This window comes from Ixodes scapularis, unplaced genomic scaffold (genome assembly GCF_016920785.2).
Source record: "Ixodes scapularis isolate PalLabHiFi unplaced genomic scaffold, ASM1692078v2 PGA_scaffold3__209_contigs__length_174095766, whole genome shotgun sequence".
NCBI lineage: Eukaryota > Metazoa > Arthropoda > Arachnida > Ixodida > Ixodidae > Ixodes > Ixodes scapularis.
This window is the reverse complement of record NW_024609868.1, coordinates 168,821,534-168,893,622: the sequence shown is the minus strand read 5'-3', so window position 1 is coordinate 168,893,622 and position 72,089 is coordinate 168,821,534. Positions and strand designations below refer to the sequence as shown.

The 72,089-nt window shown below is 45.5% G+C and overlaps 1 protein-coding gene across 1 annotated transcript; it reads right to left on the bottom strand.

The window, feature by feature from the left end:
• Positions 1-41,618: 41,618 nt before the first annotated feature.
• LOC120843446 lies at positions 41,619-63,584 on the bottom strand. The gene is made up of 4 exons (XM_040214831.3): positions 63,474-63,584; positions 62,461-62,522; positions 46,630-47,034; positions 41,619-41,880 (listed from the first exon to the last, which is right to left on the bottom strand). Exons 2-4 carry the CDS (start codon positions 62,501-62,503, stop codon positions 41,669-41,671), a joined length of 660 nt encoding a protein of 219 aa, XP_040070765.2. The 5' UTR covers positions 62,504-62,522; positions 63,474-63,584; the 3' UTR covers positions 41,619-41,668.
• Positions 63,585-72,089: the final 8,505 nt, after the last annotated feature.

Below are 72,089 nucleotides of genomic sequence, written 5' to 3'. Positions count from 1 at the left end.
ACGGGCTACCCGTATTTTGTGACTTATTGTCTTTCACCAAATACAGTAAGAAGACCGTGGCTCCACAGTTTCTTCAGCAAGAGTTTCTATCTTTGCAAGAAAGGATATCTAGCGGTTGCGCCGAATACTATACCGACGGATCGAAATCTTTATGTTCCGTTGGTTGCGCAGTTTATTCTAGTGGCTTTGGAAGAGCTGTGCAGCTTGACTCAATGGCAAGCATCTTCACTGCAGAGCTCTATGGTATTTTATTAGCCATTGAGCATATTCTGGATAACAGTGTATTAAACGCAGTCATTTTGTCGATTCACAAAGCGTCTTAGCTGCTATCTCTTCCAGAGTTTCCACAAAGAATGTACTTACACAACATGTTCGTTTTAAGTAAACAGAGCTCTGCTCCTTGGAAGTAATATCAAATTTTGCTGGGTACCAAGTCACGTGGGAATTGCGGGGAATGAGAGTGCGGATCGCTTGGCTGCATCTGCCACAGATTCAATAGCATCTTTTGGCCTGCCCTATCAGGATTTTAAACCACTTTTAAATAAATCTTTTTTAAAGACTTGGCAGCTAGAATGGGACACTGAAACCAACAACAAACTCCACGTGATTAAACCAATGATAGGCAACTTGGAAAGTTCATTTCACAGAAACCGTCGTCTCGAGGTTATGCTTTGTCGCTTAAGAATCGGCCACTCACGTCTGACACATATGTACCTCCCCTGTGGCGAAGAAGTTGCACTTTGTGCCCATTGTGGGGAATTACTTACAATTTTACACATTCTATGGGAGTGTAGGTTTTATCATCAACTGCACGTATCATGTTTTCCTGAACTTTTTAGAGACTATCTACCCTTTCATCCTATGTTTTTACTTGGTGACAGTGCTTTAGCACCACTTAGACGAGTTTTTAATTTTCTTAACAAAACTGTTTATCTACACAAGTTATAAAAATCTTCTCTAGTCTAGCATCTGTTTTGCTGAGTTTTAATAAACATTTTGTTTGGCGCATTATGGCCTCCGTTGCTGCTGCGCCATTAAAACCTTAATCTTACTTACTTAGTGTTTTAATTTTCAAAAACATTTTTGAATATTTTGTGCCCAACCCTGCAACACAATGTAGCTGTCAAGTTCTAATTTTTACGTTTAGGAAGTAGAGGAATGGAATGGAACGATTCAGCCATTCCAGGAGTGGGAATGGGCCCAGTGTCCCATTCCTAGGAGTTGAAAAGAATGGAATTATCGAAAACTCTAATTCTCCGGAATGGAATTGGAATGGAATGGGGGTGCCCATTCCGCAACACTGGTTCATACTCATTCGAAGTTAACTGATCTAGCAACGACAGCAAGAGAGTGCACAAAGCTAAGTTTTTGTATTTTGTTTTTACTTTTAGGCAAGCCGTTTTATGAAACCGCTTGCCTAAAAGTACGAATAAAAGCGGAAAAGGCTTCGCTTCTTCCGCCCCCTCGCCTTTTTCATATTCTCTAATTTCTTAACTGAAGACGGCATCCAATACCGCTCCATCAATAAAGTATGTGAAGTTGATGAAAGTGTAGACCTAATCACACCTGAGTGGAGCAGGCTTTCGATTTTAATGCGGAAAAGCAAAAGGTATATTAATACTGGTGAATATTTACGTGAATGAACGGGATGCTATAAATCTATGATGCCTGAAGATGACAGACATTTAGAAGTTCTGATCTTTTAGCATAACGTCATTATCTGCCTCAGGGTCGAAGTTTTGATTTAATTTGTACAAAACACGGCAAAAATATTTTGTATTGCTATGTTTACGCTTTTAATGCACCTAATAAAATTAATAGGATTTTACGGCCCCGCCTATTTAAATAGCTCAGATTGTGCCTATGGGCTGGATTTTATGCGAAAAGTGTCACGTTCGAGTGCGGCACAAAACCGACACGCCGAAGAATATAATATGCACACAGTCCACAGCATAAGCATGCGAAAATGATGTGCTTTAAGAGGGAGCGCTCCTCCAAGCCCCATAGAGAATACACGCGAGTTTCTGCCATTTGCGAAAATTCTCATTTAATAACCGTTACTCCGATTTTTGCAAACGTTTTTGCTATAAAAAGATTCATTCTTCGTCCAACTATCCCTCAGAGCATATTTTTAATAAAAACGTTCATTATATTTTATTTTAAAACGTGAAATCGGTCGGAATCGGCTGTTTTGACATGTTTACGTTAGAACGCGTTTTTAAAAACCTGTGAATTTTGAACTACAATTGTGTCTTGTGGGGTACTGCGAAATTTAACACGGAATTCAATTATATTAAAATTATAGCTGTAAGTACGTGCGTTCTATAACTACATCGAAAAAACTGAACCAAGGTGTTGTGGCTTGTTTTCCTCGTTTGGACGGTCAAGACTAGTTCGACGAGCGCCGCGTGAGGGCGCCACCGTTCCGCCACGCACGCTGCTCTGACTTTGTATTACTCCGCGCGCATGCGCTCTTCAGTAACGCGCTTGTGGAGGTCCAGAGACGGCAAGACCCGTCCAGACAGAGTGGTTTTGTTTTCGGGGTGGGGTATCAGGCGGATAGCTGTGCGTGTTTTCATAACTAGAAAGGCCGTTCTCGCAACTATGGGTCCAAAGAGGTATAAATATGGCAAGCGAAAGGTCTCGAAGTCGCAAATAGAGTTTGCTCGTAAGCGACCCTCTGCTGAAACTACGGATGGTGAGGTTTCAGGTGAGGTTGACTCATCGTGTCGTAGCGCTGCGAGAACGAATTGGCTCGGGGTGTTGAAGATGCCGCTTGGGAAGCCTTGCAACAGGCCGGAGTGGAAGAAGCGAGCCGCGCGAAGGAATCTGGCGAGATCGATGCCGAAGGCTATACGCTTGTGACCGTCTTTGCAGAATGAGCATGGTCAAAGCGATCGTACAGGCACAAGAATGACGCTCCTTCCGGAATGGTAAGTACTACATTTCTCCCTCTAAAAGGGGTGCGAATTCTGATCGTAGATATAATATACATTTCTTTAGAGTGCGTTCGAAAGAAATCCGAAGCATGTTTTTCTCGCCGCGAAAATACATTATATATTGTCGAACGCTTAGTCTCTGTCGCTAGGCTACATTTGGGCGGAGGCTGAGCATTTGGCAATGCGTAGTTTATTTTTATGGGGAGATGACCGTGGTTAGAATCCCTCTCTGTTGTATGTGTATTTCTGTGAATGCAGGATTTGTTTCGGCAACTGGGGTCCGACGATTTCTCACAAAGCACTGGAAACAGTTATGCTTTTTGTGTGCCTGTTTTAGTGACCGCTGTTTTATGTACTATACATTTCGAATATACGCGGTGCCATGCAGTCAGTTCGTCAGACGACGTTTTAGACAGCTCGTTTCTTCGAAGCTGCACTTTTTCAAGGATAAATCGTTCCATCAGAAATAGCCGGCGTTCGTTTCATCGATAGGCCTTGTGACGTTTCGTCTAGTTTTTCTATTATGTGCGTGCTCGCGCTTGCGTACCTAATCGCGCGTCCGTGTCTGCGTTTGCGCGTGCATGAGCGAGAATGCTTATGTGCGTGCCCCCCCTCCCCATGCACATGCGTGTTTTCCTGCCTACGCGTGAGTATATACACCTGCGTATCTGTGTGCGTGTTATACGTGCATGTGCGTGAGTGTTTGCACGCGTGGGCGTTTGCCTGCTCATAAATGCGCGTGCCTGTGCGAGTGCGCGCGTGCGTGCGCGTGTGTAATTCGTGCGTACGTGTGCGCGGGTGTGCTTGGTCGTGTGTACGTGAATCCGCATCCGTGCCTGCGCGTGCATCCGCGTATCTGTGTTCGCGCATGCGTATGAGTGCCTAATTCGTGCGTGTTTGAGTGGGCGCATGCATACTTGGGCGTACGTGTGCCCAAGTACGCACGTTGTCGGACTTTGCGAGAAAGGTTCGAGAAGCTCGAACCTGGTCGAACTCGAACGTCGGCTGGTTCGCGACACTTTTAGTACTCACGTTGCGGACGGTTGGTGATTGGCCGCTGATAACTTCACCGTAACTTTTTGCTTTATGTTTAGCGCCATTTTTTATATCTTTATTCGTGCGATTGTAATCTTTTGCGATTAAACTCTCTGTACCCTTTCCTTGTGACCTATGAAACGATCTCGAACGCCTCGAACAACAGCGACGCTTGCGTTCGTTCTCGGGGCTAGTAGGCAAGGAGGTTACAAGTATTTATATGACGTCAGACTGCCTTTTGATGCCGAGTCACAACACAGAAGTATGGCCGCCGAAGGCAAACGCAGTTATCCCATTGGCGAGTTTGCTTTGTCTTTCATTTTTCACAACTCTCGCGAATCAAAGTTTTGCTTTATCGTTTCGTGGTCATGTTTGTGTGCGATGACTCAGCACGTGAATAGTCCCTATAACCGTTCATGGTGTTTTTCTCTGCTTTTATTTTTTAGATTGAACGATTCTGCTGCAATGTGGAATGAACTACACGAAAGTGCTCAACCTTCTACGAAGTCTTCCGAGGAGCAGAACGTGTGGGGATCAGGACTATTGGAAGATATGTTCTCAAGTGATGAAAAACTGCCCGGTCGCCAATCATTACAAATTGTCTATGAAATACTATAAGAAACAATCAGTGTCGTGAAAAATTGTATAAAAATATCTAGACGGTGGTTTTAAAAGCGCAAAGGACTAAGAAGAGAAGCCCGCAATTAATTCTGATGTATAAAAATACTTTGTTGTGCAGAGCTTGCGACTAGTTGTGATGAAGTAACAAAGGTATATGCCGGTAGTTTGTCACATATGTATTCGATTATGTATTTATTTTTAAAGTACCTAATATACAGTGTTGTTTTTACTTAACTGGAACGTGTTTTTCTTTTAAAAGAGGGGGAGGCATTTACCTTAGTGCCGTATTCACGGTGCCTTTAGGGGGCTCGGCGAACATTACATGGGAGATCACTGTAGCGATAAGCTGGGTGGGTAAATAACTAAAATCTGCTAATCAAGTTTCCCACGAGCGGGTTTATAGCTCGTGTTGCATTTATGTATTTAAAGTCATTAGACGGTAAATAAATTTGGACGTATTGCTAAAACCCAAAGGGATTTTAGGTATCTAGGTTTTCAGTTTTTTATGGCCAAAACATAATTGGCTCGTTTGACCACGGGAATTGCAGTACCGCCATTTCTCCATAGTTTAATAAAGCAATCACTCGCTAACACATCGTACAAAATAAATAGCGTGTTAATTGAAAACACAATGTTTATAGTGAAAAATAATATTTCGGAGCGCCTTTCGACGGCACAGATCATTTGATAGTGTTTCATCAATGTCATTTATGTAATACAGTATCGCGAGAAATATATTGTGTAATTAAAAAATTATTTATTATATATTGACAGTGCTACTGCCGAACTCTCCACGCCGGTCCGCTTGTAAAGACGGATTTTAAAGTAATGTCTTGTGATTGTCTTTGCCGCCTCGTGTCCCATGTGTTTGTACTTGACAAGTGTTTATTTGAATCTACGGTCAGTGCATTCAACCGTACGTTCAGTGCAGTTTCGCTTATTTTGCTCGAATTATTAAATTTGCATTTGTTTTAATTTTCTTCCCTTTAGTTGTGTCTGTGCGCCGCTTTTTTTACTCACATGAACACATATACAGGGTGATCCTCGAATCAGCCGGGACCCCTTCAACCGTCGCCGCGGACCACAGTTTCAGAACCGCTGAACTAAGATGTGCTAAATATCTCGAGTTAATTCCGTGATTCGCCATGTTGCAAATGCTGTTTTAGAGACAAATAACATGGGCGGCTTTATCTTGGCAGTGTACTTTGAAACGAGTTTAAATTTATCCTACTCGGAATTCGTTTTATCGTTTGGAAGAGCAAGGCTGATGAATTTTTACGACTCGTTATAGCATGAATGAACTGGCTTAGAAATAATTACTTAACAGTGAGAGCGTCTCGTGAATTGGACTATTGGGGAGGGGATTGAAATATAGGGGCCGCTTTGTCTAGATTGTTGCCCACACAGTTGGGTGTTTATTTTGAGAGCATACACGTTGGTTATGCTCTGCAAGAGCCAGACGAAGATTAAACATTGCGACGGCGAGGACGCAAGCCCCGCGTCGCCGCACGTGACGACGGACGACTTTCTTTCCCACGAACAACGGCAGTGCCTCTTCAAACCGAGAGTACTGTGCGTGGTTGCCGACCGATCTTCGCTTCAAACAACGTGCCATTCGCGGAGCGAGTTTCATGGCGGTTGCACACAGCTTACGATGGACCGGAACTGGGGCTACAAGTTGTAGCAGCCAATCCAGCGCATATGAACGCACCACGTGACCACGCGCCTCGTGCCTCGTTGTCTCTGTCCTAAAGCTGACGTGCCGCTTACGCGGCATTGGATTGGCTCCGATAGCTCGTAGGGTCCTCTGCGGTTCATCGTAAGGAGAAACGGAACATACCAGGAACCCGGGGCAGAGGAGGGTCGAGGAAGAGAGGTAACGAAGGGGGAAATAAATAAAAACAAAGACACGCTGGGAAAGAATGAAAGAGAGAGTGAGGAGACCCGTCTGCGCGCGTGGAAGACCTGCAGGTGTCTGCGCCCGCGTTTACCCGGCAGGCTTTTGCGGGTTGATTTTGCGGGGAGCAGGCGTGTTTTCTTTTTCTTTTTTTTTGTCTCGCCACCGTGAATAGGGTGCCTTCGTACACATTCGCTTGTGCGGAGTGGCGACATCTCGGCGAGTTCACTGCCCGACCTTTTTTTTTTTTATTTATTTATTTTATTTTTTTTTGTTTATGCAGAGTGTACGTGCTTTGGCATCTCTCGGTGCGAGCCCGCAATTTTGGCTATAGACGAGCGCGCGAAGACCGCCCTGTTTACGAACACGGTTTTTGCTTTGCCCACACCGGGTGTGGGCACTGCGGAATCGCAGCGTCTCGTTTTTGAAGAGAAGCCGCCTCTGCGTGGTGCGCCGTACTCAAGGCAGCGCCACCGCAGAGGGACGGCGTCGGAGCCGCGTGTCGGTGTATATACTTCGTTTCACGTCATGTGCGAGCGAAGTCAAAGCTGGAAGCGCGAGCCCAAGGCTCTGAGCGTTCCGACGTCGCACGTGCGTACGTGCACCACAGGCGCTGTTACAAGCAGCATGCTCGCGCTTGTAGCGTTGGCTTCGCTCGCCCATACAGTGAAACGAACTAGCCTTTTGATACCATATTCCCTCCCAAAGTTGATTTATAAACCGTGTTCTTTTTTTTAGTTGCATCAAACGTATTACATGAAAAATAAAAAAAAGAATGACATTAGGACGCTTTTAGTTTTGTCATTAGCTTACCCGACTTGGGGGTCACTAAGCGCAAGGTTGTTTGTAGAATTAGGTGACTAATTAACGGAGATATTTAACTAACATTTTAATTAACACTCTAAGACTTGCAAACAATAAAGTAAACCGATTCAGAAGTCCAAGTGAGCTGGTGGATGTTCATCGTGATCCCAGGTAGTCTAAATGCCTACATGCGCGCATATAAAGTCGCATAAAGGTAAGCCATCCGCCCACATTTTCCTCTTCCTTCCGTTTTTTTTTCTTTCATTAAACTTTTAAGTTGTATGATAAAGCCTCAAAGGCAATACAATGTCTCTGTCAGTTACTTCAAAATATCTGTATTCCTTGGCAGAGTCCTGCCTTTTCCGTGCGGATACTTCGAAAGTCTGACTGGTTATTGAATTCCTGTTGCCAACGAGGATGACAAAGGAATGTGTGCAGAGAAAGACGCTTCTTTTGACGCTTACGAAAAAAAAAAAGAAAAAAGAAAAACGGTTGCAAAACCTGTCCTCGGATCCCTGGAAAAGGTCAAGACCGCTCAAGATTTTACAACTGACAGCCGTCGAATTCGGAGTTGTTCGGATAAATCCGAATTCGCGATAGTTTTACCGGCGAGTGTTTCACGGAGTTTATAGCATTTATCCGAAAATTAGAGTCCCTATCTAAAACCTAGGTTAGGGCCCACCAGGTCCAATCACAGACCAGTTATAGGCACGTGTGCATTAGCGTGCTTTTCTTATACGCGCGTCGAAGTAATGCATTACGTGACTGGCTCCCGATTGAACCTAACGGGCCGTGGCGTTGGCTGACGACCATCGCAGGACGAGACGAAATCATAGTGCTGAATTCTTCTCGGTGATAAGACTGAAGGATGTGAATGAGATGTACTGTACATTTTGCTTGGTGGATGTTTTAATGATTTCGCGTACATACAGCTGACTATCATGTCATGATTCGTGTGGCACCGAAATCCGGCTGGTGAATTGCTGAAATCATCACCTCATCAACCCTCCCGGAACCCGCTAGGAACCCACTTGCCAGTATTCGTTAGACCCACTGAGTCCGACCAAATCCGATCATCTGCCTCGCGCTTCGACACCAAGGCGGTTTTCGTTTGCAGCTTTTAGGCGATCTGTACCGATTATCTTATCTATACTTCAGGTGGTGCAGGTGTCAGCGATTTGCAGTGTTGTTCAAGATACTCGACGAAAGTATTTAACACAAGATACTAAATACCCAAGTGAGAAAGTATTTAGAGTAGTATTCAAGTTACTTTTGCGCCAAACTATTTTGATTAAAGTGCAAATACTTTGAAATATAATTGAATTTCTTTCGAAGATACTTTATAAGCGCGCGACGAGCTGAAGTTATAACTAAATAAAAAAAATGGGGGCATCTTGATTATATTAACTTAGCTGAAACGCATATCGCTCGATGACCTCCTAGTGTACACCTCATTTGTCCCCCTAGACACGTGCAAAGGAGAAAGAAAGAACATTTAGTCTTAGTACTTCCCCTTTGGGGACAAACTTCGTACGCCGGAAAAGGTATTTAAGATACTGAGTAGAAGATACTAAGCAATGTAATTAGGATAGAGTGCTAATTACTCTCAATCGAATGTATCTTCAAGATACCAAAATACCGACAAAAGTATCTTAATTACAGTATCTTGAGTATAGTATTTGAGATACGTAGAAGCCTTGCTATTTGCTTGTTTCAAGCGAACCTCCTGCCGTCATATTGCTGGCGACACAGGAGAAAAGTGGTTTACCCGCCCTCTTGTTCAACATACCATAAAATACGCAGTATAATTACGAAATATTTACATATATCTTTACTGACACGCGTATGTACTGAAAGCTAGTACACAACTGTTCAGGAAACGCACTGGTCGACACTTTTCAATATTTAAAAAAAAAGTAAAACAAATAAACAGTGGGCGACACCGGTCGAAAATGCATACCTCGGTAAAAAAAGTTCCCGTGTGTCTATGTTTCCCCAAAGCAATTCGAGAGCCAGTTCTGTAAGCTACGGAGGATGCTCGGCAAATGACGAAGCCATCAATGTGTCTAGACTGAAAAATAGTGGCCGGGGGGACACTCAGAGGCATGACACGGCTGTTGTCTGTCCGTCATAAAGACTCGTTTTTAGAGCCAAACAATAATTCGGATTCGCCATTCGCCGAGCTTCCCCCGCAGATTACAGATTGATCCTCTACTCTAGGAAAAGTAGACGCGCAGGAAGTTGTGCGAGGAAAGAAAAAATGTAGCGAGTGGCGAATATTTGTGATTGCGTGTGCCGGAAAAATATAAAAAGAGCCTGAACAATACTTAAAAAATTAAAAATCTCGACCAGCCAGCAGACTTCCCTGAGGCCTGCATTTTCATTTTCGGAAATTTCGGCAAACTCCAGTCGTGTGGCCTTTAGCCCCGTAACTTTTGGAACTGTGAGTCCGTAGGCGTCAAACAACGCCAGGCCGCTTCGTCACTCATAGCCCAAAAGCGACGTTCACGGCGCCCACCAGGATACCAGCCAAGATCGCTGTACCGGGGCCACCCGAGGCGTGATACTTGTCCGCCGCCCGCAGGCCTTTTTTCGTCTTTTTTCTCTCGGTCGAGGCAGGGCCGGCATTTGGAGTGGGCGACCTAGGCAGTCGCACAGGGCGCCATTCATAGAGGGGCGCCGAAAGGGCCGTCAGGTCATGCAGGGCTCAAACCTCGAGGGGATAAAATCAAAGACAAAGAACGACCGCATCGCCGTTTGGCATTTCGGCCGCAAAAACCAACGACTAAGTTATTGTTATAATTGGCGTCCATCAACCCGCAGCCACCTGCGGATGTTGTTTTACTATAGAGAACCTCTCCTCCGTGAGATTCAAAGCGCCATTGAATGAATCATGAACGACTAGGCAAGCGATCACCTCCACACAGCTCTCAAATTACGAGCGGAGCAAAACCTGACTGGCAAAAAGCGATGGAGCCAGCATGCCTCACTCTTAGCGCAACTTACTAAACGGTGGCGCCAAACCCATCGGCGAGGAAATCAGTGTGTCGGAGCGAGTCACGGGGCAAAATACTATTGGAACGGATTTTTGCTCTTAGTTATCACGTGCTTCGCTCAGAGTCTCTGATTGGCTCGCAGAAAACGTAGGCTTCACCCTTTGCCAGGCTATTCTGAGCCGAAGAATGACTTGAGGTCTGACCGGGGGTAAAATGAAACCGATTCCTCCCGACATTCGAGCTGCGCTTTGGGCAACGCTCGCTGTGGAGTCTCTAGCAGTAAGCTAAATGAACCAATGCCCCCTCAGCATCCGGTGAGTCTCTGTGCCCAGAAGCTTCAACCTGACTGAAAATAATATGTGTAAAGAACTTTGGTTATGCAGCTATCTCTTTTTTTGTGTGTAAGCGACCAGCGACGACTGCGGACTTGCAATGCCGATCAGTGTTGCCAACTCAAAATTCAGAAACCCGCCGCAAAAATCCCGAAAACCGCGAAAAACATCTAAAATTATAATGTTGCGCAAGAATGGCCGAATCACAGCAGGCAAACCTGGTGTCCGACATGAAGCTCTAACTCTTGCAGTTCAGTTTCTCGTTTACATTGTTGTGTGGCACGACATTCTTTTTACAAGTTAATGTTGTAAGCGAGAACATGCAATGCAAAACGAAGGACATCGTAGCAACCACCCAGCTGATGAAAGCATGCAGCGATTGCATCGACAATTATCGCGATGTCGGGTACGAAACTGCAACTGGCAACTGCGAACGGTCTTCCCGAGAGCATGGGTATTGACAGTGTGATGAAACCGGCCCCTCGACTGCGGCGGAAAAAGCGCCAGTTCTGTTATGAGTGCCAAGACGAGGTTGATGATGTCGAGACAAAATTCAAGCGAGAGTTCTTCTACGAGATGATTGACACAGTGAGATGTCGATCGAAGAACGCTTCACGCGGATGGAGCAGCACGTGAGCTTCTGGGGGTTCCTTTACGGCCTCACCCGACTTCCCGACAAAGCGGAGCTTCTTAAACTTTGCCAGTGCCTTGACCATGCACTGAGAGTCTGAGACACCTAGAAAGTGCAGACACTGACGGTACAGATCTCTGCGAGGAGCTGATCTAACTATGCAGCCTGCTGCCCACTGGATACAGTGCTCGCCAGGACGTCCTCCAGTTCATTCTGGACAACCATCTATGTGACAAGTTCCCTCATACGTGAGTGTCATTAAGGATCCTCCTCCCTTTGCCAATGTCAATGGCCACTGCTGAAAGGGGTTTCTAAAATTAAAGGTTATTAAGACATACCTAAGATCAACCATGGCATATGACAGGATATCGTCATTGGCAATTTCGTCCATTGAAAACAAGATAGCGTCTAGCCTGGATATGTCGCAAGACGTAGCCCAATTTGCGTTGTTGAAGGCTTGGAAGGTTGCTTTCTACAGCATTTGACATGGTTAACTTGTGCTTCTGTTTTCTCTGTTCATTAGACGTTAGCTTGCTATGGGAGACCCACAGCTGAAGTTTGGTTAATCTAAGAAATAAATGATTCGTGAACTTTGAACACGGTGCCGACAAAGCTCTCAATGCTCGCGAACGTCGTTCGTTTTTAGGACGTGGTTTTCGACTGACAACGACAAAATCGCGACCATTCGCGCTGGGTCACTGTGGCATGTTTGCTTAGAACATGATGTTTGGTGCGAGAATAGTATACGTGTGTGTAAGGGGGGGGGGGGGGGAGGGGGCACCACGGCTGCAGTTTGTCCAGTGAGCTTGCTGCTCTAAGGCCTGCCCTGGGTCGAGAAATTTGCGCTGAAAACGAAGAGACATTTAGTGGATGTATTTGGACAGAGCAGGCCTATTCAACTCAGAGTACCGCAAGATTGAACGGCTTATTATGATCATAGTTAAGGCTGTTTCATTATAGGGGCCATGCAACGATTTTGCTACTTTCACCGAATACTGTTCTGAATGAATACTTGAGGTTCATTATGGGCGGAAAGCGTGTAGCAACCCTCCACAGACCTTGCGTATTCGTGCTCGTCGTACTCTAATAAGTGATCGGTGAGCCATTGTCCATGGGGTCCTGTGCACCACGTGACCACGCTGGAAATAGCGCACCTTTGTTGGTCATATGACCACGTGACCATGTCCCGTGGGGGTCACGTGAACATGGTCAGTTGGATCCCGCCCATCACGTGATCATGTGACCGTGGTGGTCACATGATCACGTGACCTTGTTGCGTGGGGTCACGTAATTACGCAGCGACGATTAAACTTGTAGCTCATGGCGTTGCGAATGAGAATACTTGCGTGACACTTGTGTCAGTATGGTTGTGCAAAGTGCCCGAAATTCGAACTTAAAATCGCTGAAACGCAACTTTAAACCGCGTGGAAGCAAATTAGTCACTGCTTCCGGTTTTAGCGCACGCGCCAGCCTTTGTCCCTACAATAGGCGAAATAAGAGGCAGTACATTGGGGGATAAGCGAGTGAGGAGAGGACAGTACACGTTCATGGTAGCCGGCAGGTAGACCGGCATAACATACTTGTTTGTTGCTGTTGTTAAAAACATCTGTATTAAGTCTAATAAAGGAAAAATAGAAGGGGAGAACGATGCAAAAATGTTCCAAAAGCCGGGTGAATTCATGATTGAAAAGGTTTACTCCGACTTAACATAACAAATTAATAACAAAAGGTACAGACGTTTCGCCACCTATGCAGGTGGCATCTTCAGTATACACTGACACAAATGAGGCGAGGTCGACCAGTCTACTTATCACACACGTCCCCGTAAACGTCTGGCAGGGGGCCACGGTTGGTGTTGCACGCCGATGAGTCACGGCGAATGAACCAGGACTCGACGAATTTTCTTTGCCCCCACCTTTGTTCTCGGGCTAGCGTCGTCGCATTGTCCAGGTCGAAACTGTGTCCTGTCGTCGAGCAGTGTTCGACAAGTTCCGTCTTGGACCGCGTGGCATGGGTGGCCTTGGCAACGTCCCTTTTGTGTTCTTTCAATCTCGTTGCCCTCTTTCTGCCCGTTTCGCCGATGTAGGTCGCGTCACAATCCCCGCACTGCACTTTGTATACGACCCCACTCTGACCGTCTGCAGAGGTGCGGTCCTTCGGTTTCGGGAACACATTCGCTAAGGTATAATGTGGTTTAAAAACAGTTTCTACGCCCAGCGGGCGCAAAGCTCTCCGAACAGCATCTGACACGCCCTAGACATAGGAAATAGATACAATAGACGTTGCCCGCACTCGTGACTCACTCCCCCTTCCCCTCTGCATTCGCCTCTGCGTATCGTTAATAAACGTTCTCGGATAATGGCGCCGCTCTAACGCACCAACCACATTTTCTACCTCTTGCAACCGTACCTGCTTGTTAGAGCACACTGCATCACAACGTGATAAAATGGTTCTTACAACGGACCGTTTGTGTTCGGTCGGGTGATGCGAGTCAAAGGACAAAAAATTTCCGGTGTCACACTGCTTACGGTACACCGTCGTTTCCACACTGCCATTACTGGCCCGGCGTACCAACACACCCAAAAAAGGCAACACATTATCTCTCTCTGTTTCGTACGTGAACTGAATGGCGTGGTGTACGCTGTTCAGCGCCACGTGGAAAGCATCTAGGTTAATTCTTTTCAAAATTACAAAAGTGTCATCTACGTACCTACAGTACATTTTCACCGGAAAGGGTACTGAGTTTAGCACCCGTGTTTCGACGTGCTCCATCATTAAGTTTGCTACGGTAACAGAAATAGGACTTCCCATAGGGCACCCTTCGATTTGATGGTAAATCGTGTTGGCGAAACTGAAGTACGTTTGATTCAAGCAAAACCGCAACAAAATTATAATATCCTCCACAAGTAAGGACGTACGACTCTCCAAATTAGAATCTTCTTTCAAACGCGCCTCTACATAATCGATAGCAAGGCCAATGGGGACATTTGTAAACAATGAGATAACATCAAAAGACACCATCACATCGTCATCATCAAGCTGCTGCGTACGGACTTTGGTTACAAAATCGCGAGAGTTTCTAACCGACCTAGAGTTGTCCTCAGTTAACGGCTTCAGCACTTCAACCAAGAACTTCGACAGGATGTAAGTTGGTGAACCTACACAAGACACGATAGGACGGAGATGGCAGCCCTCTTTATGCACCTTAGGTAGCCCGTAGATGGTTGGAGTGGCCCCGTCCGAAGAAAACAGTCGGCGGTACAACGTTTGATCCAAACGTCTTTTGTTACGTAGTACCCGTAAATGTTCAACGAGCTGGCGCTCTGACTTTGCTGTCGAGTCACGGTTTAGCTTCATAAAGTGCGAGGGATCGCTCAAGATGCTGTACATTTTCTCCTCATAATCCTTTCGATCTAGCAACACAGTAGCCTTTCCCTTATCTGCCGAAAGGATAACGATAGATTTATCTGATTTGAGATCAACTAGCGCCGTGCGTTCCCCAGCGGTAAGGTTCGTCCGAGTGCTTTTTGCGTTCGCCAGGACACTTACAATTCGGCTACGAGCCAAGTTTACCCCAGTTGTATCCTGGATATGCCGCAACTTCTCCTCAACCTCCACGATGATATCACGTTTGGGCACTTTCCGTGGGGCAATTGCGAAATTCAGGCCCTTCGACAGTAAGCTCATATGGTTGTCCGATAGACGTTTCGAGGAAAAGTTATGCACTGCTTCTAAACTATCCTGTTCTGGCCGATGGCGAGGTAACAACCGGGACAACTTCTGGCGATGAACTTCGATGCACTTGCCTCTTTCCAAATCTTCAGCTTGTTTGCGCACCCTGAGGATGTCGTGAAAATCATTGGCACGAAGCCTAGAGCGGAGACAGGTTTCCGCCGCGTACACACGACGTCTTACTTGCTGTATTTCTTGCTTGTTATCCTGTATTCTGGCTTTCAGGCAGTTGCGGCTGAAGTTCCGTGCGAGCGTGCGGCCGTAGGGGGTGTCGACGAGGGTCTTGCAGTGGAGACTTCTGGAGAACGATGGGTGGCTACCCCTATTCCGGGTCCCATTAAATTTCTATCGAGGTGCGCGCTGTCCGAGGCAGAACGAAAGTTCTTGTGTTCATGGCTTTTATTTTCAGCGCTGTAATAATACGAATGTTGAGGACCCAAAAAAGTCATTAAGATTATCAAAATATTTTTCCTGTTTCTCCTGGCTCATGCAAATGTACATTACCATTTGCGAAAATCAGTGCCGCTATGCTCTAGAATGTAATGTGTTAAAAAGTAGGAGTAATTTCGTTAGACTGAACAAAATTACGCTAAACTCCTCTCAATAGTGTTATGGTAGGTCATATGATAGAGTTAGTATGCCATATGATAGTTGTCCTCTTCTAATTAGCTGCTTAGAACATCTAAGGACCTTGCATTTGCAAGAGACGAGCGATTTTATGGGAAAAAGAAACTCAGAAAGATACAAACTTACGTCCACAGTCAAGACGACCGAGTTCCGCTCCTTTGTGCACTCTATTGCACGTGGCAGTGCCTTGTTGAATAACCGTACTTCGGGCTCAACTGCCTTCTTTCGGAGTTGCGGTATGAGCTTGTAACAGAACACAAAATGTACTCTTTGCCTGAGCCATAGCAGCAAGTCCCGAAAAGCAAAGTCCAGATGCTGGCTGTGCTTTGCAAAAACGCGCACACTTATTGAATCATCGAAAAATATGTGATAGCATTTCTCAGTAGAAAGAACACGAAAATATAAAATTTAGCCAAAAGCTGTAGATACGTCATGTTTTTCTTAGGGATCTAGTATAAAACTAAAATGACAAGACCTTGAGATAGTTGCATGATTTTCGTGTTGCACAACGAACTTTGATGTTTGCTTCAAACGAGTATTGAAGGTGTCAAAAAGAAAAAAAGACGGGTTTATTCCGGTTATCGAACGCGGTTTTATCCAGGTTCGTTTCAACGAAAGGCATGCGGTATATCGAAGCAAGGTCTAGCGAATATGGATACATTTTATCGAGGCCTCCGTTTGAGAAATGCTGCTTGCAGGCGGCGGCAAGCTAGGCTTCCAAACAGACCGCGCTTCGTGCGGGCACCCCTCCCTATCGCTCGGGAAAAGTTTAATATAAGCTCGAGCGTGGATCGCCAAGGGTTGGTTAGCATGCGGGCGGTCGCCATTTTCTCTAGACGGCGATCCGATCTGCTGTTGTCGCGAAAACGGTGTTCGCTAAAACGAGCTTCCCTAAACCACACTTCTCCGAAAATCAGCACATTCTTCTCCATAGCTTACAACCATGCTGGGGTGTTCTGAGCTCTTCTTCTTTGACCAAGGCTGACCCCCTGTCGCCATTTTGCAGGTTGTTTCCGCCTACGTAGACTACCGCAAAATCGAACTTTTTGAGAGGCGACCCGTCAATATTTTCCTTGAGAGCCTGCACCGTCGCTCCCGAGAAGCTAAAGCTGCACACTTGTATGCACTCATCTAAAAGGCGCGGCAAAGCCATTTCACTTGGCTGCTCCCGAAGATTGCGCCTTTCATCTTCGTCCGGACCTCACTGAAATCTTCTAAATCTCACTTCTCTGTATACCAAGGTCGAACGCTAGAGCACGTCTTTTGAAAGCAATGCACTCAAGCGCACACAAGGAACTGAATAAAGACCCTGGATGGGCTGAGTGAGAAACGGCTAGCTAGACTTATTTTTGCCTCAAACATGCAGTCCGTGTTTGAAGTGCAGGCCACTATGGACTACCGAAAAGTAGCTCCTAAAGTCATTTTTACGGGACGTACAGATGGTCTTCACCGGAGAAAAAAAATTGTGGCGGAGCGCTTATTTGTACGTGTTTTACTTGTTTTGATATCTTGCATTCAACAATGCTGCGGAATGCCACCGTGAAAACTAACACCAAACGAAAACTAACACAAAACAAACGAAAGAGCCAGAACCCGTGCAAACCCCGCGCGAGGTCTTTCCTTTTGTTTTTACTTTGTGCACGCGGCCCAACGCTGCCCGGTGCCACCAGCTCCGTCCAGACGGACTTTGCGGGCACTGAAAATGAAGGGAAACAAAAGGAGACAGACGCGCGCGTCTCCAACCGAGAAAAAGGAGGCAGGAGGCTTTGAAGTTGAACTGGTTGAACTTGAGCGCAGACGTCTCTGTCGAAGAGCGGGCCCCGGACGGACGAGTTCACCCCAAGTTGGAGGGGAGGAAGGCGAAACCAAATTCGCGTAACCTACCGATCGCGGCATTTGCATCCGCAAATGAATGGGCTTGGCAGCTTACAGACTCGCAAGACTTCACACTCAATGAACCGATCAAGTTAACCAGTTGACAGAAAAAAAAAGTGAAATAAAATATTTTGATACGCGAAAGCGGTCGGTTTTGTATTAACAGCGGCAAAGCGTGTCTACTACGGCTGATGGAACGCCGTTATATCGAGGCTCATCTTAGCGAAAGGGGTACGGTTTATCGAAGCACGGTTTAGCGAGAGGTGCACGTTTTATCGAGGCCTCCGTTTGAGAACTGCTGTTTGTAGGCGGCGGCAAGCTAGGCTTCCAATCAGACCGCGCTTGGCGCGGTCGCCCCTCACTGTCGCTGGGGGAACATTTATTATAACCTCAAGCTTGAGCGTGCACTACCAATAGTTCACCGCCAACGGTTCGGCAATCGAGGCTAATGAACCAGGGGGATATCGGAAACGGCACGCCGGCTGCCGTCATTTTCTCTAAACTGCGATTGGATAAACTGATATCGATAAAACGGCGTTCACTAAAAGGAGCTCTTCTAAACCGCATGCCTCCGCGACAAAACGGGAATCCGCGGAGGTAAGAGCGGCATCGAAATGCCCATATCTGTGTCCATTTGGACTGTTGGCGTTTTATGTCATCGCCAACGGGCGACACAGTGCAGGTAACCCGTACCGCGTTTTTCTTTTTCTTTTTTTTTCTTTACATTTGCCCCCGCTCTTTTGAGGTGTGCGTGTGCTGCGTGTGTTGCTAGAAAAGTATGCCAATTATTGAGATTCTAAAAACAAACGTCTCGCAAGATGAGGTAATCGGATAACACTATTACTGACATTACGTCAAAGTGATAACCTTTATCTCCCTAGGTTTACCCCCAAACTTCACAAAACGTCCTAGTACTTACACAAGATAATGACTTCGGAAGGCATTTTAGGTGTGTTTTGCTACTTTTTTTTTTTTACTTTACGAGCTACCTTGTGGATGTCAGTTTGGAACAATACAGAGGCGTGAACTTGAAAACACCAAGTAATCAAATGACTAATGCCGAACGTATAAATGCCGGAAAATTCAATAAAAATATGTCGTGCTAAATAAAAAAAAAAAAAGAAACTCGTTCGTTTACAGCTAACTTAAATCGATACATGGGGATTTAATTCCCCATGTGTAATTTGTTCTGGACATTCATAATCTCGCCAAGGGAGTTTCTTGTGCAATAGGAAGAATTGTTTTTTTTTTTCATTTCCGCAGTTCAATATCGTAGCTTATCATCATGTATGTCAGCACAAATGACATTCACCAACCAAAACAAAATCACACTTTCTTCGAACGCATTCCTACATATTAAAAAAGATAATAAAAACCAAAAGAGCAAATAATAATAGGCCTCGTGAAAAATTATAGCAAACAACGAAGACATTATTTATTTTGTTTTATCTACGCGCTTCGATATACTTTGCACAATTCGGAAGGGGCATCTGGTGTTCTCAGATAAGAACGGTGGACCATATCCGGTGATCATTTTTAATTTTGACTAGAAAAATGCATCTTGCTGCCACAATACCCAGGAAAACGGAACCTGTCGTTGTCGTTGTTGTTTTCTTCTCTTTTTTTTCTTGGGGGGGGGGGGGGGTGCCTCCAAGAAAAAAAAAAAGTCAGAAACACCTGGCCAATCTGAAGCGTTGTTTGCGGATTTCGCAACATTGGCATTTCAAGCAACTTTCCCCCAAAATGTGTTGTGACTACTGGCCCAGAAATATTTACCGACAAAGTAAGCATGGGAATGATTGACCCAAATTATTTATCACGAAGTATCGACGTCGTCATTTCGAAATAAAAAATCGCAGAGACGACTGCACGATGAGCCATACAGCTTAAGTTTTAGCTTTTTTTCTCCGCATTTATTCAAGCCAGGATTTTCCAACTTTGTCAGCGTGTTGTCCTCTATTTGGCTAATCTCCGTGACAAATATTGTTGTCCTTGTTAGCGGGAAAAGTTCACGAAAAACGCTCAAATAAAGGCATTTTCGTAAATGTGCATAATTTCGAAAATCAATTTAAAAAGAAAGGCCATCTTCGATTTTTTCAAACTCTTCCAAGTTAGCGCCTGTGATATGTACTAACAGGATGTGCAAAAACATGTTGCATTATTTGTGTGTCTTTAAAGTTACAAAGCAAGAAAATCTGGCCGAATGGAGGCTACCGCGGTTGCCATGAATGAGGCCTGTGCGTACGCCTAGTTGACAATTTCATTATTTTTACACAGCGTAAAACTTCTCCCGGGTGGTCAGATTGACAGCACAGAGGTGGAGGGTACTTTTGCAGTGATGATTCTTGATACGTCTTCTTTTGTCATTATTAGTACAAGAGTCACAAAAATGCGCAGAAGCTGGAGCAATCGCGAGACGCTAGCCTGTCGCACGCTTCGCAGGGCCCGTTTTCTATAGCGGGCGTGTAGCGTCTCTGCCCACGCCACGTAGGGGAAACGATCGCTGCGGCTCCGATAACAGGCGTTTAGGTAACACGATATACACCAACTCATGTTTACAAACAAACCGGAGCGCCCGGAGCGCCCCTAGCGGACGCCACCGGCGCCGCGCATGCGCGGTGGGGGTGTGGGCAAAAAGCTCGCAGTCGCCCATAAACAAACCATTGAAATGCGATGTTGTCAGCGTCGGTGTGAGTCCCCCTGCCCTTTTTCGCGTTCGAATTGTTGGTTCTACGTCTTCCTGGCAATGTCTAACTACCTTGAGCGGCGTCAGCGAAATTACCGAGGCTCGTTACATCGCAAAACTTCGCGTGAATAATGTGACATGTGGCGATTCATTCCGCGTGGACGCCGCAGATTGTACGCTAAAGCCTGATTCGCATGATGAGATTTCGCTCGGAATTTTCAGTCACGACGCCGCTCGGGCTGCGAAAGCGTGAACCGTAGCTGAGATGGTCGACGACGATACTGAAAATAGCAAGCAGAATCGGACCAACTGAATTAGGCATAACAAGTAGGTGTTGGTCACTGGTAACAATGACCAACATCTCCTTGTATCTTCTGTTTACATCGAGCCTGCTTACCAACCTTCAAATTCAAGTCTTTTGAGGCCTGCACTCACTTCTTATCGCAAGTACCGGGCCAACGTTTGGTTTAAGGACGGGCGTAAGAGAGCAGACGACAAGCAGAAACGTTTGAAAGAGCAGACGACAATTCGAACAATCAGGCGGCCGTTTGAACTTGAAGACGCACTGAACGTAGACAGGTGGTCCCACTGATCTCTATGTCTATTTGCTGGATTGCGTTTGACCAGCTCCTCCTATGGACCGGAATGCGGTCACTGGCGGCCATCTTTAGGTAGAGTTATATCATCTCTAGCCATCATAGTAATATGGCGGACAGCGCAATGGCGGCAGGCTGCCATAAAAATAGCCGTAGATCTAGTACACTGTACCGTGGGTGACATTTTGTGCTTGATTGAAGTTGTTCGACGAAGCAGATTCTTGAAACCCGGCGTGAACAGTAGCCTCATCTTTGAGGACCCGGAAAAAGTTCTACGAAAGCTCAGCACCGGCGGAAAGCAGCGCAGCTCGCATCAAAAGCAGACTCCCTACCGTCGTCTGCTTTCGATGCTTCTTTCGATGCGACTTTCGATACGTGCTGTGCTGCTTTTCTGCCGGTGCTTCGATTTCGTGAAACTTTTACCAGGTCCTCAGAAACCGGACTACTGTTCACGCCGGATTTCAAAAACATGTTTCGTCAAATAATTTTAATCAAGCACGCAATATCACCCACGCTATTTTGACCGCAGCCTGCCAACCCACCTGCCAAAACGCTATCTGCCATGGATGGATGATAGTGGCTGCAGCAGCTTACATTGGCTAGAGGTGATATAACTCTACCTAAAGATGGCCGCCAGTGACCGCAATCGCGATCCAGCAAACGCGATCCAGCAATTATCATAGAGATCAGTGGGTGGTCCGCACAACTTGAGTTTTCTGGCGTTCATGTTGGAACAAAACAAATAAATCTGATGACCACACGTATCCGTGAATTCAGCCCAAAGTGCTTCCCGCCCAAGCAATCGTTGTCCGGCGGCGTCTGCTTTTTTCTTTTAACGGCAAATATCCAGATTCTCGGACGAACCGAACTCGTGAAAACTGACCTTCAAACCTTTCTCGACACTTTTGGTACGGCCCCAGTCGCGGCGTTTTGACGAGAAGGCAGGTTTTTGTCTGGTTCCTTTCAAAACAACGTCTGGCATGGGGACTTCTGCCCACAGCCCCAGACCGGAAGTACGACCGACGCGCCACCACCGCGCCGTGACGTCACGGAGATGAGTTGGTCATAGGGCTCTAACACGATGTTGAGGATAGGGCGCCGTACAACGGGGGCACCTTCGCGCGGCAATAGAGCCTCGGCCGTGGTGGGCCGCACACCGCACACCGCAAAAAAAAAAAAAAAAAAGAGGAAGAAAGATTTCCGCTTGTTTGAGACTTTTTGTGCTCCCTTTTCATCCCATTTTTGTCTTAGACTCGTTGTAGCCGCTTCGCACTCGCCTGCCAGCAGGCCTGGGTGGAATGGAGCCTTTATTGTCCGAGTGGCTTGTTTGTAGACGCTATCGTTCGTGCTACGAGCAATTCGTGTCGCAGTGAGTTGACGTATGTATACACTGCCAGCAGTGCCAGGATTGAATTCCAGGCACGGGATGGAGGGAATCCATGGCTGTTGTTCTCATTTCAACTGAACTGCTAAAAGTCAGCCCTTGCTAATCAATGCCACATTGGGTAATTTGGTGCTGAGGACGTCCACCATATCTGACGCACATTTCATATCTGATGTAGCCGGCCCTCGAAGGTTGTAAACAGTTGCATCATGGTGCTTGACGAGGCCTCCAATCCCATCGCAGGCGTTCTTGCCTCCCAGTAGCGGAAACTAGCCACTTGGCCGACAGGTACTCGGTCTTAGCGAGCTCATGAAGTTGGTGCCTATTCTTGAAGTAGCTTGCTCCGCCGTCACTGACCTACATAAAATGTGCGTAGAAAGGAGCAACGTCCTCAAGCCACTCGTGAATATTCCCAAGGCCGTGGTATGCGCGGGCGGAATCGTGGCTGGTGTCATCACTCATCGGAGCGCAGCTACAAGTTCCTTTTTTTGGTTGTCACTATGCATGACGTCGCATGTGAATATCTTCTCTAATAATATATGGCAACCGAAGAGGTTGTGCCCTCTAATGGTTTCGCCTACCCTCCTTTTCCTTCAATCAACGCACCCATTTTTGTGACGTGACCCTCCGGGTGACCAATTAATCAAAAACACGAAAGATGCAGCTACACTGCCTAAAACGTGGACGGGAAAGAAAATACGACGTTTCGGGCGAACGTCCTTCTTCAAGTGATAGATACGAAACGCGTCGAGGAACAAAGAAAGGGTCGTATACGTCACAAGAAAAGGGGGCTATACATTTGTTACTCACCGATTTTTTGTTTCTTACACGAAGATGGCCGAAACTTCCCGTTATTGTAGCACAATAATATCTCTTTTGTGATTACGTGCCGAAAATATTGTTCTCGGCAGCCCCATCCTCTTAGACGCTGAGATAAACATCTGCTATCGGAACCACTTCTGTTGATTCCTTTGGTTGGCGTACACAGAGACGCTACATGCCGACTACTGAAAACGTACCCTGGGAAGCGTGCGACAGCCTAGCGTCTCTCGATTGCTCCGGCTCATGCGTACTTTAAATCTTGCACAAAATAAAAATAGCTTACTAAACATTATCACTTAGAAACTATCGCCCACCCCTGCGCTGCCAATCTGACCACCCCGGAGCACTCTTACAGGCTGTAAAAATTATGAACTTGTCAACTACGGGTATGTGTAAGACACAGAAACAATGCAATAATATTTTTGCACATCATGTTCGTAGATATCATTGGCGTTAATTTGCGAAAGTTAAAAATGTCGAAGGCAGAATTTTTTTTAACTGATTTGCAAAAGTATGCATATTTAGTAAAATGCCTCCATTTGAGCGTTTCTCGTAAACTTTTCCTGCTAATCCGGACAACAATACTTATACCCAAATAGAGGACAACACGCTGGCAAAGTTGGAAAATCCGGGCTTGAATACATGCGGACAAAAAAAAAAAAAAAAAGAAAGTTAAAACTTTGGCACTATGGCTCACTGTGCCGTCGTCTGTGCGATTTTTTTATTTCAAAATAACGACGTCGATACGTCGTGATAAATACTTTGGGTCAACCCTCCCCCTACGGGCCAGTAGCCACAACACATTTTGGGGGAGAGCTGCCTGAATTGCCAATTTTGCTAAATCCACAGATAACGCTTCAGATTGAGCAGGTGTTTCTTTCTTTTTTTCTTGAAGGCAACTTCCTTTTTTCCTAAAAGAAAGACCGGTTCCGTGTTTCAGGGCATTGACACAGCAAGATGCAATTTTCTGGTCAAAATTAAAAACTGTCACCGGACACGGTCGGCCGATCTTATCTGAAGACCAGAGTCGTCCTAGAGAAAACTGCCACGGCATAACATAACAGAACTACGTGTATATTTGACGGACAAATATCAGTGAGCTAGGTGCTCTCTTTACGTTGTTTTCTTTATGTAAAATACGCTTGGAACTTTATATTTTAATGCGTTCTTTTAGTGGGTAGAGGAAAATCGGACCCTTCACGTAACATATTTTTGATGTTTTACTTTTTCGAGTACAAAAGGGGGATTTTAGTAGTCGAGGAGAAGTAATCAAACTTAGGAACGACTATAGAGACACAACGAGAAATGTAGAAACGAAAACTGGTGTCAGTCCAGTGCAAAAAAAGCACCCATTTGATTTTATTCACATTGCGCGGTCGCATTTTAATATTGCAATTATGAAATTCATCTAAATTTTAGAAAATAGACGGAAGTGGAAACGTTCTCGGTTGAAAGAACGCATGTTGTTCCTGTCCTCACTCAGAATACTGTAGCGGGACTTTGTCCTTTCTCCACAACCCCAACACAGTGACGACGATAACGAGTTAATGTTTCGAAGGCCTGCACATAGAATGGTAACATCATGTCCCTTGATTGCAGATTAGCGCAGTCTTCAGGCACGGGACCGCCCAAGTTGAAGCACTGGAGGCGGTCACAAACTGGAGTCGATAAGACTGTTTGCCGATCCGACCAAGACTTGCGCTAGAATGTATAAATAGCTGAATGGTTAAAAGCAGAGTCAATAATTATGTTAAATACAGGACACCAAGTAGCAGTTGCGAGCTTTCATGAAAATTTCAAACTAGGCAATGATAGCGAGGTACTTCGTCCCTCGAACACATCCGAATCTGGAAGCAATCTGTTAATAATAGAAGCTATACGTTTATTCAGTGTGTGGTTCGCATCAACCTGAAGTACACAAAGTGACTCTCAGTTGATCGTGGCAATTGCACGATTCTGATAAAGTGAAAATGTACATCACTTGCGACAGAAATCATAACTGAATGGGGACATCATAAAAAAAGTTCTTACCTCTTGATTTTGGTTCTTTTCGGGAAGGCCAGCCGACTGACATATCGCGACTGAAAAGTCTAGGCCTTCTCAACCAGTAACGACCAAAACAGAGCGGTCGTGCGCGAACAGCCGTCACCGCCGGACGAAGAACATATCGGCGTTCAGAGTTTACGAATCCACCGGAGAAGTCACTCCCCGCGAACATTCACCTACCGCACTCCGCACCCCTCTAGCCCCTCGGGGCGACTGCCGGCCGCGGCCCGCCGCCGCCGCCACCGCCGTAAGCGACTCGGCACCAGCCTGACAAACCCGCGAATCCGCTGCGAGCATCGAATGCGACGTCATCACGTGTCAATTACGTCATCCTACCGATGAAGACGTGAAGCGCCTTCCGCGAATTTCTCGGGGCATGGAAGCACTGTGACGGCTGTCACTAGCGGCGTTTTGGTTGCGTTTCGACTACACTGAAGGAAATGCAACTGTAATAAACCAAAGTGTGGTTTACGTTCTTTCCCGAGGAGTTTTAAGGGACACGACCTCTCATTTTACTGCTAGACCCAGATACGTTACGCACTCATTCGCCTCGGAGGGAGAGCACCTTTTCACGCCTTCGACGCGCGCGCCATCTGGATTCCTGAAGAGTTCCTATCGGAGATAAAATTCGAGGAGCGCTCCCTCTTAAGCTCTAATTTATGTTGAGTGCTCACAATTAAAGAATATTAATTGTAAAAATCGAAATTTAATAAGCGCCGGAGATGGAATCGAACGCCGAACTAAGCGATTCGCCGCCTGATGTCTTTGCTCGGAGCCACGCCGAGCAGGTAAAGGAAAGGGGAAGCACAATTGTAGGTTACAACTGAAGAACGGAGTGGCAAACGCTTTTCAAAAATAATGGTAACCTTCCGCGAGGAAAGCCAAACCAATCGCGTCCGATGGTTTCCGTCGGAGGTATGTGACTGTGTCGCCTGTACTGTTTTGCTCAATCTCGGACTGATTGAATTTCTGAGCTGCACTCGTTGTGGTAGTGATCTTCGGGCTGTGCGTAAGTAGCGCGTCAACTAGTAATAACTAGTAGTAATTGGTTTTTACTAGCTAGTTGCCTCGTCACAGGCGCGATTTGTGCTGTTATAAGCGCCAGCTCAACCCCGAACTCACGACGTTTTCGTCGTGAGTGTTCTACAGCTTTGATGTTCTGCTCTATGATTCATTATACCTAGATCTAAAAGTGAATCACATCTGCACCGTCACTCGTCAGGGCATCCGGTAGCCCTGCCGCTCTACCTGTCCTTCCTTGATGGCTCCTGCTGCCAAGTAGCAGCGTGATCGTCAACCGCCGACATAGTCGCCTCCACACCAGAGAATCACTACATTTTGGTTTATCAGCTACCACTACATTTTGGTGCGTCGGCCGCAACCATGTTTTGATGAACATGGTTAAAATCGCGCACAAAGAGACGAGGACAAACGAGGAAGGAACACAGAACACAGACAGGCGCCCAACTTACTACTCTTCTACACGTTTTGATGCGTAGGCCGGTTCACACATGCAGCGGAGCGCTAAGTTAGCGCTACGTGAGCGCTCCAAGGAGCGCTCATGTGGCGCTTCCTAGCGCGTGATGTAGCGCTCGGTTGGCGCTTCAGTAGCGCTCTGTTAGCGCTCCAGAAGCGCTTTGTTAGCGCTCTGTTAGCGCTACAGAAGCGCTTTGTTAGCGCTCTGTTAGCGCTACAGAGGCGCTCTGTTAGCGCTCTGCACGCTCTTTGTGCCGTGCTTGTTGCTGCGGAACAGCGCGTGCACGGCGATTCCTTTGTTGTTGTTTTTCCTTTGGCATTGAAAGAAGAGGAAGTAAAACAGCCGCTCTCCAAGCTAAGGGTCAGGCAGGCGATCCAGAGTCATAGACTTTGAGCGATTAATTGATTGGGTACGACATCATCGCTTTCTATTCGATACGCGTAACCCTGGTTTCAAAGACATGCAGGTAAAAATAATCGCCTTCGAAAGAGCTCTATGTCTCGGTCCCTCAGCCTAGGAACAAGGTTCACTATAGGTATACCTGTCGGTATCTCGGTGGCAAAAGATGTCGCGCGCCCAGAAGGCTCTTCTGGCGTTAAGCCGTCCACACACATATGCACTAATCGCGTATGTAAGAGCATTGGTCGCATTTCTATTTCAGCATCCCACATGTCCGCCATGGTGCTGCTGATTCACACCCAAGCACAGGAACCGGAACCGCAATGCACGCGCTAGTCCGCAGCACCGCGGTACAAGAAGCGCTACTAAAGCGCTAACACGGCGCTACTGAAGCGCTAACAGGGCGCTACTGGAGCGCAAACAAGGCGCTACTGGAGCGCTAACAAGGCGCTACTGGAGCGCTAACAAGGCGCTACTGGAGCGCTAACAAGGCGCTACTGGAGCGCTAACAAAGCGCTAAAGAAGCGCTAATCGCGCGCTGTGTTAGAACTAAGTCACGCGCCAGGAAGCGCCACATGAGCGCTCCTTGGAGCGCTCACGTAGCGCTAACTTAGCGCTCCGCTGTATGTGTGAACAGGCCTTAATGTTGACACTGGCTTGTGCGCCACTTGGATCCCTTCTTTTCGGAGCACGCGCGCCAGTGTCTCGCTCGTCCCTTTTACATAGGGGACGCTGATGCGCGCGATGGGGCGGGGCTGTGTGTCACCCGACAATCCACGGTTATTGCGCGTGCAGCACTGTCGACGGGCGACGCGTTGGACAAAACTCCTTGAATAGCCGTTTTTTTGGAGGTCAGCAAGTATGGTCTGATTCTCCTTTCTTCTGTCTTTTTCTGACGAGAGAAACGTTGGGAACTGTTGTTCCTAAACTTTTGGTTTGAGTTTTCTTTTTTTAGAATTGTTCCCCAAACCAGACAGATTTCTGTCGAAGATGTTTACTTTCAAGTCATTATCTTGAATAGCAATCCTGATGACTCAGAAGCGACTTGCCAACTACAGATTTGCGCCATGGACTCGACTACCGCTATAATCATCCGGCGACCTCCAGTCTGATGACGGACTTCTACCTTTCTTCGGGATCACATTCATTCTCGATATGCTAGGAACGACCTAGGTATCGCATCACTGAAACTGACCTTCTGTTACCCGCGCCTTCAAGGAACTGCGTGGCTCTTACCGGCAACAGGCATCACAAACGAAGACGTCTGTCTCACTCAACTGAGCAAGTATTCGCAGTTTTTGTTTGCCAGTTTACCATGCTCGTGAAAGAGTGCTTAGCATGCTCAAAACTGCTGCCTGATGATGGACGCTTTCTAACTTGCATAGAATGCTCTTTTCCGTACCACATGGGGAGTCCTTGCTCAGGTTTGGCGGAATCTACGTTCCAGGTAATGGGAACTAAGAAAGAAGAAAAATGACGCTGTTGGTCATGTCGCACGAAAGACGGACGGGAGTCCTCGGTCCCTGATAAGGTCTCCACGCAGTTGAATATTGCGAACCTGTCAGCTCAGTTTTCTGAAGTGTACAAAAAGCTGGATCAACTTCTTTCACTTAAGGACAAAATAGATAGTCTCCTTGGACTACCAGCTCAGGTCAACGGCCTGCTGGCCTTAAAAACGACATTCGAGGAAATGAAGGTCACTGTGAACAAGCTGAGGACCTCTGTGGAGTTCAACTCGGGCCAATATGACCAGCTACTTGTCTAAATGACAACAAGTAAAAAAGGAAATAAAATACCTAAAAGCAGAGTTGACTCAATTGAAAAATGCTGTGTCTAAGAACGCTGCATGCATCTCCCGTCTACAGGTCGAGTTAAAAGACGCTGAACCATACAGCCGTCTGCCTAATCTAGAAATCCATGGCATGCCGGTGTCAACCAGTGGAAACCTCGAAAAATATGTTTATGACCTTGCAGAAAAACTGGCAATCACATCTTTTCAACCTTTCGACATGGTAGCTGTCCATACGCTCCCCAGAAAAAAGGATAAGATCCCCCCAATCTTGGTTCGATTTTCGTCATCAGCTGTGCGAGAGATTTGGATGAAGGCACGTGGCGGTCTGGGCGCGAACTCGCACAAGCGAGAACTCTACATCAGCTTTATTTTAACGAGAACCTCACCCAAATCAAATGAAACCTGTTCTGGAAAGCTCGCACACGGGGAAAGGCGAAAAGCTTTGAGCATGTTTTGGTCCGAAATGACAAGATCTTTGCCAAGCGGCAAGATGAAGCAACCCAAGTGCTCATCAGTCGTGAACGCGATCTTGAACTGATAAACTAAAAAGATATTGGATCCGGAGAGGACCGTTTGATTATGAACGGTGATGACTTTCGTACTTTCGTTTCCTTTTGAGAAGTACAAATATCTTTTACAAGCTTCAGAGGTAATGCTTTTCGTATTAGCAACGTTGTTATCCGAAGCATTCGGAAATACTGGGACCATTTTCTCGCATTAATCTCCTCTTTTTTCTCTTGTTTTGATGCTTTTGTACTGACCGAGATTGACATTTCTTCGGACAGTTTCACTAAGTATAAAATACCAGGCTATCAGGTGTTCTCTTATACTCGTCCAATGGGAAAAGGAGGGGTGTCGCTGTGTTTATAAAAAAAAAAAAAGAATATTTGGTCGGTGACCGAGATAAAATTTTCATTCCAACAGGCAGAAGTAGTTACGCTGCACTTAAACACTCCTTTGTTATCCCTGGTCCTTTTCTCAATCTATCGTCCCCCGTGCTGTGATGCACGGCTATTTCTGGACGAATTTGATTTAGCTTTGTCCTCTCTTTCATCTGGAGAGCTTGTATGTGTAAATGGCGATATTAATCTTGACATACTTTGTGCCGCAGTTACCATAGTCGCAGACTATCTTAAGGTTTTGTCTAAATGGGGCTTAAAAACAACAATTTAGAATGCAACACGGGAGGAATTTATATCTTGCCAATTGGTTGTATCTAACATTGATCATATAAACGTACGAGCTCAGACCGTAGTAACCCAATCTGTTATTATTGAAACTAATCTTGCTGATCTTTATTTTGTCTGTTGTTCATTAACAGAGATATCTAAGCCGGTGACTTATGCTGGCGCTGTGAGGTAGTTGCCAATAATTAATCCCAGTCTCTTCGATAAACTTGAGGAGCAACATGATTGGAATACTTTTCTTCTAACTTCATCTCCAGCTGACGGCTATGAACAGTTTTTAGCTTACTTCAGCCATCTTAAAAAGGCAGTTACACGCACTGTAAAAATTGAAACACGTAACAAAGACCAGAAATGAATGTTTTCTTGTCTTTGTTTTAAAGAAAAAGATCTCGTATGGGCACAGTCAAAACGCTCCCCCGGTAACACTATGCTACGGTTGAAATTTATGCGAAACAGAAATAAGGTTAACGCCATTACTCGTCAGGCCAAACGCATGCACTTTAGAACTAAATTTAAGGGCGCTCGTTCTGATATAAAAAAAACAACTTAGTCGCTCATCAACAATCTCCATGGTACGAAAAAGTGCACTAAAAATGATGCAGTCTAGAGGTTTTTTGCGCGACACAAGGGACAATCACAAGCGAGTAGACACGGACAAGCGCTTGTCCGTGTCTACTCGCTTGTGATTATCCCTTGTGTCGCGCAAAAAAACCTCTAGAATTCATCATGAACCAACTAGGCCAACAACAAGTTTTAATTAAAACAATGATAGCTACCTTCTTTCGCAATTCTCTACTGATGGACAGAGTATTGCCAACGAGTTTAACAATTTTTTCTCTCGAATATCAGGTATCGCAGGACAACACCCAGCTTCATGTACCTTAAACAATAGTGTCTTAGACTTGGCTTATTTTTCTCTTCTCTCTGAAGAAGAGCTTAGATCAATCGTTTTTAGCCTTAAGCCCAATAAATCTCCAGGTATCCACGGTATTTCAGTTAATGACTTCCGCAAAAACTTTGAAGGGATTAAGGCTCGTCTACTTTCGATTTTTAATCACATTATATCCAATGGTATCATTCCATTAGCAATAAAAACGGCTTTGGTGATACTATTAGGAGGCGCGCAATATAACGTGTAGTAGTCGCAGTTGTTTTCCTTGTTCATGTTGTAGTTGGCGTAGCAGGTCATCCGTCGTCTAATATGCAAAATTACTGCTGTAAACGAATCGAATTGTTTCGCATCCACGACGAAAATCGCCAGGCTAGGAAGCTTTCCTGAATCTTGGATATCAGCGAGGCAGAAAGCGTTTTATGCCATCAAAAGAAGAAAACAAGGAATGTCTTATCAGAAGAGTGCGCCGATCCTTCGCGCTTTTTTCTTGATGCCAATATTGAAATTTACAAAGTGTAGGGTGAGTTTCAAGAAAAAGGCAGTTGTTTGGTTTTTCATTTTGTGTATCTACACACAAGCTCGTACTTTATAATTACATCGTGTTATAATCAAGCGTAAAAACATAACCATGAGAACATATAAAACCTAGAAAAACCATGCAACATGTCCAGAAAAGAAAAAATAAACTTTACTTCCACTGTTCAGAATATATAATACAGACAAGGACGATGTCAAGACATTGTATATTGTATAAAAGTGAAGCTGGCGCAGCAGATGACTCGCGTACATGAGGACTTTTATTACTGTAGGATGATGGTGGCGGTGCAACTGAGAGAAATGCCTAGGCTGCAGGCCTTAAGGGCAGTGTCCGTCGTGCAACAACGGCTCTTGGACTAAGAAAAGGAAGACCTAATGCAGCAGTAAATTTAGCTCGCTTTTGTGACAGTCTTGTTTTGCCATTCGACAGAACCTTGACCAGAAAAATAGAATGCAAAATCATTCCGAACTTAAGCCGCTGGCTGGTCATGTTTGGCTGAGCTGGGCAAGCAAGGGAGGTCTTTAAGCGCTGTGCGCAATTCCGTGTTTCCCGCTCCACTTGGTCCTTCAGCAACTGCTTGTCATTTTACGTGTCAAGTAGTGCAGGATGGCAGTATATGCTTCGGCTGTGGACCTCAGAAAGCAGAGAAATGTGAAGGGCAACGCAGGCGCCTATGTAGGCAACAGTGTTATTTTAAGACGCGTTGAAAGTTCTTCTAAAACTTCTTCACCATTCTGAAAGGATTTCAAAAGCGTTTTCTGAGACCCTCCGTGTCCGGGGCAGTTTTTTGTTAAATACACGGTTCTTGGACGCTTCACCCCTGCCTTTGTCGTGTTGGCCTTTTTGTTATGTGTACTCTGCAGTGTGTTTTCATTAAATACTTTCTCAGAGGAAAGGGCTCATCTCCGACGATGGCGATGAACGAAAGCCCAAAGGGCCCTTTTTCATACTCAGTCGGGTCCGTTCCTAGCTTAAATGCCGCCATCTCTTTCCCTGCACCATGGATGCCTTCAAAGAAGTATTTCAGCACCATGGTCTTCCACAACAGTTGGTAACGGACAATGGACCTCAGTTCATTAGTTCTGAATTCGAGTCGTTTCTGGTTCAAAGCGGCATTGACCACCATCTCATGCCATCGTATCATCCGAAATCAAATGGTCAAGCCGAGAACTTCGTGAAGACGTTCAAGACCGCTTTTCGTCGCGCGAAGGGAAAGGACAGCCGGAAGAGCCTGCAAGACTTCTTGATGCGATAACGCATTACCCCTCATATATCCACTCGGAAGGCCCCATGCGAAGTTTTGAACCAGAGACACTATAGGACGGTCCATAATTTGGTAAAACCCTCGGCCAAACCGTCCAGGTCTCCAGAGATCTGCCACTTGAACTCGCGCTCGTTCGCAATCCACCAAAAAGTCTGGATCAAGCACCCTCTGAGAAAACAGCGCTGGATTAAGGGTGTGATTCAAGGAATGGTAGGCAGCGTTATTTTCGAGGTCCTGGATGAGAACTTCAAAGTTCGCCGTGTGCACGCTGACCACCTCAAGAACAGAGTCACATCCGACGCTTCCGAAGGCCTCCTGTCTCCGGTCAGCAGAAGTCCACCGGTGGAACGCACTGCGTCTCCAACTGAATTTCCAACTCTAGCAAGCCCAGGAGGTTCACATCGTAATTTGGAGCATATTCCAAGGTGCCCTCAACGAAGACGCATGGCACCGGAGTGCTTTCAGTCTTCGTAATCGGGGAGATGCAACAGACAGCCTGCTATCATCATCGAAGGGACTATCAAGCCAGGTGCGCGGGCTCGCGTGGCTGGCAGCTCGGGCGTTCGGCACCGTATGTCCTGGCGGCCGGACATGCTTAGTTTCGGCTCCTCGAAATAAATGTATTTGCCACCTGACGCAGGTTACAACATCTGCCAGGACGGCCAATGTCCACCATAGAAAAATGGTACCGGGCGTCAACGACAGCCATTATGACCTAAAAGATTTGATACAATTACGTATTAGTGAGTGTGTAGGTCAACCAAGTAATTAATATCAGACTTTTATAATGTAGCTGTGTAGATGGGCAACAAGCAAAACAATGTGAATCTGCTGCAAATATTTACATTTATTACACTTCCAAACTTATTCAGACAGAAGCATGATGAGTTGGTCATGTATTTATATAAAAGACGTGCAGCATTAAAACCAAGAGGCTGCTGCGTGACTTCCCTGTCTCTATTCTCATTCTTCGATGCACGTCTTACAATTTTAACATTTTTCTGACTGCAATATTTAGAAAATATTCAAGTAATCGCGTGAAAACAGTATGGGCCAATTTACTTTGGTGAATGTGTGCTTGTAGTTGAGATGTGTAGATTAGTTCAGCCGCGGGCACTCGATGGTAATGTGCTTTCGTCCATGGCGCCAACTCAGTTTGGAAAATTCCACAACCTATAGCATTCGTCAGCAACAAAAGCCCACTCTGACGGCGAGCCCGCTGGCCTCGCGTATTTCGGGACCAGAGACTTCCATAAAGCCTGGCACGTGCTTCAAATTATCAAGCTCGTCATTGAGTGCCTGGTCAGAAATCGAAATTATATTTTTTGGGGGGGTGTCTCCACTTTCAAGGAACCAATAGGCACACGATTCATAATTCTTATTGTATTGAAAACTAGATATCTGGTAAAGAAAGATACTGCATTCCAAAAAAACGCACGTCAAATGCTTAGATTAATATATGGCAATTACATGACGTTACTGAAGGCATTATTTACGCGCTTCGCTAACAGCGCAAGCTCAGAATGAATAATTTTTATCGTCTGCGAAGAATGACAGTCTAGATCACTGGATTTTATAACCACCAGCTGGATCGCGCTTACCGCCCTGGAAATGCGACCACCGGTCAGTCATGTTTATGGGCATATCAACATGGCATACGAGGCATTGCGGCGATTGTTATAAAAGTTAGTATTAGTGACGCGCAGTCATACACAGAGTTCTTACAATGAACGCTAGAGACTCAGCAGGCGGCAGTGTCAACGAGACTTCCGGATGAAAATTGAAGCAGACAACAAACAGTGTACTTTTCCACTTTCAGCGCATTCCTCTAAGAAAACGTATATGATATTTTCTCTTCGCCAGGGAATAACAGAAATCAGCGTAGTTTCTTTTCGCGTGGCGGGTACTATGTACAATGTAGCTTTATTCACATTGTAAAAGTAATTTATTTAGTGAATGTTTGTTTTTTTAATTACTGAGAGATGTTTAGTTTAGCAGAAATTTTGGCCCAGGTCTTTGTTGTACAGCGTAATATATTAATACAAGCTATGAATTCAAGCAAAACATATGAACGACTTTACAGCTCTCTCTTGGCGAATTCGCGTGGTTCTTTCTGCGCGCTCTGGAGCGCTCTTTCCATAGTGCGCGAAATCGGGTGGTTGAAAGAGAGTGCTGCGGCCTGATCGGGTGGTTCATTCCGAGGGCGCCTCTCCCTCTCAGAGCGCTCTCTGGCACTCCGGCTGTAGCCGTCGGAGTGCGGAGCGGCGCAAGCGTCACGTGGTAGCTGAACGGTGATCACGTGGTTCTGTTGACGATGGCCGGCAGTGGTCTGTGGTGGTGTGCGGGGTACGGCATGACGGTGATTGATGTGTGGTTCTAGAAAGTGCTTGTGCGTTCGACGGTGCGAGGATTACAACGCACGGGACGACATTCGTTTGAGACCGTAACAGGAAAAGCCGACGTGTGAAGTGTTTCCAGTGCTTTCACAAGATCGTTCATCTCACGGCGGTGAATCCGCTGAGCCTAACCGACGACGAAACAGCTCGGAGAGCTCGCCGCTGTTTTACCGGAGTTTGTAGTCGCTTCAAGAAATTTTTGAGGTTTGGTAAAAGTGCGTTCAAAGGTTTGTTGTAAAATAAAGGGAGAGCCGAATAGAATGCACTGTGATTTGTGTCACATTTCGATGTTTGCACGATATTTCGCCGTGAGAAAAATGCGGTTTATTAACCATTTTGATATTGGCCCGCTCAGTCGTACGCATGACCGCTATCGCAGCGCGTTCGCTGTCGAAAACGCGATGAGTGTACAACTGTTTCCAAGCGTTGGCTTTCGCTCCGTTCTGCAAAAATCAATTCACATACTGTTGTTTTCGTGTTTTTTTTACATGCCGATGAGTAAAACAATTTACGTCACAAAACCGTTATTTCATCACGTTGCGAGCGTAAATTTTGCTCAATCATCCACCGTACGCCCTAAAATCTTTTTTTTTTTTCTAATGCATTAAAATTAAGAAGTTTTACTTCCATGACTGGTCTGAGAATCTCGGAGCGCTCTGAAGCCAGTAGTTGTGATCGGCTGAAAAGGATCCCGAGTAGCTCTGGCGGCGAGGAGGGGGCGCTCTGCTGAATCGAGGTCAGAGGAGAGAGCCGACCACCCGAATTCACCATCTAACGACGAATTGGAGCACAGCTCTCAAGGAAGAGGAGGGGAGGGTAAGGAGGGAAGGGTAGGCTGCTTCTCCTTCGCCGCTAAATTTAGCGAGAATATTGGAAATGTTAGATGCGTGTGACGTCAGGTGACGTTACATGTGACGTCATACATCACGTGACGTAACACGTGACGTCACACGTCACGTGTATCCCAAAAGGACGTCACACGTGGCGTCGAGACGGTAACGTTCTGACGTTACTCTCGTGACCCTCACGAGAGTAACCCTAAGGGGCAACCCCCATAAGGGCTACCCTCGTGAGGGTTTTCCTCGTAAGGGTAACTCCCAGGAGGGTAACCTCTGTGAGGCTTACCTCCATGAGACTAACGCCCATGAGGGTTACCCTCGTGAGAGCTACCCTCATGAGGGTTGCCTTCGCAAATGTAACCCTTGTGAGGGTAACCCCCCGTGAGGGTGATCCTCGTGAGGGTTACCCGATCGTAACGGTCACCTCCGTGAGGGTTACAGGGGGTTGCCCTCATTGGGGTTACCCTCACGAGGGTAAGCCTCGTGACGTCACGTGGGACGTTACACGTCGCATAATGCAACGCACGGTTACGCCGACGCTGGCACGGCTCAACTCACAAACGGGCGCCTAAAAGCAGCGCTCTAAAAGAACAATTAAAAATGCGTAGGGTTTATTTAAACTGTAGTAGCATTTAGATGACGGAAACGCAGTTCGTTATTAATGCACAGTTTGTTACTACTCCATTACGTGTTCTTTGTTCCATAACTCCATGCTTCGTTCTTGTTGTCTGTTTTTATTGTTTGATTTCATATATATTAGCATCCTTTTGGTGTTTTGACATGATGACTTACTCTGTGTACTTCGTAGAATTCACTATATACGTACAGACGTGCTCTATAATAGTATTCTGCAACTCGTATTATACATGAGTATTGGGCTTTTTTAGCGCAATTTTCAACTCTATGAATTCTACTGAAAAACGCTCTAACATATTTCTTTGAACATACGATTATAAAACGTTCAAAACACTTTATTTTGTCACAACACGAAGCAAAATTTGCTTTTACAATCCAGCGCGAGTAGAAAACGCGGTGGCGTTTTCCCCTTAGGAATGCATTACCAGAAGTCAGATTTAGACTGTTTGCTGTCTTCTTTAAAATGCAACAGCACACTAGCGCCACCTGAGCCTCTACCGTTTATTGTAATGACTTTATACGCGTAGCACTGGAGGAGAGCAGTAAAAGCAGCCTCCACAGCGTTTGCGATGACCATGTTGGTATAGCCCAAATATAGCCGACCGGTGGCCAGAATCGCGTGCATGCGGGCTCCAGCAAATTGCCATAGAGACCAGTGGTATCGATGGTGTGGGTGTACGTTCCTAAAAAAAAACAATTGAGGTTCACCATTACCGCGCGCTCAGCAGCAACAACGTAAAGTCCTTTGATGAATTAAAAAAAAACAAAAAAAAACATGGAGGATATTTAGAACAACTGATGGCATCTCGGTCATTTCCATTCCCATCGTTTTACATGTTTTTGTAAAGTGCACGCGCCCCGGTAACTCCAGGCTCGAGTGCTGAGTTTTGTACAGTGCTTTGACATCCTTTTTTTGCCCAATGTTTGTCTGTATTGCCGAGCGCGCAGCCGGCCAAGTAGGCAGCGCGCCCCTCACCGAACGGTTATCGTGTTTGGCTCCCACGCAAAGAGCCGAGCTTCGATGCCTTGTAGCCAAGGCACCTTTTTGTTTTGTTTTTTAACTGTCGCGTCCTGGTACATTCTAGAAATATGTTGCTTGTTCGAGGTCAGAATATCGTACGCGCCGAATCTTCTATGCCGATTGCTCCAGAAGCCCGCTCGTGTAGAAAAGGGGCTCCGCGTGGCGGAGCCGGGGTCAGTCTCGCCCCAGCGTTCGATCCTCCTGTTTTGCTGCCATCGACGCCTGCGACGCTAGCTTTTTCTGTTTTGTTTGGGCACAAGTTCGCTCCATTAACGTTTAGTTTGCTTCAGTTTTTGTCGCCTCACGAATTGAAATATGTCTCGAATGACAATTGGTGAGGCGACGAAAACTGAAGCGAACTAAACGTTGTATAGGGCGAACTTTTGCCCAAAAGGAAACAGAGAAAGAACAGTGTCGCAGGCGTCGATGGCGGCGAAATAGCACGATCGAGCACTGGGGCGACACAGACACCGACTCGCCACGCGGAACCCCTTTTGTAAACACACGAGCTTCTGAAACAATCGGCGTAGACAATTCGGCGTGTAGAACATTCTGACCTCGAACAAGCAACATCGCTCTACAATTTACCAAAACGCGACAATTAGAAAAACAACGAAAAGGTGCCTCCGCACAAGGAATCGAACCTCTGCTCTTTGCGTGGGAGCAAAACATGATAATTGTTCGACCCCGGGCGCGCTGCCAACTCTTGCAATCTTGCAAGCACAGTCCTTATAAGTTTCAACATGCAAATTTCTCGGTTGGTTTCAGCGGGCTACCCCCCGTCTTTATTAACTTCCGTTGCCGAAGTCCTACTTAGGGAGGTTAAGCAGGAAGGAGCTATTACACGCAGAACTAGAGACCGCACCACAAGCCCTGTCATAGTTCCCTACTTCCACAACCTATCCCACAAGCTCAAAAAAATGGCCAATAGACAGATCTCACCAAGCTTTCGGGGCATGCGTGACGCCGCCATAAGTTTAGTTCGCAGGAGGCAGGCAGCAGTGCACAAGACGGCTCGTGCCGCCTCTTGCTCCACACGCGCAGAGCTCCAGCGAGGTTGTCGCACGTGCAGAAAACTAAAGCTCCCTCGATGCATTGCGGCAGCGGTGGCTTAGTCAAACTGGCTGGTGAGATCGGTCTATAGAGTCAACGTAGACGTTGTTTTCTCCGCGCCGAATAGACTTTCTAGCTTGTGCAAGAAGGTGAATGGGACATCTAGTAGACCAGTTGTAAGTATCAAAAATTACCAGACCAAGTTCGTGTCCTGCAATGAGGAAGTAATCTATTCCTTCCCCCCCACATGTGGCAAGTGTTACATCGGACAGACGGGTCGCTCTCTAAATGACCTACTTCGTGAGCATAACAACAATGCCATAAATGCCAACTCGGGTCATTTAAGCACCCACTGCAGAGAGTGTGGATGTTCTCCCCTCCTGAACAAATGCACCCTACTGGGACGGAGCAGGAACAAACTGACGCGAGAAATAGTAGAAACCGCTAACATTGTAAGGCTAGATAGAATATCTGTTAGTACTCATTCGCTAGTATTAACGGAAAAAGAGTTGAACTATATAGCACAAGCACAGTAGCAATGTCCGCTGTACAGGAAATTCATTATTTTTCTTCCTTCTATAATTTTTCTTCCTTCTATATTTTGTTTTTAATACTTTTTTTGTTCTTTACTTTTCTCTTTTTCATATGATCCTCAGTTTTTCGTTTCACTGCCTTTTGCATCTGAGTGAAGGAATATGAAGATGATGCATAATACACTTGAGTTGTCAGTCAGCGCTGCGTGAGTGTTCTTCCTGTGTATGCGTGAAATTACTTTTAAGTGTGTCTGATCGTGTGCGCTGTGAAGCAGTATCATGAATAACCAACTCGCCCAAGCTGAAGTTCTGACCTACTCTTCCAGCTGCGGACGCTGCCTACTTGGCCAATGACGCGGCCGCAGCTGGCTAAGTAGGCAGCACGCCCGGGGCCGAGCAGTTGTCGTGCTTGGCTCCCACGCAAAGGCGAGGTTCGATGCCTGGCTGCGGATACACTTTTTTTTCGTTCCTGTAAAAATTTGCGTTCTGGCAAATTCGAGAACCCGGTTGCTTATTCGATGTTAGAATGTTCTACACGCCGTACCGTCTATGCCGATCCTTCCAGCAGCCCCGTGTGCATAAGGGGCTCCGCGTGGCGAGCCGGAGTCAGTCTCGCCCCGGTGCTCACCCCTGTTGTTTTGCCAGCATCGCCGCCTGCGACGCAACCTATTTCGTTTTGGGCACATCAAACGTTTAGTTTCTCCAGTCATTTGTCATTCATGATATTTTGATGGAGATGCGGGCTACAACCCATGCAGCGTACCATTCTGAGGGCCCACAGTGCTAGCCCGCTCTTAAGCGAAAGAAGACTTTCCGAGGACGAAGCTGACGCACGAGCAAGCCGCCGTACGAAATGCCAGCGACCCAAATTTGGCCTTCTGCCTGATAACTGGAAGGAGATCCCGACGATGACCACCCCACCCGTCATCGTCCTCCCGGTCGTTCCGCGCACAACTTCTCCCTTCCTCGGCGAGATCTACGATGACGTCGAAGACTGGATCAACCAGTATGATCGCGTGGCCCGCCACAACGGGTGGAGTGACGAGCAGCGCCTGCGGAACATCTATTTCTCACTTGAAGGAACTGCAAGGCACTGGTTTGAAAACCAAGAATCTTGCCTCACTTCGTGGGACCTTTGCAAGATTGAGCTAACCCAGAAGTTCGGCAGACCACACCATAGAGAGAGGGCCGAACATCTGCTGCAATTTGTGACCCAGGTCCCCAATGAGAGCGTCACGTGCTTCGTGGAAGACGTCCTGCGCCTGGGCTCCCGCGCCGACCCTCCGGACACCGAGGAAAAAAAGCTGCGTATTCTGATGCGTGGAGTGAAATCCGACATCTTCGTTGGACTCGTACGCAATCCAACGACGACCGTTTAAGGATCTGTCACCGGGGCGACGAATATGGAGCGCGCCATCCTTGCAAGGGCAACCCAGTACCAGCGGCACACCGGCGTAGTTGCCACCTCGCCACCGGGGTAGGTCTACGGCTCCAGCCTGACTTGAAAGGGGTAAATGATTCGCGACGTCATACGTGTAGAGCAAACAAAGCTGCTGCCCACTGCTGAACGCCCGGCCTCGCTCTCCATAGCCGAGGTGGTTCGGGAAGAAGTACAGCGAGCCTTCAAATCAAAGGCTCCAGACGGCGTGCCCGCCACTGAGGAGCCAACGTTGTCGTACGCCGCAGTGGCCCCAGGCCACCGTCACCGCGTCTCTCTTATGCCGCTCCGCCTCAACACCAGTCTTCAGCGCAGCAGTATGCCCGACGCCACGACGACCAAGTCCCATGCACCAACCAGGATCCCCGTGCACCTCGGAAGACCGACGTGTGGCGATCGGCCGATCGACGCCCCATCTGCCACAAATGTGGAGATGACGGTAACCTCTATCGGCGGTGCAGCTTCCGCCAGATGGACCTGCGAGGGTTCGCGCCGAATGACCCTCGCAGGTCCATCTGACCGAACGCCACGAAAGTAACGGATTACATTTTGGGGTAACGGTCAGTTACTTTCATGGGAGGGTAATTGTAATTGTAATAAATTACAATTTAGCCTTGAGTAATTGTAAATGTAATTCCTTACTATTTTTCAGTAACGTGCAGAAGTCTGCATAACGGTATGCCGGGAACATGTCTGCAGTGAGTTCAGAACCAATGCGACAGAACCAATGCGACAAGAATGAAACAGGGCCCAGACGGTGTATGCGGTCTGTCTGTTTTGCTCGAGGCGGTCCTCTTATTGGGGTTGATTTCTGCCGTTCCGTTATCTTGTCTCAATGACCTGTCTTCGTGGAAACGTGCAGAGTTGAGAAGAAGAACCGAACCGCTTATTTAGCGGTTGGGGTTGATCAAGCAGCGAGAAAAGTGCAGCTTCATGGCATTCATCATCTTTCTCTGTGTGTTTGCTATCGCGGGCTAGACCAATCAATCGGAGATAATGCCTCGTGTCCTTGCGGTTTTAGTATGTGTGTTCTTGTATGTTTTGTAGTCTTAACTACTCTGGGACGTGTGGTGAAACGGAGCATGATGAGTGTTCATATGCGCAATATTCATGCTGAGATCAAACATAAATATTCATTACTGCTTCGTTTTATTTATTTTTTTCTTCACAACGAGATTGCCTACGCCCTTGGCAGGGCCACTCGGGCAACAGAGCGGTTGAGTGCCTCCCTGAAAGGACCGTACAGCACCCCCAAGAAGAGGTTCTGGACGCTCTGGCTGATGGCCTTCTCGAACTTCTTCTGCCTCTTGCTGTTCAAGTGCAGGCTCTTGTTCATGTTGATGCGGAAGTTGACACCGGTCACAGTCAGGGTCTTCAGCACTGCTGGGCGGCCTGAAAAATACAGAGCGAAAGAACAACTTTGTAATGACATGGTTTGGTAGAAATTTATGTTTTGTTTTGTAAAAAAAGTCCGAAAAAAGCAATCTATCTCTGGGGCTCAGCTATTGTAAGTGCTGGTCAATCCTAATAACCTTGGCAAATGACACCGAACATACCCCAAGACGTGTTGAGCACGGGATTTGGTTAATAAGTACATCAAATACCCTAGTCGTACAGTTATGAATTGCAATTATATATCGATACATTATTTAAACACAATAATGTAAAATGAAGTTCGTGTCAACATCGAATCGGAGTAATATCCGAATCAATAAATAACATTTCATAGCTCGGTTCCTTACGGGCCTGACAAATGCCATGATTATCAATAGTTATTTGATGATGAATTGGGATTGAACAGTTTTAGAACTGAATATTCTTATTTAGACGTTTGGCCTATGCGGTATTTACCCTAGCGGGTGTCCGTTCTTGTGTCCGCTATTTAATCAAATATCAAAGATATTCCAGTTACTAATATTAGAAGAGGGGGAAGGAACGCCAACCAAAAATAAAAAAGGAGCCCAACGTTTCGAAACCTGCTTGGTTTCTTCTTCAGGGACGACTGTGTGCGCGAGGAGCAAGTGGTCTTCTTTTACGGCAGTGGGACGGGATGTTTTCGCGATCGTAATGTGGCTGAGCCCGCTGACGTAGGCGGATGGTAAAGCATTAAGCGACCGATTGATGTTTTGCGGTGTGGTTTGGATGTGCCATGATTCGACGAAGAGCCTCTGCCGGGAATTGGTCTTAATGTCGAGGATGCATGTGTTGTCGAAGTCAATGCGGTGGTCATACGAGTCACTGTGTTCCGCAACCGCGTCGCGCTCATGATCAAACTTTCACACGTCGTTTTTGTGCTAGCAAATTCTACCTTTAAAGTGCTTGGTTTCGCCGATGTATGTGGCAGGGCAATCCGCACAAGGAATCTGGTGAATAACGCCTTTCGCTCTTTCCTTGGGGGGCGATCTTTTGGCCGGGGCGTTATTTACCAGATTCCTTGCGCAAATTGCCCTGCCACATACATCGGCGAAACCAAGCACTTTAAAGGTAGAATTTGCTAGCACAAAAACGACGTGTGAAAGTTTGATCATGAGCGCGACGCGGTTGCGGAACACAGTGACTCGTATAACCACCGCATTGACTTCGACAACACACGCATCCTCGACATTGAGAACAATTCCCGGCAGAGGCTCTTCGTCGAATCATGGCACATCCAAACCACACCGCAAAACATCAATCGGTCGCTTAATGCTTTACCATCCGCCTACGTCAGCGGGCTCAGCCACATTACGATTGCGAAAACATCACGTCCAACGCCGTAAAAGAAGACCACTTGCTCCTCGCGCACACAGTCGCCCCTGAAGAAGAAACCAAGCAGGTTTCGAAACGTTGGGCTCCTTTTTATTTTTGGTTGGCGTTCCTTCCCCCTCTTCTAATTGTTCTTACCCAACCAGGCAGATTTCTGCCAAATGTTTACTTTCAAGTTACTAATATTGAATCTAAATCTCTCCTATGTAAGTTTCTGTAAGTTAGGGTTCTTCCGAGCGCCTTCCGGGGTGACTTCGTGACTTATCATTTTATAATGGAACAGCGCGATTTTTCGCAAGGACAGAGGAAGGAACTGGACAGGACGTGCGCTGACTAACAACTGAAAGGTTTATTCTCAGGAAACCACGAAGAAAAACATACAACACGACTCTCTAATCACGATAGAAATGCGCATGCGCCTCACAAATTTGGGTGCTATCTGTTACACAATGTTATTTTTACACAAGTTTAGATCGGGGCATTCCAAGCTCGTCAAAAGAGGCATTGCAAAATCATGTATTCTGTCCGCGGTAACAAATTCTTGCTACCACAGAGTGGTAGAAAGCCTTGCCGCCCAGGTAGGCAGACTAGAAGACGCCGGTTTTCTGGAATCGGTAATCGCCTCGGCGGCGGAAGCAATAGTAAAAGGCATTAAGGGTGAGGCGCGGGGAAAAGTAGCAAAAAAAAGTAAAAAAGCAGGTCACAGTCATCCCGTATGTGCACCACATGTCACACTGCTTTCAAAGAGCAGCCTCAGAGATCGGGGTAAATGTTGTGTTCTCGGCACGTAACAAGCTAAGCAGTATTTGCTCTGCAGTGGAAAAGCGCGTTAACAAGGTAGAAATAGGGTAGAGCCCGTGCGGCATAAAACACCGCACTGAGTTCGTGCCATGCACCTTGGGTGTAGTATACAAGATACCCTTCACCTACGGGAAGGTATACATCGGACAAACGGGGCGGTGCCCCAACATTCGCTTGCGGGAACACCGTAGTTCTTTAACAGGTACGGCAAGCTCCCACTTGGCGTTACACTGCAGGGACTGCGCCTGCACACCGTTACTTGACAAAGCCGTTGTTCTGTATAAACACAGGGACCAAAAATGAAAGCCGCTTACAACTCCCTGTAACGCCGAATTAGAGCGCAGCTCTTGAGGAGGAGGAGGGAAGGGCACTGGGGGGGGGGGTTACACTAACCAGGGGGGGGGGTGTCACGTGACCTTGGGGGTCACGTGACCCCCAATGCCGATGATGTCATCACTGACGTCACAGATCACGTCATCAACGACGATGCGGGTACCGATGACGTCATTAGTGACGTCCTTGATGACTTCACCAGTGATGATGACGATGACGATGCGGATGTCGGTGACGTCATCAGTGACGTCGCTGATGACGTCATCAGTGATGATGACGATGCGGATGCCGGTGACGACATCAGTGACGTCACTGATGACGTCATCAGTGACGATGACGATGCGGATGTCGGTAACGTCATCAGTGATGATGACGATGACGATGCGGATGCCGGTGACGTCATCAGTGATGATGACGATGACGATGTGGATGCCGGTGACGTCATCAGTGATGATGACGATGACAATGTGGATGCCGGTGACGTCATCAGTGATGATGACGATGACGATGCGGGTGCCGGTGACGTCATCAGTGATGATGACGATAACGATGTGGATGCCGGTGACGTCATCAGTGACGATGACGATGTGGATGCCGGTGACGTCATCAGTGATGATGACGATGACGATGCGGATGCCGGTGACGTCATCAGGGATGATGACGATGACGATGTGGATGCCGGTGACGTCATCAGTGATGATGACGATGACGATGTGGATGCCGGTGACGTCATCAGTGACGATGACGTCATCGGGGGGTCACGCGACATCGGCGGGGGTCACGTGACCTCGGGGGGTCACGTGACCTCGGGGGGTCACGTGACCTCGAGGAGGGGGTCACGTGACCTCAGGGGAGTCACGTGACTTTGGGGGTCGCGTGACCCCCCACGAGGTCACGTAACCCCGGTGGGGGGCTCGCGCGGTGCATTATGGGACATTTCCCATGATGCACCGCGCGGTTACGCCGACGGCGACGGCGACGCCGACGCCGCTCAAGCCGGAAACGGGCCCCTAAGAGCTGCGCTCTAAAAGCTCGAGAGATTGTTGAAGCTCATAGAATAAAGAAGGAGGGGCCAGCCTGCGTGAGTCAGGCTTCCTTGAATTTGCTGGACAGTGAGGTCGAATTTTTAGATCGGGGATGACGCATATAACATTGCGTAACAGATAGCACCCAAATTTGTGAGGCGCATGCGCATTTCCATCGTGATTAGAGAGTCGAGTTGTCGTATGTTTTTCTTCGTGGTTTCCTGAGAATAAACCTCTCAGGTGCTAATCAGCGCTCGTCCTGTCCAGTTCCTTCCTCTGTCCTTGCAAAAATTCGCGCTGTTCCATTATGAATCCACACCAACTCTCCCAGTTATGCTGTTTATTATCATTTTAAGCTGCGCCCCACTTGGGATCTGGTAAAAGAAAAGCCAGTGCTCCCGACTCAAAATTAATGACGGCCAAGATCACCTAACTTGATTTCTATGCATATTTTTGCTATAGCAAAGTCAACTGACATATCTATTGTTCTGTAAAAGAAGTCCAGGTTAGAAGAAGTCGTACCGCAGTTTCAAATAGCACACCTTCGGCGACACAGGTCGACTCAGTACATAGCAAGCAAGCAACAAACTGCTCTTAGTAACCCCGCTCTCATCGTTTTCACTAAGATAAAAGGGTGCCAGATATGGCTTGTAGGATATGATGAATTACGTATAAAAATATTTTAAACTTCACGCCGGTGAATCCTTCCCAAAGGTATCTCTGCTACATCTCTGGAATCAAACTTTGCATCAACCTAAAAGACATGCTGCACTATGTAATGTAGTCTTATCGTAATTACCACTGTTGGCTCACATTGCGACCAGGGGCATTGCAAATGTTCGGGAAATAGAGGTAACGGGGAGTCTCCCTCCCTCCTCCTCGAATTGTGCGCTAATTTCACTGTCAACGTAAGAAATGCTGGGAGCGGCATCCTATAATCGCACTTCTTGTCTCGAGATTAGTTCTTCGATGTTTTTATTATTTGATATGCTAAGACCACAATACCAGTACCTACAGAACTAGTAATATTGTCGTCACGCCTTGCGTGTCTTCAGCTGACGTACATAGCAGGAACGCCTGAAGAGGCTGGAGGAGCACTCACAGGCCGCCACTGTTTTGATGCCTTAATTCCTCTGGTTTTAACGTCAACTATGCTGTCTCGTGTTGTACGAGAATTATGTGTTTTCATCGTGGTCACGACCCCCCCAACTTCGCACGAAAGACAGCGCGCACTTACCGCTCCAGCTAGTGGCTTCCACGAAAGCGTTGGTCTTCTCAACGATCAGGTCCATACTGAAGTCCTTCTTGCTGCCGCTCATGTCGTATCCTTTTGCGGATCCGTCGAAAGTGATACGAAGGCCGTCCAGAGACATGTAGCAGCCCGTGGTGACGTTGGCCCCCTGCCAGCCAGGGACGCCGCAGTCCCCGCGGCGCCTGAGAGTGCTCGAGAGGCCGTACAGGGTTCCGGACCTGAATTCCGCCTTGAGGTCGCGGTTCGTGAAACCCGTGGAGTCGACCTTCACATTGAATGCCGGGACGCCGACGGGGTCCAAGTTGAGGGAACGGACGTTGTTGGGAAGGTGATCTCGGAGGACCGCGTCCATGTACATGTTGGCATCCAGTATGGAACCGGCGAAAGCACCTGAAACGAAGTAAAGGCCATTTTAAGGGACGGAAAAGAGTCCCACGATTTAAAGGGGCAATCAGCTACCAATAAGACATTTTCAAGTACCCGAATAAGAAATGTAGGTGTAACGAGATTAATTTCCCTGAAAAATGCATTTTCTCGTAATATTTCCGTCGGGAGGCCCAGTGACTTTGAAGCATTTTCCCCTTTCGTGGGGGGGGGGGGGGGGGGGGGAGGGCGACGTTCTTGTAATGGTTTTAAATTGTGAATCTTTCCTGATTCGGGACATGTCTTGTAAAGTAAATATTGCGATAATATTTTTTTCAGGTGAAGTATTTTATATTACCTAGGCACATAAAAATGTTTTTTGGCGGAAGGTCACATTGTCTAGGAGCTATTTCAAACAATGATTTTATTTCGGGCTCTGCGTCTCACAATTTAAGCACATTTCGGAATCGCTCTAAACTAAATATGTGTTTCGCGATATCAACAAATATCTATTTCTTTATTCTTTTTTTAGGCCGGGGGGGGGGGGGGTATTTGGGACATACGTGTTCTCTTTGGGCTCGTAAAAAATGCCCTTAGAGAGTTCAGTTCTGCGTCCCATTGATATCAAAAGCATAACACGTATTGACAACATACAACTTGGACGACGAAACGCATAAACAAAAAAGTTAAGAAGAAACACAGCGCGTTCTCCAGTTCCGGGGTGAACACCAAAACTGGTGTTGACACCGGTGTGCCAGAGGGTTCTGTTCTTGGTTCTCTCATTTTCCTTATCCACATAAACAATCTACCTTGTTGCGTTTCTTCTAATATCGTTTTGTTTGCCGATGACGGCGTGTTTTTTCGTGAAGTAACTTGTGATGACGATATAACTAACCTTCAGTCGGACCTTAATGCCGTCTCTGAATGGTGCAAAGCACGGTATATGGACCTAAAGGTTAATAAATTCAAATATGTGCGCTTGTTTAGAAAAGCAAATAGATTTCCCACCTACTTTCTAAATCACCGTCCCTTTGATGCCGTCCCTTCTTACAACTACCTTGGCACTCACATTACAGCCTATCTTACCTGGACCGCTCACATCTCGTGTGTTATTAACAACGCTAACAAAATGTTTCGATACATCCGCCGTAACTTTTCAAAAGCCCCTTCGTCCCTAAAACGTGTGTTATATAAAACACTAATCCATTCAAAACTTGAATATTCTTCATCTGTGTGGAATCCTTACCAAGAAAATTTAATAGGTTCACTTGAAATGGTTCAAAGTAATTCAGTTCGTTTTATCCCACCTAACTATACCAGAACTGCCAGCATAAGCTCAATGAAATATAGTCACAACCTACCAACTCTAACATCTCGCTGTAAATTATTTTAACTATGTCTATTTCACTAGCTTTTCCATTACCCATTACTGCATCATGATTTTATTTTATCTCCCCGTACATCTCATCCAGGTGGGATCATGCTTTTAAGGTTGGAATTCGACTTTGCAAAACTAACGCTTTTTTCTAATCCTTTTTCTCACGCACACCAGATGAGTGGAATCGCCTTCCCGCACCTACGGCAACCATCGAAGACCACAATCTTTTCAAGAACGCCTTAGTTATCATTGTATGATTAGGAGTCTCTTATTTGTCTGCGGCCAGTGGTTCTCAGCCAGTGATGTTTCGCGGCCCCTTGTGGATCGGCGAATATGGTGGAGGACCCCGTTCGTGGTAAGAGGAAGGGAAAGATATACGCCTTGCAAGTGGGATCATTTTCGTCTTCTGCGCATGAGCAAGGATGTAGCGGTGACGTCAGAACGCCGAGCCTTGATTGGCTGATCGCGACCCCCTATCTGAGCGTCGTCGCCTCCTTTGCAACGTTGTCTGCTCGCAACGTCGTCTGCGCCTGTCTTTCCTTTCCTGCGACTTTCGGAAATTCAGGAAAGGCAAAATCGAGCGAGCTCGACTTCGCCTTTCAGAGAGGGCAGACGAAATAACTTGAGCGGTAGGTTGTTTTTGTCTAACAACTACCAGACGCGCATCAAGGAGCGAAGTCAAAAGACTCACTGGCGAGCTGTCCCGAGGCGCCGAGGTTTGTTTACTAAGAACCGAGAGTGAGAGTGTTAGTGTCCGCAAGTTCCCTCCCAAATACTTTTTCCCTCCTTTTGTGTACGGCGAGACTCCTCACTCATTAACGGCGTTGGCGGGTTGGCGCAGTTAACGTCGTCTGCTCTACGTCTGCTAGTCAAAGCGACGGCAACTTTACCTTTCCTGCGTCTCTCGGAGATTTACCGCTTTTTCACCGGCGAGAGTCACCGTTGCCTCGGGAAACAATTAGACGAGAAGAGGAAGAGATTGACCTCTTAATCTAAACTTGAGGTCAGCGATCAAAGCATAAGACGGGAAGGGTTCTCAAGGGTCGCGCGGGCATATTCCATTCAGCACGCCAGCCGGTTGTGGGCAGACGGTCGCCGAGACGGAGCGCCTGCTAGGGCTAACTGCCGAGCTCGCTTGGTCGGTGGAATTGTGGCCGTTGGAGCTTTTCCCGGGTGTTTGTGGATCCAGCGTTCTTGTTCGTCGCGGTCTGTTTGAAGTACTTTTTACTTTTTTCTTGCTGCTTGAAGTCGGGACGCGTGAGAAGCGCACGTAGAAAAATAAACGTCCGTTAGTCGTCGCGACCGCGACGCTTTCGGCCATGCTGATTTGATCGTAAGAAGTGCGTAAGACAGCTTCGGAGCTGTCGTAGGATTTCGTCGTAACCTGCGCAAAACTTACGAAAATTTAGTTTCGTGAATACGAATTTGTTCTCAAGTTTTGCCTCACCCATATTTTTGGCGTAAGATCGTTTTGTGTGTCTGGCCTCTGGCCTCTGCACTTTCGAAAGTCGCAAGAAAGGTGCACTCTAAGAAAAAAGGGAGGAAAAAGGTAGCAACAGCGACTGTTCCTCCTTGTTGCGGACAAGTTGCCCAGAGAAGGGAGGAACGGCAGTTCAGATGAAAGGAGGAAGGCGAGTTCCTCCTTGTTCAGTTTGCGCAGGGGTAAAACATCGCATTACTGACCAAGTGTTCAAATGTTCGATCCCCAGAGAAGCGCTTTTTTTTTTTTTCGTAAATTATTATTATTACTATCATTTTTTTATTTACCAAAACACGCATAAACGAACCCAGACCGATGAAAGGAAAATAAAAGTCCTTATTATTCACCGAGACGTTTTCCACCTCCGGGCAGACCGGAGAAAGCTTTCGCCCTCCCGACTCGTCTTCTTTGGGTTTCGTTTTTCGAGCACATCGCGCACGTTGTTTAATAAATTAATGTTGAGTTCATTGAGCTTCAGCGGCAGCGAAGGCTGCCTGTAATTCCGTCTTCTAGTCCAAACGTGCAGAACATTTCGGTTGCATTGACGTTTTTACCACTAATTTTATCAAACGAGCTAACGAAGCCGCTAGAAACAGCGAAGTTCCGGAGCAGTGCCAGCAGCGCTACATACACTGGGTAAGACGGCCGTCTCCAATTCGCGGGACGCACGCGGAACTACAGCAGCGAAACCACGAGGAACTGTGTCGACGTTTTCGACGTTATGGAAATCGCGGGAACTGCGTCCAAGGCAGGCAGGTTTTCCTGCCGGTTGCCTGGGTGCCTTCCGTGCTGAGTTCGGTTCGGTTGTCCCGTGCCGAGTGCCAACCGGCGTTCAAAGTCTGTATTTCTGCGTGTCAGCAACATCGTCAACCTGGTTCTGTATTTCTGCGTGTCAGCGACATCGTGATGGCAGTGTTGTGGGTTGTGAACAGAAGACTGGAATTATCGCCGATGTGACCGTGTGTTCGCGTATCAGTGGTGTAACAAGATGAGATGACGTAAACTGTCGGTCATTGATGCCGCTGGTCGGGCCGTTATCGGGGGGGGGGGGGGGGGGCGGGGTGTCGCAGGATGACATTCCGCTTTACATTAAAGAGTTTAAAACCCCTTGAGGGACTAGGTGCAGTCGATCGACGTGTGGATAGTCATGTTGGAACGCTGGTCTGAACGGTAAGCTCCTATCGTACAGTGGCCAACGTGACTGTCGGTCAGCGAGAGCGATTGCGCTCAGGGGAAAAGACTCAACACTACGAAAGTATGACGGAAAGTACTTATATTTACAATGGAAGTTTAGCATAAAAAAAAAAGGGTAAAATCGAGAAAAAAAACAAAAACGCTATCTTTTATTTTACTGTTTAAATATATTACGGTTCCTGTAGAAACTGCACTCTAGTGGCGCGCTGGGATGAGCGCTAGAAGTTTTCGAGCTCGCAACGGCGTAGCTCCGTACACTTAACAGTTGTCGCAAGTCGCGGCTTTGACTGCATTCAAGTTGATCGAAAAGCGATTTCTCTGCCCGTGAAGCATCACTTCCAGATGAGTGAATATCCGCTCTACAAAGATTAATTCAAGACGGCAATTGCAGCCGTGCGCGAACAGCACAAATAGAAAAACAAACGCTACAATATAAATACTGGCTACGGAGGGCCATGCGGGAAAACAAACTCATGGCTTGGAACCACATTGGAGCGGCTCGATTTGTTGGCTTTCAGATAATTATGGCATGATCGAGCGTTTTCTCTTTAATAAGAGATTCATCCCCTGAGCTATTAAAAATCGCCTCAGATGTATGACATTTCTGGAAAAAAAATGAACATGTTCGGAATATTTTTTATTGCTTAGGGAGTCACCGAAAAATTCTGTAGGTTCAAAACGACCAGTATAAAAGACGGAAATGCGGGGCTCGGGAGTAGTGATCGGGGTAGTGTGCTGTTGTATTGATGTTTGTATGTGCGGTACCTGTGTATGCGTTCAATGTATGTTCACCTGATGCTTGTAGTGTGCGCAACGTGTCAACATGTGTTAGAGATTCCCGAAGAATATGAAACGCAGTTGTGGCGCAAGGAAATAAAAATATTTTTTTTGTAAAACATGAATTGGGCGGTACCGAGCGCTACCTAGCCTAGCTACGTGCGATTACTCTGCTTGATCCTGCCATCTAGTGGCAAGCGATTTAACATCCTTTTACGCTACGCGGCTACGCTCTAATTTCGTTTTACCGTGCTGAGGTAAGCCAAGAGGTTGCTTCGGATTTGCTTTTTTTTGAGAGCTGCTTTTGGTTTTGCGGGCGAATGATTTTCACTCGTCCGTGATGTGCGGTTGACGCAACGGTTGACGAAGGAATTGTGGCTCGAGGAATAGCAAAGGTAAGACATAAAGTGCGCGAACTGAGTGCCGGTTGTCTCCGTTGAACATCGCAGTGCTGACGATGAGAAGACTGAGTGACTGCATGCTTTCGAAACGTAAGTTTCTTTACCTGCAGGGGTAAAGAAACTTCGGAAATAAATACAGTTCGCGGAAAGCTCGTGTTACGTTTTTATTTCCTGCTCCTCTCGCTTGGTGCAATAGACTTAGTGTTCTCGCTAAGCCTTATCGAGCTCGATTTGCTCGATTCGTGGCCGCCATAATGAGATGCAGTCGACGGAGGAACTTTTCCTCCCCTGCTTAAGGGACGAAAGTTTCTCTTTTTCTGAAGGAACATATGTGTCAAGAGCGTTCCTCCCTTTAGGGAGGACTATACTGACCCTTTTTTCTAAGAGTGTAAGACAGACGCAGACGACGTTGCAAGGAAGCAGACGACGCTCAGGTAGGGGGTCGCGATCAGCCAATCAGGGCTCGGCGTTCTGACGTCACCGCTAACCCCTGCGCAAGAAGCAGGCGAACTTGCCCTCCGCATAGGTTAATTATGATAATGATCTAATAAGGGGATATAACTAAGGACTGGTGTCAAGCAGACTTCTCCCATTGACGTACAAGCGAGAAAACTCACTCGAAAATTGGAACGTCTCGTCTCAATAAGATAAATTAACTCTTTTATTGCCATACTTCACTCACAAGGCAAGGCTTTGCGGACCCCTAGAATGGCTTCGTGGATCCCAAAGAGTCCGCTGACCCCCTTTGAGAACCGCTGGTCCGGTTATAGCCGCTAATAACTGCAAAATGTTGTATTTTCTTATGAAATGTAATCCACTCTCCTCTATAATGCGCCAGGCCCTTTAGGGTAAATAAATAAATAAATATATTGTTTCACCCAAACAAATAGCGTACGCACTGCCGAACGCTCTATCCCCACCCATTGTAGCGCTCGCTGTCCAGACCAAATGTAAAGCTGTCATAACTAAATGTTATCTTATTCAAACGTTATCCGTGTTCTTCTGAAACCTTCAATAGGACATTTGGTCCCGTTCTACGTAGTTTGTGCCATTTAGAATATCTATTCTCAGACTTATTTGGCCATCGTTTTGCCACTAAATAATTTCCGAAATTCGCTTATTACTTTTGAATAAAATAATGGTTCGTTCTAAATCTTCGACACCTGGTTTTGCCCGCTAGCGCTACAATTGGGCTGAAATAACACAGTCAACAATGCGTTTTCTACTTTTTTTTTTTTCAAGGAAGAAAACGTTGCAAAAGTTTTTTCGAGAACATTTCGTAGAGTCACCCACTTACTGCCTGACATTGGGCGCCTGCTAGCCCTGCAGTGTTAACGGCGCTATATGTTTGGCAGACGAGGTCTTTTTCCGCTGAACCCCTTTCTAGCTAGAATTTTGTCACCAAGAGTAACAACCCTAGTACGCTTATAAGCAAATAAATGCAAAGGTGCAAAGAGCAACACAAGATTGACGAAAACGCGTTGGGACTAGGATAAATAATAAAAATGTAGTCAAATCTGCCACAAATGCTATTTGTGTTTGGCGGTGATATTTGTTTTAATATATCGAGAATCTTTATTTCTTTAAATGACAACGCAATGCGTTGAGTAAAGTGCAATTGAATGCGTTCTTGCGAATTCCAAGCACGGTTTATACATAACTTGGGTTTCCCGCGAGCAGAAATTTATGGCTCTTATAAAGGTAGTGTAAAAGCGGCATTAAATCCCTTTTTTAGATGTATCGTCCCATGAAAAAAAGAGTTATTTATTTATTTCTCCTCACTCGGGTAAGCTGTTTTATTATTTATTTTTTACGCACAAGAAATAATCCATAGATTTATTGATACAAAGATTAGCATAAAGATATAAAATGGCATTTATTGATTGTACATTATTTCTGCAGTGCCAAGTTCGCTAGAGATTGTATAACGGCTGTCGTGAAAACTTTGATATGCCGAAAAGTAAATAACTTCTCTTCTGAAAATTTGAAGATCGCTTATTATTGGGCAATAATACGTTTCCAACTTTTTGTACGCGTGCTGAGTAAAACAAATTTTCAAATGACATTATCTGCAAACTAAACAATTCTATAAACAGTTGGTGCCTGCACCTGGTAGGACAAATTATTACATCTGCTTCAGAGTGGCACGTAGTGTATGAATTCCTCTGGGTGGGGAAGGGGGCATTGTCAGATTTTCATTGGTCACGAAGCTAAGACTGCAGTAGCAGGCTTCGAAAATAAAAACACATTATCGGGAGAAATGAAGAAAATGTGTCCAACTGCCAGAATGTAAGAGCAGTGTGGCATAACATAAAGATTTAGGATGTCAATACGCTCTAGAAAATTATCGCATAGTCTCCACATGAGAAACTAATCCACACATCTTGGTATTTAATATCGTGTCTATTTCACAACACTATTTGGAATATTCTGCCCCCCATACATTATTCTGGTTACGCAGAACGCAAAAGAACTGCATTGGAAGGTAGGTTTCAGCGGTGAAGATTCAAGTATTCAAAGGCTTAAATATTATACGTTTACTGAAGTAAAAAGTATGTTATTCGTTCATTATTGATTGCGTAGTTTACTTAAAGACAGCAGTCCCGTAGTTCGAAGAATTAGGTTTATGGCTTCCTGTTATAGTAATGAATTCACCATAGACCGGAAAACATTTAATCCATTATTTAGATTACAAATTAATTAGCACTTATACAATGGCGTAAACACCTAATAGGGAGTTTTAGAATAGCGCACGCTAAAGCTTTGCGTACGCAAAGAATAGCGTCGTCGCAACTGTGCATGCTCCCAACGCAAATCAGGTTTTGCGCTTTGCGTGGGCAATTTTAGCGTGCGCTATTTCTCAGAAATAGCGTGCTAACGCAAAGAGTCTTTGCGCTTCTCCAAGGAGGATTCGTGATGACAAGTTGGCTGACGCCAAGAGGAGCAGAGTTCAAAAAATGGCGGCTTCCAGGACTATGTCGGCGGTTGCTGTGGCGGCGTCGTGAGTGCGACGTCGGCGGCATCCTCGCGACTGCGATTTTCAATACGGGACGACATTGTACTCGGTTTGGCAACGATCACCGGAAACTTCATGCTTGCGACGCGCGAACATTTCTCGGCGAAGGTACGATATGCGAAGGTCAGTACACGAGACCTCTCTTGCCGAGGCGACGCAAGCGGACACGACCGGCCAACCGCAGGCGTTGCATTATCATGTTTAAACAAATCTAAAATGCTACCCTGGACCAAAAAGCTTGCTTTTTTCTAAATTTACAGCATTTCGTGAGTAAAATAAAATTGTTTACTGTATCTTGGTGGCGCCGCAAGCGCGAGCTGCTTGGGCTTTTGCGTCGCGGAGGAGAAACGCTATTTGAAAACTCTCTTGCGTCGCGTGCGCTAATACAAGCTCCACATTTAGCGCTAGCGTTCGCTAAAACTGCGTACGTTATTCTAAAACTCTCTAATATCGATACCATGAACAGTGCAAAATGATTTCTTTAAGTTTTTGCGTCACGGGTAAGTGATAAAATTAGAACTGATAGCAGATGCACCCCGACTATTTGACACCGTTGCTCTTGGAGAACGCTATGTTCCAGGACACGTAATGCAGCCTCCGCGTGGAAAGCAGCATCTCGTTGTTACGTAGGCAAGCGAAAGATAACGCCGCAGATTATTAGCAGTATCAAGTACATTTCTGGCGAATCCGAAAGTCAGTGCACGGCAGCCTTTCGCCCAACTCATCAAGAAACCTCTTAAACCTTTGATAGGTTGATTGAATCGGAACACAAGGTCCTCATATCCTCTCTTTACTTCCTGCAAAGTCTGAGTATTCCGCGTCGCGCGTTTTTGATAGTGTTGTGAAAAACCTTCGATTGTTTCCTGGGGCATAATTAGTACATCAAAGTCGGTGGTGGGTGTCAATCGATTTAGACTACTGTCGTTCGCTCATATTCAATTGGCCTGATCACAAATTGACGCAAAGATACGACGGCCAGGTCAGTTGTGATTGCGTGTAGTTGATTGACAACAAAGGGCTGCGACTCATTGGGTGCACTAACCAACAATATGGGAACGTAACTTGGCCGTAGTCGCTGGAAAACGAGAGGCGGCGACGTCACCCAACAGTCCCTGAAGGATCCCTTTTTTTTTTCGTTGTGACCTGGGTGAGCATCGAACCGGCCTGTCGTCGAGCGCAACTACGGTGCGATGCTCGTTGAACACCCCAGGTTAGCACTGGTACTGTATCGGGTAACTTTCTCGTCTGCAGCGGTTAAATCAGAGGCCCACTATGTTTGACTGCCTTCCCGCGGTTTAAAACAAACACTTAAACACTTTGTGTCTTATGAGATGCTGCCATGAGAGTTCGTTTGTTATACCTTTGTACCGAATATTACATGCATGCAAACATTAATTACCCCAAAATGCAAATATACAAAAAGAACTTTAAGTATAATCACCCTGTCATTCTTGACAATAGAATCCATATTATTTATTTAGTTATTTATTTCAGATACCCTCAGGGCCAAAGGCATTAGAGAGGGGAGTGGGTACAATGTATAAGTATAAAGTTAAAAAATGCAGTGGTTATTAGTACAGTAAATTGACTCTTATTTATACAATGTTAGCTATGGCGTTCTTGAACTGCTGGGGATCTTTGATTGTTGCTGTCGGGGCGGGAAGGCCATTCCACTCCACTGATGTGCGAGGAAAGAATGACTGAAAAAAAGCATTAGTTCTACACGATGGAATCCCGACTTTATGAACATGATCTAATCTAGATGAGATGTATTGGGGGGGTAAAATATGTTCGGCGCGCAAGGAGGGATGAAGAAACAGTTTGTGAAAGAGACAAAGACGAGAGATTTTGCGGCGGGATGTTAGGGATGGCAGATCAAGGTTAGATTTCATTGTACTGATGCTTGCAGTTCTATTATAGTTAGACAATATGAAACGAACAGAATTATTTTGAACCATTTCAAGTGAGTGTATCAAGTTTTCGTGGCTTGGATCCCAAACCGAAACGGAATATTCGAGTTTAGAGCGAATGAGGACCTTGTAGAGTAGTAGTTTTAGGGATGAAGGTGCTTTAGCAAAGTTACGTCGAAGATAACCCAGCATGCGGTTAGCGTTATTAATGACGTATGAGGTGTGAACGCTTCAAGTTAGGTTAGATGAAATGTGGACACCAAGGTATTTATAAGAAGATACGGCGTCCAAAGGCACATTATTAAGAGAGTAGACGGGCGAGTTAATATTTTTTCTAGAGACACGCATAAGTTTACATTTGTTAATGTTTAGTTCCATGCACCATGTTTTGCACCATACAGAGATGGCGTTAAGGTCAGATTGAAGAGTGGTTATATCGTTATCACATAAAATTTCCCGGAAAATTACACAATCATCTGCAAACAAATGAATATGGGAAGAAACACAAGAAGAGAGGTCATTAATGTAGATAAGAAAAAGGAGAGGGCCAAGCACAGAGCCTTGGGGCACGCCGGAGTGGACGCCACTTGGGGGAGATGTGAGGCTGTTAGCTGAAACGAACTGAGAACGGTTAATGAGGAAGTATTCGAGCCATATAAGAAGTTTGGGATAGAGATTAAGCTGACTTAATTTAAGAAGTAAAAGCTTATGACACACCTTATCAAATGCTTTCGAAAAGTCTAAAAATATGCAGTCGGCGAGTGATGATCGGTCAAGAATGGCGTTTAGTTTATGAGTGAAAGATACCAATTGAGTTTCGCACGAATAAGTTTTACGGAAGCCGGGTTGTGAAGGTGTGAAAAATGAGTTCGATTCAAGAAAGTTAGCGAGGTTAGAAAACAGAATGTGCTCAAAAATTTTACACGGGATGCTTGTGAGCGAAATGGGTCGATAATTAAGGGGAGAATTCTTGTTACCTGATTTGTGGAGTGGAACAACCTTTCCCACCTTCCACTCAGCAGGGAGATAACCATCGTCAAGGGACTGTTGGAAAACTTTTGATAAAATGATAGAACAATAAACACTGGTACTTTTTAAAAATTTTGGGTCAATTAAATCGCACCCAGGGGCAGAAGATTGTTTGAGTGATCTAATTACGCTTTCAACACCACTGGGATCAATATTAACAGGAAACATTGCAAGGTAATCACATGAGTTTACATTAGGCAATGGGACGTCTGTAGTTACGGAAAAATTGCGTGAAAATATATCATTAAGAACGATGGCACATTGATTAGAGGGAATGACATTACCATCACTGTTGACGAGGGTGATATCGTTATTATCTTTTGGGTTAATAACACGCCAAAACTTTTTTGTGTCAGTTGTTAGCATGACTGGCAAAGTATTTTGAAGATACTCTGCTTTAGCTTCTCTTATCGCTGTTACGTATTCCTCGGAAGCAAGCTGATATGCGGCCCAGCGCGCATCGTTTGAAGAAAGTTTAGCTGACCTGAACAGTCGTTTTTTTTTTGTTAGATAGACGTTTAAAGCGAACGTTAAACCACGGTGCGTTACTGTTAGAGATAATAGTGCGAGTAGGGATGTACTTATTCGTTAGAGCATTAACCTTGGTTACAAACATATCCCAGTTATTTTGTACGCTACGTTTATCAAAATCCTTCAAAAAAATATCAAGAAACACGGATAATTCAGAATTAATGGCTTCAAAGTTCGCATTCCTGTAGTTTCGAATAGTTTTCACTTTTTTAATGGTTTTAGGTCGCGACAGGTTTAAGTGTAGTGATAGCAGGGAATGATCGCTCAGGCCGGGTAAATAACTGATGTCAGATACAAGATCGGGCTGAGGTGTTAGTATGAGATCTAGGACGTTTGCGACAGATGAGGTCGTTCTGGTAGGTTGTTTCACGAGTTGTGTGAATGAAAAGACAGAGCACATTTCTAAAAATTCATTAGCTAAGGTGGAAAAGGGGGCCATACTGGGTGTCTCGCCATCCCATGTTATATTTGGAATATTGAAATCCCCAAACAAAAATAAAGGTAACGTGGGATAGCGAGTTCTGACAAGGTTGATTACATCGTGTAGATCGTTTACAAAACTAGACGAAATAGTGGGGGGGCGATAGCAAACACCGATGACAATTCTTTTGTGGCCCACTTCCATGATAGCCCACACAATCTCTAAGTCACTGGGGACATATATACACTGGGATGGAAATTCTTTAGATATCGCCAAAAGAACACCGCCTCCCTGACGGGTTATGCGGTCACAGCGATAAACAGAAAAACGATGTGCGTCTGGGAAAATTTCATGATCACGGAACTGAGAGTGCAGCCAGGTTTCAGTTAGCACTATTACGTCAGCACTACAGCTATCAACTGCAGAAGTTAAGGAATCACGCTTGTTAATAACGCTCCGAATGTTAGAAAAAAGTACCGAAACATTAGATAAAATTCGTCCACTGCCCCTCGCGTTTTCTTATCACAGACCACGTGTCGGCAGACTGGGCTGTTGGTTATCAGGGGTATGATCTGACGCAAATCGTATCACGCTTTCAGTTGCAGTGTCATACGTGTACTGTCTCCTATTTATGACTAGTTTGTTATAGCGAAGCTGAAACGGTGGTGCTTCTGGCTGATTTTTAGCAAACTCAATTAGTTTTTTCCGAACGTAACGCGTAGCAGGAGAGAAATCCTCGCTAACATTGATGTTCTTTTCTTTCAATTTGGAGCGTGCGGAAAGTATGCTGTCTTTTATTTTGCAGCTTGAAAATTTAACTATGAGGGGGCGACATTTATTTTCCGAGTAGAACCCTAAACGATGAGCACGCTCAATTGCACCGCCCGAAAGGGTGTCAACAGTTCCCGCAAGAAATTTCCGCAATTGTTCTTCCGATTGTTGCCATGATTCACGAGAATCAGGAATTCCGTGAAATATAAGGTTGTCGCGCCGTGACCTGTCCTCCAGTTCGTCTAGCCGCGACTGTAAAGAGTCATGCTGGGTGGTCAAGACTTTCACGGAACCCAACACACCGGCCAAATCTTGATCGAAACTGTCAAGTTTTTTTGTTTTTTCTTCTAAGGTATCCAACCTTTGCTGGATGTGACCGATTTTAGTTTCTATGTTTTTCTGACCAGCCTTTATTGACTTTACGTCGGCGACCAATTCAGCCTGACTTTTTGCCGAATGAATAGAGCGGGCCTGAAGGTCTTTCAGAAGGTTAAAAATAACAGTCATCTGCTCGGAGGGCTCATCAGGTAGAGATTCAACCTCAAGAGCGGCCTCCGAACGAGTAAGAGGGCCCGGATTCGTCTCGACGTCGCCGGAGCGCAACAACAATAACACCATCGAAAAACAATCACAAGCAATATCACTCAGCTCTCCTGGGCTCGGGAGCAAAAGAAGACAACGATTGTCGCATTTTTTAGCGTAGAGTGAAAATTGTTTACACACCTGCGAAATGCAGAAACGCGGCATGAGAGCCATGTCGTCGTCACTGCTCCCGAGCCCACTGGAGTAGTGTTCGCGTGGCATGCTGTTTAAGTAGGGGAGGGGAACTGATGTCGCTGTTGCTGACGCCGTTGTGCCGAAGGTTGGGAGTATCCGAGACGGCCGATCCAAGGTGATGCTGCTGAAGAGGCACATGTGGCTGCTGATCTCAGACGATGACATCAGCGGAACCGAGATCCCGGTCGAAGCAGAAGCCAAGGGTAAAAACCAGAGCAGGAAAAACGCCAGGATTTCCTGCGAAATGCAGAAACGCGGCATGAGAGCCATGTCGTCGTCACTGCTCCCGAGCCCACTGGAGTAGTGTTCGCGTGGCATGCTGTTTAAGTAGGGGAGGGGAACTGATGTCGCTGTTGCTGACGCCGTTGTGCCGAAGGTTGGGAGTATCCGAGACGGCCGATCCAAGGTGATGCTGCTGAAGAGGCACATGTGGCTGCTGATCTCAGACGATGACATCAGCGGAACCGAGATCCCGGTCGAAGCAGAAGCCAAGGGTAAAAACCAGAGCAGGAAAAACGCCAGGATTTCCTGCGAAATGCAGAAACGCGGCATGAGAGCCATGTCGTCGTCACTGCTCCCGAGCCCACTGGAGTAGTGTTCGCGTGGCATGCTGTTTAAGTAGGGGAGGGGAACTGATGTCGCTGTTGCTGACGCCGTTGTGCCGAAGGTTGGGAGTATCCGAGACGGCCGATCCAAGGTGATGCTGCTGAAGAGGCACACGTGGCTGCTGATCTCAGACGATGACATCAGCGGAACCGAGATCCCGGTCGAAGCAGAAGCCAAGGGTAAAAACCAGAGCAGGAAAAACGCCAGGATTTCCTGCGAAATGCAGAAACGCGGCATGAGAGCCATGTCGTCGTCACTGCTCCCGAGCCCACTGGCTACGTTCGCCTCCTGAATTTTCTCTGAGAACCGATTTATATTCTTTTATAGTACTATATGCCATCGTTGCTAATGAAAAAAAAAAAAAAAACGGTGTGCGGTCACGCTTAAAATTTTGTTTCGAATTAAGATATGACCTCGTCCTTTTTAAGTCTGGTTGACTGATTTAAATATGAAGAGACATTAGATGAGGTCCTTAACCTACCAGAATAATTTATTAAACGTTGAGATGAAGCCACATGATGAAGCAGTCAACATACGAGCTCGAGACGAGGTTTTAGGCGGCGTTGTATCGACTTCGACTGAAGCGACTAAGATTTGGTAAAATTAAAAACAAACAGATCTCCAAAATGAACCGACAGAAAATTACTGAAAATAGTGACAGTGAGCAGGCGAGCTGGCGGATATTTTCCATGATGACATTAAACGGAAAGGGGCGCCGAGAAACGAAACTCTTTTACTGCGGTAGAGAAAAAAACAGGGGCAGACCATATCTCTAACTCACCAAAAAAAAAAAAAAGAACTCTGCACACGAAATTAGTCTCTTTAGTTACACGTCAACATTAAACGATCTGAAACCCAAATATGATCATGTTATAAGCAGCGACGTTTCTTTCGTAAATACCCCTTTGTGGTTAATCTCTAGCGAAAATAGTGCAGGAGTACTTTCGTATGAGCAGAGATCGATATCGGGTGTTTCTTTTTAACATATATGTTTCTAGACTGATCACATTTTCGTTCTCCTTGCAGAGCTCTTGGGAATGTCGGCTGCAATGGTCAGTAACTTTGACATCAAGTAGAATAAAACACTACTAAAAAAAAAAAAAAAAAAAAAAAAAAAAAAAACACGCCAAGACGGCTTTCTTGAAAGGCGGTTTCTACTTACCGGCAATAACCAGGCTCACACAGAAGAGGGACGAGATGGCCATCTTGACGATTTGGCAAGAGCTGAAAACAAGCATATCTTTAAGTACATGTATCCGAGCTATATTATTCAAGGCTTACTTTCGGGGTATCGTACTGCGTTCCCAGATCCACCCAAGTAATTATTTGAAGAAATTCTCTAGGCTTACAAGCATTCAACATGGTATTTACTGATAAGAAACAATCAGCAAACCACAATGAGGTTTACCGTTTGTGCCTTATAAAGGACGAATATTTTTCGTCGCGCTCCCGGATTAAGGTATTTAATCGTACACACCAATTGAATATTGCTCTACGTATACCATCCCAACAAGTCCCTAACCGTCCATGCCTCATGACTGTTGTAGAAAAGCTTTCGTGTTGTTTCTAAAGAAACTTTCTTCAGACTAACTCATAAAAAACGTATAACATGTAGTTTCTTCTTTTGTTTTCAAATAAAACCGGAATATTTAGTGTTTAAAAGCACACAATATTTTCTAATGCTTATTTTCCTCAATAAACACGTAGCACCCGGAGAGGCAAAGCCAGCTCGAACAAAACACTGGTGCTAAGGGCGCATTTCGCACACACGGGAAATTGACGAACTTCAAATTTTGCTGCCTAATGAAGTCACTATGCTCAAGGAATACATTTTAGAAAAATGCTACTATTAATGTTATCCGTCCCGCGTCTTCTCGCGAAATAAAAAATAAAAGTAAAAACGCTGCCGATCCCTTGTTTACGCAAACTGTGTCGAGCTCTTTACGTATAAATATAAATCAAACAGTGTTTTACTTCCTGCCGCAGTTCGAACCACAGCCTAGTCTAGGATCCGATGTAGCCAATCAACCAGAGGCAACAATACATCGCGACGACGTTTGTTGTTTTTGCGAGCTCAAGGAAGCGATGAGCGGATGGACGATGAGCTTTCGACGGCGAATTAGTTCAGGCGCACGTAACAAAAATTCCCCATGCATCGCTACACCGGCGTCTTACCAGAGACGTTCAATCCCGCTGCAAGTTTCAGTGTTTTGTGGGGTTCTCGGCCTAGTTTACATGTAAGGCGCTATCAGCGCCGAGTGCAGTCACGGCTTCAAAGTTTTCTGTGATCCACACAATGTGCCATGTCATTAACAAAAAAACCCATAAATTTGTCATGTACGTAAGACTCATCGGCTATTCTGAGTTACGATAAGGGGCCGCAATAGTCTGGAGCACTTCCAGATAAGCCGCTTTCTGTACGGCATATCTTTTCGCCCGTCATACATACGGGATATTTGCGTTCACAGAGAGACAATACAAAAAAAAAAAAAGAATGAACTTTCCCCTCTGAGTTTCCGTATGGAATTGCTTCGAGTCAGTATAAATGCATTTGCGAAATTGTCACCGTTGCCGCGTCATCAGACTCTGAGTCAGAAAGAACAAAATTATGGTATTAAGAAAGCGTAGGCCCACTTGGAGGCCAATATATCAAACGTAAATGATACCAGATAGTTTTTCTTTCTCCAAAGGTATAAGGTAATGTATTTGTGAACCTTGAATATTATTGCGAATAATTGGTCTAAAAAAGGGCGCACTGTGCGTGGCAATAAATTCCTTATTCATTGGGGCAAAAAATTCGTATGTCTCATCGCCCAGTCGACCTTCAAAGTCCTTGAGCGAAAGCGCGTCGGGGACACGAAAGGTACCAAAACGTTTACGTCACCACTCAGGCGATTAAAAGGCAATGCAATTAGGAAGGATGAGAAAACGATTTAAGAGGAACCAAAGTGAATTAAGAGGAATTAAAGTGAATTAAAAGGATTTAACGAGGAGCAAGAGTAATCAATGGGAATTAAGAGGAATTAAAGAGAAGTAAGAGTAATCAATAGGAATTAAGAGGGACGACAAAGCTGATTAAGAGGATCGAAAGTGAATTCAGAGGAATTAAAGCGAATTATGTGGATGACTCGGTGAATTAAGATGAGGACTCAGCACATTGAGATGGATCACTCAGAACGATGAGAAGGATGACTCAGCACATTAGGAAGGTTGACTAAGCACATTAAGAGGGTTGACTCAGCGGATTAAGCTGACTAATGAAAGTGGCTAATTAGTGTGGGTGATTAGCACGGATGACAAAGCGATTTAAGAAGGTCTTGGGCTTTCGCCTTCAAGTCGTCTTAGGAATAATATATTAGACCCTGTGAATTTTTCGTTGGCACAAAATACGCTGCACCTTTGTGTAAATGCATTTATTTATTTATTGAGATAACTGCATTGACCGAAGTCAATATTTTAAGGGTGTTACATATTATTAATACGCTTAGTTATTTACAATACTGTGGACCTGTCGGTCTACCCAGGAAAGGGCACAAAAACACATAGTTAATACATAATTGCGCTTCTCTGCAGGGGTAAAGCTTGCGCAGGCAATTCGAAGTGCCTGCGCATACTTTTTAATGCAGTACTTAATTAAAAAAAACAGTTAATTGGACTTAGAAGAGCTTAAGGCTGCAATAATTGATAAGTTCTTCTGGAAGAGCGTTCCAACCAATAATTGTTCTGCAAAAAAAAAAATTGAAGACATTAATATTGTATTGATACGGTGCAATTTCTTTGGTGTTGCTCGTTCTTTGTAAATGGGCTGTTGAACGCAACAGATATTTTTTTTTTCAGAATCAACTCTTCTCAGTCCGTTTACCATAGCGAATAATTATTTAAATCTACAAATGTTTCTTCTGTTCTCCCGGCTGTTCAGCTGCGCCTCAGATCTCGTTGCAGTAACACACAACGTATGCCTATATTCTGAAGTAATAAATCGTAGGACAAGAATCTCAATTCTTTCTATCTGTGTGACCTGTTGTTTTCCTGTAGGGGTCCCATACACAACCAAAAAAAGCGCAAAAATTAGATGAAGTGCGAGTGAGAGGAATGTACACGGCAAGAACTTGTCATGTACATTCCCCTCACTCGTCCTGCGTCTAATCTGTGCGCTTTTTTGGTTTTAATGCATCACGAACTCACCCAAGTTAGCACGCTTATACAGGTCCCATACACAACTTGAGTGTTCCAATACCGGACGCAGATATGCTGTATATGCAGTTAATATAAGATCTTTATTTGCATGTCTCAGGTGCCTTCTAAGAAACGCTAGTTTTCGATCCGCCCTAAAACAAATATATACTCCACGTGACTATTCCAGCGTAGCGTAGTACTTAAAGTCACACCTTGATACTTATATTCACCTACTTTTGCAGGTTTGCTGCTCCCTGTAGGATAACGGAAATCTAATACTCTTTTTTGTTGGTAATACTACGAAACACCGTCTCATTAAAATTAATAGCCATGTCCCATGTAGTACATTATAAAATGGTTACCTCCAAAGACGCATTTGATAACTCTTGATCGCGAACTCTAGTAATTTTAGAAAAACAAACATACAATCATCCGCGAAAAGTTTACAGTGTACAAAAGAAAGCAGATTCGAAGCTATGTCTATAATACAAACAAAAGTGAGAGAGGTCCTCAAACCGAGCATTGCGGTAACCCTGAATAGATTGCCAATGGAATACAGCACACACTGCAATAACTGACATACTGTGTTCGGTAACTTAATCGTGAACGTATCCATATTAACAAACTCCGATTCAGTCCTAATTTACAAAGTTTCCAAGAAATTTGTTACGCGTAACATGGTCAAGGGCCTTTGAAATATCCATGCATACTACATCAACTTGACCACGTTCCTTTATAACAGACGCGAACTCATGGGTACATTCAAATAGCTGCGTGACCGTTGGTAGACCCTGCCTAAACCCGTGCTGATGCCTGAACAGTTAGTAATTGTTTTCCAAGCAGTGAATGTTATGTTTTGATATAATATGTTTTAAAAGTTTACAACATATCGATGTTAAAGATATTGGACAATAATTTTCAGTTGCCATCTTGTTCACAGACTTGTGAACTGGCACTGCTTTCGCACATAGCCAATCTGCCGGTAACTTGTCCTGCCAAAGGAAAGCTTGAAAATTTTCAAATAAGTACCTTGACACCCACTGTGCGTATCGTCTTAGAAACGCATTTGGAATATCGTCTGGGTCATATGCCTTTTTCGTTTATGTTAAAAAGCAATTTAGGAATACAGCTATCCGACAGAACGAGATCTGGCATTTCTGACTGATAAGAAACATAGGTAGGGCATTCCGATGGTCGCGTGACACAGTAAAAACAAACTGAAAATATTTTGTAAATCCAGCTGACATTTGAAGTGGACAAGGAATAGCTTAGTTATTAACTGTAACTTGCGAAGTCTCCTTAGCTGATCAAAAGAAGCGCCAAAAGCTTTGTGGGGATTCCTTCAAGAACCGTGAGCCCTAAATCAACTATCTCCGTAGAAGTTTTGTTCCGGCTTTTTCTTCGGCAGGTTATTTTTCGTTTTAACTGTAGGATATCCATAGAAATCAGGATGGGCTTTCTTTGCTCCCACGTTTCTTGATGTAAAAAAATCATATACACAGTGGGATACTATAGTTTTAAATTTTCCCCATAGCTTACTGACATCAGAAAGTTGACTATAATCATCAAAATGCCATTCTAGGTAGTCGAGAACAGACACAGCATCCGAGTTTTTTAAAATCTCGAACCACATTTTCCGGACGAGTGTTTTGAGATGGCGATTTAGAAAGTTGAATAGTGAATAATAGCATTTAATGCTCAGAGATACAGTCAATAACATCGACCTCATCAGCTTCGATCAGAATACTAACAGAAACCAGATCTAATGTTGCTTGGCCTCTGTCTGATACTCTAGTTGGGGCGTCCACTAGCTGTCGCTTATTAAAACAAAGATAGATATCTAACAGAAGTTCAAAGGATGCGACTTCAGTTTTTTTTCACTTTACCGGATGTCCAATCAATATTAGGCAGGTTGAAGTCTCCATTTAAAATAACCTTAGTTTTAGCTGTGAATTTCAGTGCCACAAACAACATAAACAAAGAGTATAAACGACCTACACTTAAAGAATAAAGTCATAAAATTCATGACTGTGGATATAGCACGCCAATTGCACAACTGAAAACAACGTTAGGGACGTGAATATTTCACAATTCAGGTGACTACATTCGCGGTCTGTAAAAGTAAAATTTAAAATAAAAAACACTTGTAAACGGATCAGTGCGGCAGCTGAGCTCACGTGCACTTTTTCGTGATCGCTTCGTGGCCGAATGAAATATGAAACCTTCATAAATATAGTTTTATTATTGCCCGTTTGTCTGTTTCTTAAATGTATGAGTTGTTGGGAAATATGTTCTCGATACCGAATTGGCCGACACTCAACAACAGATATTTCATAACCATTAGTGTATCTCTATATTACGGATAATTTCTGGGATCCACATGACCAGAGTTGGGCCTATCTTAAATACAGGGTGTCACAAAAGAAAATTTACACGGTCTTTTATACCGCAAAAATAAACTCGGCATCGCCGAACGCTCATTCTCCGTCCAAAGGTATAGCTAGAGGTCACAACCAGATGCCAAAGTTTCAGCCCGATCCGATAACTTAATCAAAAGTTATAAGTGGTTTTTTGAAAATTTCAATGGGAAAATGAAGTTCATTTTTGCCCGTTTTCAGTTTCTGGTGCCATAGAGCACTATGTGTTTGAAAACGCCGTCGGCCACCATTTTCCCACTGAAATTTTCAGAAAATCACTTATAACTTTTGATTAAGTTATCGCATCGGGCTGAAACTTTGGCATCTGGTTGTGACCTCTATCGCTACCTTTGGGCGGAGAATGAGCGTTTGGCGATGCCTAGTTTATTTTTGCGGTAAGAAAGACCTTGTAAATTTTGTTTTGTGACACCCTGTACAGTACTTAAGATACTGTATTTCAATTAGTGTTTGTGGTAAGTTTATATCTTGCAAAAAAAAAACTGATCGAAAGTATTTCCTACTCTTTCTTAATTACATTTTTAGCATCTTTTACTCATTACCTCAAATTCACTCTTAAGCCTAAAAACAAAATTTTCGCTGGAATACTTTAGGGGAATAAGAATCGGGAGACACGAGCGAAAAGACTAATCAATTGCTAACATGACGCAGAAGCGCCCGAACTCAGAACAAGAGAGTAGTCAGGACCAGAATGAAGAGTCAAAATGCAAAAAGCAAAATATTTATAGAAGGAAATGAAGAGAGGATCCCAAAAACGTGAGAGGTGTTTTGGTTTAATTTTGTGTGGTTCACCATCACCAGGGCAAGAATGTAAGCTTTTTTCCCCAGTCTGGTACTTCCGGGAGTGCTGTTTTTGCCACAGGCAGCTGGTGGGGGACGGTGATAGACCGGCTTTTTTTTATCAGGACAGATATTTTTACAAATAACGCAGAAAACAGAATAAGAGTAGGATGAGCTCTTAAAATGCAAACAAAACAAAAAAACTTTACAAAGTTCTGCACTTTCCTCAACGTGCTTCTGGAGTTAAATAATTGGGAAAAGTAAATGAATCGACAACCGCGAGAAACAGAGCACTGCAGTGCTTGTGTATCACATTGAACACTTTTCTGTCTTGTAAGGCTTAGTCATATCTGAATGCAACCTTTTGGTAGCCTACTTGAGGAATCCGCGCAAGTGCCATGCATAATGAGCATGATCCCTTCATACAATGGTATGAAGGGATCATGCACATCATGCATGGCACTCATTCTTTGTGGTATCTAAAAGTTCTGTAGCTTAACTCCAAATATAGTGACCATGATAAAGTATTGACCTTGGTAAAACGATGCGTTTAAATTACGCATTACAAAAACCAGAAGATGTTATTTTCGAGGACGTGATTATTGCTATAAGGCGACCTATTACTGCTCATCTGTTTAAAAGTATCATCGTGTATCATCGATCAGGGACGCTACTTCTTCTACTTGAACTGCACATAATGGAACTGCGATTTTGTTTTGGTTACATGTATTGCTTGCTGAAAACGAATCCGGTGCTATTGAAGTCAATACAAATTACGAAATGCGGAAGTATCTCCCAAAGTGATTAAATTAAGTTTCGAATTACTTGTACTTTACTCAAGATATTTTGCTGGGATAGTAACTTGAGTAGTAGTTTAGATACTTTAAACAGGAGCTATTTAGTAAATTATCTTAAATACTTTTGTGGAATATCTTGCCCGAATCCTCACGTAACGCAGTGTCACACACCGGAGTGACGTTTGGCGTAGCGTGACTTGACGTCACACTACACCATAAAAAACCACGTGACCATGTCACGTGATGTGACGTCACGTTGCATCATGGCAAACCAATTAGCTTCCGATTACGTCATGCGATTTGATGCCAGAGTCTCAAGACGGTGTATCGCGTTACGTTACACAGAATGGAACCTGTGCTCATGTGACGTCATGATGACCCGTTATTGTTTTACGTGACGACCAGTACTGTTTCCAATGTAGCAGTTGTTTCGCAAAAATTAACGGTTTTATCAGCTGTTTAGTGGGACAAATTGACCTTTTCCGGGTGTTGAAATTTTTTAGCATTTTTTTAAGTCATGTTAGCGGGGTTTCTTCTCTGGCAATCTACAATGTTCACAAATTTACAGTTGTTCGTTTTAATGCCTTAATTTATTTTTTAAGCTAGATTCATAGGGTCATAATATTTGCTTTCTCTCAGCAAAACTGTTGGAGTTAGAAGAACGCTTGCAACGACATTGAAATGTTATGGAAATTAAAGTGACACATTTTTAAACAGGATTTCAGCTGATTTGTGCGGGAATACATAAATACGATTTTTTAAGTGGGACAAATAAAATGGGTTAGTCAACTATGCACAAAACGTAAAAAAAACAAAACATGAGGGATATAATGTTTTTAAATTTCAAGTCGAGTTACTGAAAGTTTCAAGCAACGTTAGATGGGTCAGATACCTCTACTGTAAAATATAACTTCCTACAAAGCATATGAATTGGATCTCAAAAATGTTTAAGTTGCACCAAATATTAGAATAAAGATAGAAGCGATGCAGGTGTACCTCGGCATGCAGGTGTGGTAAGAAAACACCTGGTAACAGTAAAATGATGCAATGGACATCGTTCTATTCGTGGCAGCGGCGCGCCTAAGTCAAGCAGCTGACTTGTAAAAATTATTTTAATTATTGTGCTTATTTTTTTTACTAATTATGGCAGTAAATTCTCTTGAAAAGTCATGACTTCACTTTGCCTCAAAAAGATCAATCATAGGGGTTTATCAGGATTTACATTGTGTGTTTTTAATTATTTAGTCCATAACACTGGTGCCGATCGTCACGTTGAGGACGCCATGTCAACATCCTCCGGTGAATTTATCGGCCAAACAACCCGCCAACGTCTGCGGGACATAGGTCCGCTTAATTTGCGGGTATGCAATGGCCTTTTTTGTGACGATTTATTTACGTTAGATTTTTTTTTTTGACGACGCGTGTGGGATTTCCCTTGCTGCTACCCGTCTCGGAGAATGACACAGCACACCGGTTCAACAACACGTAAACATTTAATGAGCGCTATCGCCTGCGCCGCGATCCCAACAGCCCCCGCGCATCCGGCGACGGCCTTTTATCAGCGGCGGAACGCCGCTCGCGTGGCCAGTTGCCCTTGGCCCCCTCGTGGTCAAGATGACCACTTATGATTGTCGGAGGGGCAGCCTGGGCCAACCGCTTGGAATCGCCAGGTTGCCCACACATCTCCCCCCTTCCAAAAACGAAAACAGAGGACGTCTTTGATGGTCTTCGGGGGGGGGGGGGGGGGGCCTTCCTTCTGGGTCAGCAAGGGTCTTCTCAGACGAGCGAGCACGGGTCAGACGTCAGTACTTCCGGACAGTACCGATGCAGCCGTGGGGGGTGGTCTGATGATGGGAGCTGCGTTGCCGCTGTCTGGCACGAGGAACTAGAATTTAAAAACAACATGAGGCCATGGCGCGGTAGGAAAAAGTAGCCGCGCACACGAAAGATGCCTGCCCTACTGTGCACGCGGGAGCGCGGACCCTTTCTCTTCTCCCCCCCAAAACACCGAAGAGGGCATGAACATAATGCACTTAGAGCTCGTGCTACTCCCGGTCGTCTTCACCGCCGTCTCAAGTTGTACCGCGGTAGAGACGGTGTGGAATCTTCCGAGAGGTGGTCCGGATAGTCGTCATCTGGAACCTGCGACACATCTACCTCCTCGGGTTCATAGAAAGCTTCAAGGTCGGCGACATGAATAGACCCGCACACTTCACCAGATTCACAATGCACCAGCTCATAAGACAGGTTGGAGAGCTTGCTACTAACACGGTAGGGGCCATCCCACCTCTTTGCTAAAGAGGCCGTGAAGCCTCTAGCAGCATCACTCAGGGGATGAGTTCGCCTCAGTGCCAGATCTCCTACCTTGAACTGCAGATTTCGCCTCCCCTTGTTGTACTGGTTTGCCTGCTGCAGTCTCGAGACGTCGAGTCTCTCTCGAGCTTCACGCAGGTTCTCCGTAAAACGCTTCCGGAGATCTTCTGCGAACTGCGTGGTTGTGCGCTGCATGCTTGCAGGATCTGTGCAAAGAAGGCCGTTTCCCAGGGGAAACACGAGCTCTTTCCCAAAGTTAAGTTGGGCCGGAGTAAAACCCGTGGACCGGT

What these genes read in the sequence shown, in the direction of transcription:
- LOC120843446 (XM_040214831.3), bottom strand. Translation starts at nt 62,503, where the DNA reads ATGGCCATCTCGTCCCTCTTCTGTGTGAGCCTGGTTATTGCCG. An exon ending in TGTGAGCCTGGTTATTGCCG is followed by an intron (nt 47,035 to 62,460) that starts GTAAGTAGAAAC and finishes ACTTCGTTTCAG; the next exon opens with GTGCTTTCGCCGGTTCCATA. An exon ending in GGAAGCCACTAGCTGGAGCG is followed by an intron (nt 41,881 to 46,629) that starts GTAAGTGCGCGC and finishes TGTATTTTTCAG; the next exon opens with GCCGCCCAGCAGTGCTGAAG.